Source organism: Perognathus longimembris, chromosome 1 (assembly GCF_023159225.1).
Source record: "Perognathus longimembris pacificus isolate PPM17 chromosome 1, ASM2315922v1, whole genome shotgun sequence".
In the NCBI taxonomy this organism is placed as follows: domain Eukaryota; kingdom Metazoa; phylum Chordata; class Mammalia; order Rodentia; family Heteromyidae; genus Perognathus; species Perognathus longimembris.
This window is the reverse complement of record NC_063161.1, coordinates 8615755-8673277: the sequence shown is the minus strand read 5'-3', so window position 1 is coordinate 8673277 and position 57523 is coordinate 8615755. Positions and strand designations below refer to the sequence as shown.

The following is a 57523-nucleotide window of genomic DNA, read 5'->3' as shown; positions in this document are numbered from 1 at the left end:
TGACTCGGTCTTTGAACTTGCATTAAGTTGCTAAAACTAAAACAGTACAGAAGTAAAGATCCCTGCTTCAAAATCAAACAACCCATGTGGGAGCCCAGGCTTCACTACCTATTGTGAAGGTAATGTTGGACCAGTGGTAACCAAGAATTCCCTTACAGAAAGTGTTTTCAGGGCTTGAAAACCAACAGGAAAGGACTGGATGGCTTCCCTTGAAGCCGGATCTTTTTCTTCGTGAGCTACAATATAATACTTATTTAGCTCGGCCATGTACAAGTCATGATGCCTTCTGGACACTACTTAACCTCTCTGTCCAGTTTCTTCACTGGAAAATTAGAATAATAAAGCATCTACCTGAAACAGTTATTGTCCAGATCAAATGAGTTATAAAACATTAAGAACTTTGATCAGAGCAGGGTGGCAGTGGCTCACACCTATAATCCTACCTATTCTGTAGGCTGAGATCCAGAGGATCTTAGTTTAAACTTAGCCTAGGTAGAAAAAGTCCATGAAACTCCATTTCCAACTAACCAGCAAAAAGCTGGAGGTATGGCTTGAGTGATAGAGTGCCAGCCAAGCAGGTAAACTGAGCAAGCCAGAGGCCCTGAAGACTGTACTCAAAGCTGATTAGGGAAATGATTGAATCATGAGGGTTCTGACCTAATCCATGCCTTAGTCATCAATAAATTAATAATTGAAAACATTATTGGTAGGTGGAGGAAGTTGTAGGACATAAGGCCTGATTGGAGAGACTGGGCTACTGGGAGCATTTCTTAGAAGGGTCTCTCTTGTCCCTAGCCTCTTCCCTCAGACTCTTGTCTCCCAGCCCACCATGAAGTGAGCTAGCTATCTTATTCACAGGCCCTCCGCCAGGATGTTTCACCTCACCATCCTCAGGGCCACATGATTATGAGCTAAAACATAGTGAGTCGAAGTAAATCCTTCCTCCCTTGGGTTGTTTTCTCAGGTATTTTGTCACAGCAACAAAAAAGAACTAGCAAAGTCAGAATGTCCTGTGGTAAACACTCATACATTGATATTAATACTAATATTAATCAGTATCGTTATCATTTCACTCACATTTCAAATGAGAATGATAACATATTGTCAAGATTAATCACTGCTATGATGGATGTTTCTTATAAGGTGACTTGAGTGGGACTGCTTACAATTAGATGGAACAAAGTCCCTCCAGGTACCCTTTGTCTAACTACTAACACTTAGCAAATTATTTCCATTAAGCCTTACATTCCTCATTTGTAAGATGACAACAATAATCACAACGTTGTTCTGAGCATTAAATGAGATCTAATAAAGCAGTAGAATGCCTAACATAGTAACAGCCTACTGAGTAGCAATTATCATCTAATCTATCAGTGATAGAAAGCTATTGACTGAGGCCCATGGGGCTGGAAAGAGAAATTCATCTTTTAATATTACAGTACTATTTCTACAACCGAAATTTAAGTCCACATGCTTGCAAGTTTATTCGTTCCCCCTTCCCTTTTTTTATAGCGGGTTCTAGGGCTTGGACTCGGCCTGGATGCTGTTCCTGAGCTCCTTTTGCTCAAGACTAGCACTCTACCACTTGAGCCATAGCTTCATTGCCTCTTTTCTGTGATTTTTCTTTCTTTCTTTTTTTTTTTTTCTTGGTCAGTTCTAGGGCTTGAACTCAGGGCCTGGGCACTCTGTCCCTGAGCTCTTTTTGCTCAAGGCTAGTTAGTGCTCTACCACTTTGAGCCACTGTGCCACTTCTGGTTATCTGGTGTTTTTTTTGGAGATAAGTGTTTCATGGACTTCCTGCCAGGCTGGCTTCAAACCTCAATCCTCAGATCTGAGCCTGTTGAGTAGCTAGGATTACAGGTGTGAGCCACAAGTGCCTGGTTCAAGCTTACTCGTGAGTTGAATTGAACAGCTTCAAATTAAGTCTGGAGTCTCGTTCTGGCAGTACCCTGCATCATATGGAGCCTGATACTGTATAGTCAAGCATTATAGCTTTGAAGAGAAATCAAGATGCTTCCCAGTGGCCTATGGAACAATGTTGGCTTCTGTTTTTTATCTTAGGCACATCTGTGCTTGCTTTTCTGAGAAATTTACTGACTGAACTGATGTCTTTAGAAATTCTTCTCCCCTCCCTACTTGCTTTTCCAAATACTAAAATGTAACTGATCCTAAGTCCTTCCTGGGCTATCCCAGGACCAAGTAAGAAATAAGATTTGGGGTCAAAGCTGCCTGTGACTCAAAGTATTATTATTCAAGTCCCTAAGATATAGATCCATGCAGTATAGCAATGTCTGACTGACCAGACAAAGTGAAGAGAAATTGGACTGTGCTTTGTAAACAAGAATTAAGCATTTAGAGAAAGAGACTAGAAAGAAGCCCATGAATCATAGGAGAATCAAAATGATGAGCCCACAGAAGCAGAAAAACAGATAATTTATTTTATATATAGCTGCAGCTGCTTGTTTGGAAACAGGTAGTTATGAAATATTATAGAGGAAAAACACAGTAAAAAGTATTTTCTTAGTAATAAGTTTAAGCTGAGAAATGACCACAATCCTAACATTTGTTCATTTATTCCCTAAAGAAATTATAGACAAGCATCTGGAATACCAAGATGAGTAAAATTTATTCTTAGTACCAAACAGGAAGAACAGGATGAACAAATAAAACGTCCATTACGATACATCATGCTAAGATGGTCATCTCTCACACTGATCAAGAACATAGACCCTGGCGTCAGACAGATATAAGCTTGAGTAGTGTGTGTAATATAGAGAGATGATAGATAGATAGATAGGTAGGTAGATAGATTTGACTTTAATAAGAACATTAGCATCTGTAATGTCCAGTATCTTCCTTTGTGAAACAGGGACTGACAGTTACCAACTCAATCATCATTCTTTTACTACTAGTAGAACCCCAATTTTGTTTAGGACAGAAATCTGCTCAGTTTTGAAAAGAAGAAAAGAAAAAATTCCTAGGCTCACTGACAGCAAAGGGTGGCCACAGGATACATGAGTTCCCTCAGGATAGCATTCCCTCCTAGCTTACAAAACAAAAACCACACAAAGACAAGGCTCTCTGCCCTTCCCCCTTCCTCCTAATGAGAACAAACTGGGAAAGCAGCAGACATCTTGTCTCTATAACAGCAAATCCATGTGCTAGGAGTGGTAGGACACAGCTACCCTACCTGTGCAAGCCCGCCTACCTCTAATCCATCCTTCTTTGAGAAAAATAAGTTCCCAATTGTACACGCCACTGTGAACAGGTTTCAACAGGCAGTCAAACTCAAGTCCTTGCTGATACAATCTATAAACGGAAGATAATAACAGTGTCTCCCTTGGGGTTCTTTTCAGCATTAAATAATGCATGTAAAGCTCTTAGCATGACACCTGGTTTCCTGGGCACATTCAATAAATGGTAACAGACCTTTGTACTACTATGATTATATCTATTATCCTTATTTATATGATCATTGTATATGCCAAAAGGTGTAGGGTTACAGGGGAAGAGGTCACTCCCCAGTGCCTTGGGGAGACAGAACAGGTTTTACTCAGAATGTTATATTCAGCTTGGATCTGTTCAAATGAGGAGTTTCCCAGGCTATGGTTTCTGATGAAAAGGTGAGCAAATTCTTTTTTTTTTTTCCAAATTTTTATTATCAAACTGATGCACAGAGAGGTTACAGTTTCATACGTTAGGCATTGGATAAATTTCTTGTACTGTTTGTTACCTCGTCCCTCATTCCCCCTACCCTCCTCCCCCTTTTCCTTTGTGAGCAAATTCTTGTGTCCTGCTTTCCTTAGGAAGCATTCAGAAAAGTCTACTTGGCTATATTAGGAGAAAGTTGTAGTAAATACAGAGGTATCTACTGGGCTCAGAGTCAAGGGCCATGACTCCGGGCAGAGCCAGAGGCTGGCTGGATGCACTCTTCAAATAAATGGAGTCTGAGAGCAGCAAATAGACTGGACTGTCTATCTAGAAATTGGGGGAGGGGGTGGGAAGCCGTGCTTTTTGAAGGCCCTAACTAGTCATAGGAAGACTCTAACTAGTCTTAGGAAAACCTCATCAAATGGCAGTTAATTAACTCAGTCAGTACTCTGGTTATTGACAGCCATCCTTGAGCTGGTGGTATAAATTATTTATAAGCTCTTGGAGAACACAAATACTGTCTTAATCCTTCTCTTGATTTCTGCGTCCCTGAAACCTAATAGAGCCCTAAAATGTGGCTATTCCAACCAACCTAAGAATATTTGACAACGGCAGCTCCATGGGCTGCAAGTATAGTTCAGCAGCTGAGTGCTTCCCTGACATGTTCAGGGTCCTGCGTTCAATCCTCAAAAACAAAACAACCACAGGTCTAGTACCTCCCTGCCTCTCCCCCCAGAACAGATAGAAACACACAGCTCCGATCCTAGAATGCTGTGCTAAGTGTACACTCCTCTAAACAAAGTGCCCAGAGGAGCTGAGTCTGTCCCCAGAATTGATCATCTCTCTAATCAGAGACAGAAGAGTAGATATAAATAGAAGAGACCATTTTTTCTGCTTTCTACTCCAAAGCTTTCTTTCCCCCCCCCCCAAAAAAAAAAAAAAAAGAGGAAGGAGAAGCAGCTCCTGGCATGTGGCTGGCAGATCTGGGAGCAGATAGAGAGGCTAATGAGAAACCCAGTTCAGCATAAAAGGATGCTGCGATGCTAAGCCTCATTAGGGCTATGAAACCAGCCTTTCGGACACAAACCCACTATTGACTCTCCCCTTACTTGCCTACCCTCCTCTTCTCCCGGCATTATTGAACCTGGGTTTTTTCCTATAGGCCAAGACCTTGCCAACTCTTTCGCCCTTCACATTATGGGTTTCTATTTCTGTAGTTCGGAGAAGGATGATAGCAGGGTATTGAGTTGTTTTTCATTTAGTGCAGTCACCGCCCTTACCCTGCCCCACCCCACCCGGCCCCTGCGGCTCTTAAGTCATATTTTCATTGTCTGTGTTGTGCCTTCCACCAGGTTTTTATTGCTTCCTCACAGAGACCAGGAAGCCTTTATTTTATTTTCCAGGAGCTGCTATACCTAGCCTCACGTGTCCATCTTTCCTGCCAAGAATTATGGTGTTTTGATATTGGCACTGCCCTCAGAAAGGAAGAACCAGGGAGCCTCATATACTTGCTGAATCCCTAATGGGTGCCAGCCCCAGTACTAGGCTTTAGCTTTGTTTCGTTTTTTGGAGAGGGAGACTTTGTTTATTCGTTTGCATTTAATCCTCACAGAATGCTTGTGCAGTGGGTAGTAATACATCTCCTTTTACAGATGAGAAAACCCAGAAGCATAGAGAGGAAACAACGGGCTCCAGGTCACTCACACAGGAGAGCGGTGGCAAAGAACTTGCTGTCCCCTGCTTCGTGTCCTCTGCCCCTTCTAATACAGCACCCTAACTATCTGTGAGGTACCAACCTTACAGCAAAGAGAGACAAAATAGCAAAGTGCTGGTGGCTCATGCCTGTAATCCTACTACTACTCAGAAGGCTGAGATCTGAGGGTCACAATTCAAAGCCAGGCTGGACAGAAAAAGTCTGTGAGACTCTTATCTCCAATTAACCACCAAAAAAAGCCAGAAGTGGAGCTTCAGGGACCGTGCCCAGACCTTCAGTTCAAGCCCCAGGACCAACACACACACACACACACACACACACACACACACACACACACACACACACACCCTTCTTAAGTGTTTTGACCCATTTCATTAAACCCAACCATCAGATTCTCATTCCTTTCTTTGTCATCTCTAGGTGCCCGTCTGGCTCTCAGTAAAAGCCCCAGTCAGGCCACTGAGCTGTAGTATGTAGCCCCCATTATTTGTCCACCCACACTCCATTTTTCAAGGATACAGGAAAAGCATAGAGACTCGCCCAGGCTCTGGGGCTTAGGGCCTCCCTGCTGGATAGCCCTAGAAGTAAGGACACAGGGACATGTCTATTCCACACACACTGGATGGAAAACATTGCCCAACTAGCCACCTCTGGGGCCTCCATAGAGAACGACCAGGGGGGCTGGGAATATGGCCTAGTGGTAAAGAGCTTGCCCCGTATACATGAAGCCCCAGGGTTCGATTCCTCAGCACCCCGTATACAGAAAAAGGCGGAGGTGGCGCTGTGGCTCAAGTGGTAGAATGCTGGCCTTGAGTAAAAAGAAGCCAGGGACAGTGCTCAGGCCCTGAGTTCAAGCCCCAGAACTGGCAAAAAAACAAAACAAGAAGGACTAGGTCTCCTCCCCTCCCTTCCCAGATGTCAGGGACTCAGAGCCTGGGTCTCCTCTAACCTCAGCCTCAAGGTAGAAGAAAAGTGGAGGCAGAGTTATCGGGCAGTGTTGTCCTGAAGCCCACACTTGCCTGGCTCCTGATTCTCTCCAGCCCCTCCTCGCTCCCCACCCCTTGCATTTGTCTCTTCTGGTTGGGCGCACTATACTGACTTGCCCCGCCCCTTGCCTTCGCCTCTTCTGGTTGGGAGCACTAGACCGACTGGCCCAGCCCATTTTGTTTTTTTTGTTTTTGTTGTGTTTTTTTTTAACCTCTTGATTTTGCAAGACCTAGATCAGACTCACGCAGGGCAGAGGGAAAACAAAAACAAAGAATAGACAGGCTCTTGAAACAGACTTCTGTCAAGCCAAAGCTGATTTCGAAATCGAATGCCAAGCCTTCTTTCTTTTTGCCTGCCACTTTAACAGCTTTATTTCTGAAAGAGGGAAAGGGTGGGACGACAGCAAAAGGAGAGCCAGGGAAAGGAGAATGCAAATCAGTGTTTCTGTGGCTAAGACATGTCTGTGCTCTGTCTTCCTCCTGTGAAATAGACACTTTCCCAGTGTCCCGGGAGGATGGGGATAATTGGCAACACTGTGGCCTATAGGAGGAAGTGAAATGATGGAAGGCACTTCCAGGTTTGATGTTGTAACATCCCTGCCAGCGTCTTCCATCAGTCACAGCTAAGGAGACCAAGATCTGAACCTAGCACCAGCTGGGACTATTGCCTGCTCAAGATTAGTGCTCTACCACTTAAGCCACACTTCCTGGCTTTTTGATGGTTGGGTTTTTTTTGTTGGTTTGGTTTGGTTTGGTTTCTGGCACACACACACACACACACACACACACACACACACACACACACACACTCCTGGAGCTTGAACTCAGGGCCTGGGCACTGTCCCTGAGCTTCTCTTGCTCAAGGCTAGCACTCTACCACTTGAGCCACAGCACCACTTCCAGTTTTTTCTGTTTATGTGGTACTGAGGAAGTGAACCCAGAGCTTCATGCATGCTAGGCAAGCACTCTACCACTAAGCCACATTCCCAGCCTGGTTGTTGGGTTTTTTGTTTGTTTATTAGAGATAAGAGTCACATGCACTTCCCTGACTAGGATGGCTTTGAACCATGATCCTCAAATCTCAGCTTCTTGAATAGATAGGATTGCAGGCACCTAGTTATATTGTTGAATAGATTTCTTTTCCCAAGATTGAGGAGGGCTGAAGAATGAAGATGTGGAATGTGCTTTTCTCAATCATTAGCTGAAGGCCAAACAAGAGTGAATGTTGTTGCTGCTGTTGTTGTTGTTATGCCTGGTACCCTGGCTACAGTGGAAGTCCCCTGCAGGTTCTACAGAAAATGGCCATACATGCCACAGGCATCAGCTGCTTCTTACTGGCAAGACCTGCCAGCTGTCCTTCTCTGGCTACAGCAATCTGCTGTGCACTTGTGCAGGACAAGTCCAACATGTCGGAGGGTTAACTACAGAAGTGGTGCTGTGGCTCAAGTGGTAGAGTACTAGCCTTGCGCAAAAAGAAGCTAGGGATAGTGCTCAGGCCCCGAGTCCAAGCCTCAGAACTGGGAAAAACAACAACAATAACAACAACAAAGTGCTACTTCCTTGCAGGCCATGTACATTTCTCAGATGTCCACAATGTTAGTTCTGTGAAGACACAGCGCTGCTCAATCCACTACCCATCGCAGTTCCTTCTCTTTGCTGCTCTGAATCAGAAACCTGCCTAACTTCCAACTTTGGTGGCATGAACTGCTCCTTAAGACGCTCCTGTAGCAGTTTGGTGCACCCCAATGACACTGCAATTGAATTCTAGGATTCTTCCTTAGCTCTCTGCCTCTCTCCTAGAGCAGGAGCTCCACAGTGCCGAGGAATGTCTCTCATACACCTTCCTGGCCCGCTGTGTCACTGTGTGTCTCCCACTGGAGACACAGAATAGGTCTTTCAAGAAATGAAGAGGGAAGAGGGAAGGGCTTCTTTTTTTTTTTTTTTTTTGGCCAGTCCTGGGCCTTGAATTCAGGGCCTGAGCACTGTCCCTGGCTTCTCTTTGCTCAAGGCTAGCACTCTACCACTTGAGCCACAGCACCACTTCTGGCCATTTTCCATATATGTGGTGCTGGGGAATCGAACCGAGAACTTCATGTGTAGGAGGCAAGCACTCTTGCCACTAGGCCATATTCCCAGCCCTCACAGCGCCACTTCTGGCCATTTTCTGTATATGTGGTGCTGGGGAATCGAACCGAGAACTTCATGTGTAGGAGGCAAGCACTCTTGCCACTAGGCCACATCCCCAGCCCCGGGAAGGGCTTCTTGAGGGCTTACTTGGTTCACATCTTGCTCTATGAGATCTATTGTACAGTGAGGGTTACATTCAGCATATCTACTTCAGACCTTTCCTGTTTCCCACTTTCTCCCACTCTCATGCTTCCTGAGCACATTGCTATGGTCCCTGAAGTATTTCACACATCATTTGTTATCTACAGGGTAGCGCCAAAGGGTAGCAAATCCTTGCAAGGGGCAGGCAGGAAAGGTCAGTGATAATAGCAGGCAAAGGCAGCTGGGTGACAATTTCATGAACTACAATTGTGTGAACTCTCTAAATGTTTAATTTGTTGGAAAATATTGCTTTGGAGAGTTAAGTGAATCTTTGTATTAGTGTGTTTGTTGCCCTAAGGAATACCACCATCCCCACCCCCCTCAGGCTTGATGGTTTATAAAGAAGAGTTTAGCTGGGCCCTGGTAGGTCACACTTGGAATCCTAGCTACCCAGGAAGCTGAGACCTGAGGATTGCAGTTCAAAGTCAGCTTGGGTAGAAAAGTGTATGAGACTTGCATCTCCAATTAACCACTAGAAAATTGGAAGTGGTGCTGTGGCTAACGTGGCAGAGTGCTAGCTTTGAGCAAAGAGCATAGGGACAGTGCCCAGGCCCTGAGTTCAAGCCCACTTAGACTGACCAAAAAGAAAGAAGAAAGAAGGAAAGAATGGAAAGGAGGAAGGGAGGGAAGGAGGAAGGGAGGGAGAGAGAAAGGGAGGGAGGGAAAGAAAGAGAGAAGGAAAGAAAGAAAGAAAGAAAGAAAGAAAGAAAGAAAGAAAGAAAGAAAGAAAGAAAGAAAGAAAGAGAAAGGAAGGAAGGAAGGGAAGAAGGAAGGAAGGAAGGAAAGTTTACTAGCTTATGGTTTGGGAAACTGATAGTCCAAAGTCAGGCAGCCCCACCTGTTTGCCCCCTTGTGAGGTTATCACAGCAAATAGCATCACAGTGGCAGGAGCCTCGAGGCAAGACAGGTAGCCAAGAAGAAGGGAGGGGCCAGTCTTCCCTTTTAATAATAACCCATTCCCATGAGAACAGCATATACTGGGGTACCAGCATTAATCCCTTCAAGGACAGCACACCCAACCACCTACTTACCTATCAGGCCCCACCTTTTGTGGTTCTTATTGTTACTGTTGTTGCCATATGCTTTTGAAGCTGGGTCTCACTGTGTACCCCAGGTTGGTCTGTAACTCTGGATCCTTAGCTTCTGGAGTCCTCAGATTACAGGTGTATACCATCATGCCCAGCTAGGCCCCATGTTGTGAGCTGGTGGGGTTCACCACTTCAACACTTGTAGCCCTGGGGACCAGCCTGGAAGCACATCCTTGCGGGCTGAGCTACATCCAACCCAGAGACTCCCTGCCCTCAGTTCTAGGCATCTCATTCTATTCTCAATGGTGTTCTTAGCACCTCATGCAACAAATGACAAAAACAGTGGCTGAAGGATATTTGTTAAATGAATGCATTGATATCAATGAATGGAACAAGATGTGATGTGATGAATTTCAATATTTTTCTTCTTCTTAATTGTCTCACTGTCTCAAATGACTTCAAAGTGGCCCTGGGGGGGTCTGGGCAGTAGATTAAATGTTCTGTTTTGCTCTACTACCCCCCCCACCCAATACCAAACAGGCTGCTTTCCACAATGGCTCAGCTGGATTCATGTAACAACCAAACAGACGCCTCATGACTAAAGTGCTCAGAATCCAGAAATGTGTTGGCACTAAGAGAACCATGGAGTCTTTTTCTGGAAGTTCTAGGTGTCCCCTAGGGAGTCTCGTTGTTCAGCCCTGATCGGCAAGAGGAGGAAACTGACCTGCCCGAGGATGTGGGATTCTGGAACCAATATAAGGTCTCTCCCTCCCTTCTCTGGCTCTGTTTGAGGTGGGGGAGGGGAGTGTACTCATGTCTCATCATTTCTAAGCTAGTGACTAATCTTTGTAAGTAACACCCAAATACGTCACAAAACCTTGAGACTCAGCAGTAAGGGCTGGCTGCAAACTCTTAAGGCACTAACTAGCACCAGCACTGCTGCATTTTCCAGAAACAGAACTTGGCTGAACACAAATGCGGCTATCCTTTAGAATCAGTGGTTCCAGGACTCCCTCAGACATCAGAATCCATGTGCAAATTACTTATCAAGGGCTGGGAATATGGCCTAGTGGTAGAGTGCTTGCCTCATATACATGAAGCCCTGAGTTCGATTCCTCAGCACCACATATATAGAAAAAGGCAGAGGTAGTCCTGTGGCTCAAGTGGCAGAGTGCTAGCCTTGAGCAAAAGGTAGCCAGGGACAGTGCTCAGGCTGAGTCCAAACCCCAGGACTGCAAAAACAAACAAAAAGCTCAAATCACTTATCAAAAATGAGGTACTGGTGACTCATGCCTGTAATCTTAGCTACTCAAGGAGCTGAGATCAGAGGATCACTACTCAAAGTCAGCTCGGGTAGAAAAGTCTGTGAAACTCTTATGTGTCATTGACTAGTAAAAAGCTGGAAGTGGAACTGTGAAAAAGCCACAAGAGAGTGTGAAGCCCTGAGTTCAAGCACCGGTACTACCAAAGTGAAAATGAAAGAGTCACATTTGAGCCAACTGGTGGCTCACATCTGTAATTCTAGCTACTCAAGAGGCTGTGAGCTGAAGAATCATGGTTTAAAGCCAGCTAAGGCAGAAAAGCCTACAAGATTTCACCTGCATTTAACCAGCAAAAAGCTGGACGCCCCAGTTGTGAGCAAGAAAGGTGAGCAAAAAAGCTGGCACAAAAGGAAAGAAAATTCCTTCCCTCTGCTTCATCACCAGTGTGCGAAGGAGGGAACATATTACCTTCTTTGTGTGTGTGCGTGCACGCGCACACGCTAGTACCAGGGCTCAAACTTAGGGCCTAGACCTGTCCCTTAGTAGTTTCTGCACAAGATTGGTGCTCTACCACTTCAGCCAAAGCCCACTTTCAGCTCTTTGGTGATTAACAGCAGATAAGAGTCTCACAGACTTTCCTGCCCAGGCTGGCTTCCAGCAGTGACCCCCGGATCTCAGCCTCCTGAGCAGCCAGGATTACAGGTGTGAGCTATCCAGCTACCCAGAGAGAACACGACTCCACAAGCATTCTGAAATTTCACAGTGGTGGCCCAGCGCTTGCTGGGCTCTGTCTTTGTGGAAACTTGGATTCTGCAGAATTCCATAAGTATGGCCCCACGTGATTGTGTCTATAATCCCAGATACTTGGGAGGTGGACCTCAGGACAACTGAAGTTGGATACCTGTCTGGGCAAAAAGTTAGTGAGACCCCCCCCCCTCCCGCCATGAGCCAGATGTGTGGCACACACTTGTAACCAAAGCTACATGAGGCTGGGTCTGGTCCCAGGGCAAAAGCACAAGACCCTATCTGGAAAAATAATGAAAACATGGAGGGGGGGGCATTGCTTAAATGATAAGAATACCTGCCTACAAACTGCAAGGTCCTATGCTCTAATCCTAGTGTCTCTCTCTCTTTCTCTCTCTCTCTCACACACACACATTCACGCTTTTTCACACACACACACACACAGAGAATACAATTATTATTTATGATCTCCTCTACATTTTTCTTTTCTTTTAGAAGACCTATCAATTCTTTGTTGTTTTTTTTTTTTTTCCTTTTTTGCCAGTCCTGGGCCTTGGACTCAGGGCCTGAGCACTGTCCCTGGCTTCCTTTTGCTCAAGGCTAGCACTCTGCCACTTGAGCCACAGCGCCACTTCTGGCCGTTTTCTGTATATGTGGTGCTGGGGAATCGAACCCAGGGCCTCATGTATACGAGGCAAGCTCTCTTGCCACTAGGCCATATCCCCAGCCCAAGACCTATCAATTCTGATGTTGGATCTCCTGAGCTGGATTTGTATTTATTTTCCTTCTTTCTTATTTTCGGTGTCTTTTGTCTTTTTTGTTCTGATTTCTAAGGTTAAAAAAATATTGTTATTATAAAGGTGTTGGGTTATAGTTACATAAGCCAGGAACAGAGTATATTTTCTTTTGGACAATGTCCCCCCACCCCTTCCCTTGCTTTCTCTTAGTTTTTCCTCTCCCCTCCTCACCACACTAAGATGTCTTAAATTGGATCTTGTCTTTTATTGATTTGAAAAGAAAAATACAATGCTCATATCTTTATTTCTAAAGCCCTTCTTAAATCTTGAATGTTTCCAGCAGTATCCTGTTTTTATTGTAGTTTGGGGATGAATAATCTTTCCTCTCTCCCAAGTCAAAATGCTTCTTACATTTTTTTTATTGTTTTTCCTTCTTCCTTTTCCTCCTCCTTTTCCTCCATCTTTTCCTCTCAAAGGGCTTTAGAAGAAATCAATCACATCATCATCATCATCATCATCAATAACAACAATGGTCAGTTGCGTACAGTGCCTGTGTCTTTCAGGTCATTTTTTTTTTGCCAGTCCTGGGCCTTGGACTCGGGGCCTGAGCACTGTCCCTGGCTTCTTCCCGCTCAAGGCTAGCACTCTGCCACTTGAGCCACAGCGCCGTTTCTGGCCGTTTTCTGTATATGTGGTGCTGGGGAATCGAACCTAGGGCCTCGTGTATCCGAGGCAGGCACTCTTGCCGCTAGGCTATATCCCCAGCCCCTCTTTCAGGTCATTTTAACGACCTCCTTAGAGGTCACTGGCAGCTGGACGTGTCCTGTGGGAAGTCCACTTGGAGCTTTCCCACAGGGTGGTCTGGGTGGCTATTTGTTGGGAAACCTAGCATGCCATTGTTGGGGTTTTGTTTGTTTTTTTTTAGTCTTCCCTCTACACTAGTCATCCTCTCCGGAGGGTAAGGGTTTGGTGGTGAGAGTTCTAGGAAATGAGCGCAGGGCGCCAAAGAGGGCGTGCTGTTTCTCCAACCAGCATTACAACACATTTGTTCCCCTGTGCCTCCGCCTCTCCACGGCTCCCGTGGCTTCACTATGCCTGCCATCCCTGACCCAGAGCTGGGCCGTGCCCTGAGAACAAAGATCCAGATGTCTGCGGGAGTGGAGGAGAGGGTTGGAGGGATCTAGGAATCGGAGAGGCTTCCTGGAGAGCTCCCCCACCCAGTCCCTCTTATTCCAGTCCCTGGTCCCCCCCACCCCCGCCCCCCAGGAGCCGAGGGCCTGGGGCCTGCTGCCTTTTCTTTTCTTTTCCTTTGGCAGAGTCTGCAGTGTAAATCACACCCACCCAGCCCAGAGCCTGGGCCTTCCCACCCGGCCTGGCTTTCCCAGGCCTACCAAGGCCCTCTCCACCATCCCGCTCCCTCCCTCCCTGTGGCTGTGGCTTCCGGTCCTGTTTTTCTGAACAGTGTGGGTTTATGTCAGCTCCACCCCCACCCCACCCCCCTTCTTCCCGAAATTTGAGTAGGGTTTCAGGAGAGAGCAAAATCAGATGCATGTGTGCAATCTGTCCAAAGCTGAACTCTACCCGAGGATTCTGAAATCCAATCTGCTCCTTCACATTGGGTGGCGGGGAAGCTCCACACAGTTTTGGAGAATTTATAAATTCCTCTTTTTCTCCACCAACATTGCTGCCTGTAACCTTTTTCCAGCAGACACTGCTGGAATCAGGGATGGGGGGTGGTGGTGGACACAGCCCCCTTATTGTGCATATTGCTTAAGCAGAGGTGCTACACATACTCAAAGGAATATAATGCAGATTCACATTTCCTCACAAACTCCTGGGGCCCAAATGAGTTTTGGATTTCAGGGTTTCTCACACTTTACAAAGGTATTATAGAGCCAGGCACTTGGGAGGCTGAGATCTGAGGACCAAGGTGCAAAGCCAGTCTGGGCAAAAAACTCTGAGACTCTTATCTCCAATTAACCACAAACAAACAAACAAAAATAAACTGGAAGTGGAGGTGTGGCTCAAGTGGTAGAGTATCAGTCTTGAGTGGAAAAGGCCAAGCAAGGGGGACAGGTTTGGAGTTCAAGTCCTAATACTGGCACAGATGGAAGAAAGAGAGAAGTTAAAAGAAAGGAAGGGAGAGAGGGAGGGAGGGAGGGAAGGAAGGGAAGAGGGGAAAGAGGGAGGGAGGGAGGGAGGGGAACAGAGGGAGAGAAGGGAAGGGAAGAAAAGAGGAAGGGAAGAGAGGAAAAGAGGAGGGGAGGGAGAAAAAGAGGAAAGGAAGGAGGGAAGGGAGGAAAAGAGGAAGGGAGGGAGAGAAGAAAGGGAAGGGAGGAAAAAAGGAAGGGAAGGAGGGAGGGAGGCAGGCAGGCCGGCAGACAATCCTTGGTGGGGCAATACAGCGTCTCCACAGTAGCAAACACATTCGTTTTGCAGCAAAGCATAGGGATAGCCACACCAAGTAGAGTAAAAACCCAGCTGAGAAGACTGTATGTAGCCCTGTAGCCATTCACAGCAAAGTTTTAAAGCAACTGAATTAACAAATGAAAGCCACTTTTCAGTTTAGGTCTTTCTGAGTTATAAGGCCTTCCAGCCTTTCCAAAATCACAGACTGGGTGACTTGCAAGTACCAGCACTTTCTCTGTGGCGGTTTTGTGGAGGCTGAGCAGCCCCAGGTCAGGGCGCGGGCAGATTGCGGGTCTGGGAAACGCTCCTGGCTTGTGTTCTCCTCAGGAGACAGGCCATCAGATGGCCTAATATGCCCTTTTTGTTTTGTTTTGTGCTGGTACAGGGGCTTAAACTCAAGTCCTCTCACTCTTAGCTTCTTTGTTTAAGGCTGGTATTGTACCATTTAAGTTATACTTCCACTTCTGGCTTTTCGGTGGCTAATGGGATATAAGAGTTTCTCAGTTTTATCCAACCTGGCTGGCTTTGAACCTTGATCTTCAGATCTCACTTTCTTGAGTAGCTAGGATTATAGGCCTGAGCAGTCACTGGCACAAACTGAAGACATCATTTTTCAAAGTGTGTTCCCCAGACCCTTTTAAGGAGCCCAAGAGTAAAAAGCATGATGACATAGTAACTAGTGATTAACTTTGTTGGCATTTATAGTGATGGTTAAAAAACAAAATTTTTCTTCTTTTTCTTTTTCTGGTTCTTAGGGAGGGCAAGGAGAAGGGTGAGGAACGGGAGGGAAGAAGGGTGGACAAATGCAGTCATGCTATTCAGCATGCACTATGTAGAAAATGCAATATGCAACTTACGGGCAGTGACAGGAGGGAAAAACGGGGAAAATGGAGGAAAGGGTGACATTGTCCAAAAAAAGTAATGTACTCACTACCTGACTGTGAAATGGTAAGCACCCCCCCCACAACATCTTCATAATAACAATAACATTAGATTTTTGAAAAACCACAGTTTTAAAAAGCAAAGCTAGGGGCTGGGAATATGACCTAGTGGTAAAGTGCTCGCCTCATATACCTGAAGCCCTGGGTTCGATTCCTCAGCACCACATACATAGAAAAAAGCCGGAAGTGGTGCTGTGGCTCAAGAGGTAGAGTGCTAGCCTTGAGCAAAAAGAAGCCAGGGACAGTGCTCAGGCCCTGAGTCCAAGCCCCAGGACTGGCAGCAAAAACAAAAAACAAATAAAAAGCAAAGCTAGGGGCTGGGGATATGGCCTAGAGGCAAGAGAGCTTGCCTCGTATACATGAGGCCCTGGGTTAGATTCCCCAGCACCATATATACAGAAAACGGCCAGAATTGGCGCTGTGGCTCAAGTGGCAGAGTGCTAGCCTTGAGCAAAAGGAAGCCAGGGACAGTGCTCAGGCCCTGAGTCCAAGGCCCAGGACTGGCCAAAAAAAAAAAAAAAAAAGCAAAGCTAGCATATATTTGTGATATAAATATTAATGTATTACTGATATTACAAAATCTTGATCCTCAAATAGACAGTGTTCCAACATTCTGTTCAATGGAATAGGAAACCTGTACAGAGTGATACTTTTTTTTTTTTTTTTACAAGAATGCCCTGGTTATTGCTAGGAGACATCTGTATCTCGGGTATAATAAGCCCGTTTCCATGGAACACCATTTTCTTACTTGCAAGAACAGCCACACACACACACACGCACGCACACACACACATACACACAATTACAGTTCTTCAGATTCCAGTATTTGGCAGATATTTACCTCGAAATAAATGCAGTAAATCTATCACTTCAAGAAAAACAACTGCCAGTACTTGTTGCCAGTGAGAAAATGTGAGCTTTTGAGCAAAAATGGAAAGTGTTAGAAATTTTATACTATGGATTTCTCAGCTTCTCAACACTGAAAGACTTTTCTAAGCCATCAGTGGCAATGTCAATGGTAACATATTAATGTGCCAATGCTGGGGAGACCCGTACAAGTCAGAGAACCCAATATTTTCCTCAAAATCAATGTTGCAAATTCATAAATGGGTGCCCTAGCCTACACAAGGCAAAATAAATGGATTTAGCTAGATATTATGACTCACAATTATAATCTTAGATGCTCAGGAGGAGCTGAGATCTAAGGACTGAGGTTCAAGTCAGCCTAGGCAGGAAAGTCTATGAGAGTCTTTTTATCTCCAATTAACCGCCAAGGAGCCAGAACTGGAGTTGTGGCTCAAGTGTTAGGGCATCAACCTTGAGTGAAAAAGGTAAGGAACAGAGCCCAGGCCCTAATTTCAAGCCTCAATACCCTCACTTATGTGCACATGCACACCTGCGCGCGCGCACACACACACACACACACACACACACAAAATAGATTGTAAGGACAGACTTAGACAAAAAAAACCTCATTGACATTAAAATAATATTCTGCACTGCTGAGTTTTGGCAGAGTTGCAAAGACTATGACTCACCCTTACCTGAAAGTTTATTAAAATACACCTGAGTAGCTTAGATGCTGAGTGCATAGATGCATAAGATCAAATTTTCTTCCTAATTTCAACCAAAGCAATAGAGTGCAACAGATTGACTGCAGAAGGAAAATTGAGAATCAAGCTGCTATGTTCTATTTAAGCCAGACAATCCAAAGACTTACAAAACAGCAAAGCAACGCCACATTGCTCATTAGGTATTTGTGCACTGGAAGAATTAGCTTTTTTGTGGGTTGTTTTTTTTTTTTGCAAAATTATGTATAATGGTAGATTGACTATTTGCATTTTAATAAATAAAATAATCTCACTTTTCACTTCTAATAGGGAAACTGGCTAGCAGTTATCCATATAAACATATCTTTGGGGTCCTCAATAACTTCTAAGGCTATAAACAGGTCTGAGGCCCAAAAGCTTGAGAGCCAATGCTATAAAAGCAAAGAGGACTCAGTGGCAGATATGAGCAAGAGGATTGTGTTATAGAAAGATCCTTCTAAAAGCAGGCTGAAGGCAGGCAGCCCTGTTTGGGGGAGTGGGCTTTGGTGAGAGGTGAATGGAAAGGCTAGCAGGGCAAAGAAAGGAGAGCATTTTTGCCAGGAGCAGTCAAGGAATAGAAGTGACTTGTCACCCTTCTGCTCTGTGTCGGGCTTCTATCGTTCTTTCCTGTACATTTCTTATGGTCACGGCTGGCTCATGTAAGGTCTATCACGTTTATTGTGTCTCCAAATGGATTCTTGACAAAGGAACGATTTGACATCTATACATATTGCTGTTTGGAAATCACTATTGTCTCAACAAGATGATCTGGGCCTGACACGGTTCCTGGTGATAGCCAGCACAGTACCTAACATTTACTGAGCTCTTACTGTACTCAGTACTTTGTATTGTTGTTGTTGTTTTTTCCCCCAAGTGCTTTTCATCTTTTTACCCTTTTCAGCAGACACCATCACCGCCCTTTTACAGACACAGAAACTGAGGCCAAGAGAGATTCAGCAGCTTATGCAGCATCATGTAGCTAGTCAGTGTCAGAGCAAGAGTCCGAACCAAGTGGCCCTGTAGGCCATATTCCTGACTCTATATAACCATTGTACACGGATCTAGAAAGATCCTAAATGTCAGCATGAAGGGCTGGGCCATGATCTTTAAGGTACTTTCCATTCTGTGGGTCTCTAACATTCACGGGTCATCTCACCAGTCAGCCAGTTTATGTTTACAGCAAATCTTTGTTGACTCTTCTCTGCCTGCTCTCCTGCTTAGGCCATGCCTCCAGTTCTATGATAGCTTATTTCATAGATGAGGAAACCGGGGTCCACGTAACCGAATTCGTCGGAACAAGATTGGAGATCTGATCTCAGGTCTGTTTGTTCTCCAAACCCAAGCTCCTTCCCTGACCCCCACCTTGCACTTCTAATCAAGAAGTCGGTCCCCGAGAAGCCTGGAGCCGAGGGCACAGGCGGCTCTGGTCTTCCCAGGCAGAGTTGGAGAGTCCCGGGTTGATCTGGAAAGTGTGGTTAGGGCGTTGGCAGTAGGGAGGAACGCTTGCCATTTTACCAAGGCCCTGCGCCCCGATTCTCTGCCTTTGCTCCAGCCTGCTGTGGCTGGCCAGGGCCGACTGCTGTGACACAGCCATGCTGGTGCCCCCCGGCCAGCCCGCGCATTTGCAAGCACCCCTTTCCAATCAAGGATCGTCACCGCCACCGACCACCAATCAGACATCACCGCCACCGAGGTCCAATCAGATGTCGCCACCACCGAGCTCCACTCAGACATCATCACCACTGACCACCAATCAGACTTCGCCATCCCTGAGCTCCAATCAGACATTACCATCCCTGACCGCCAATCAGACGTCGCCATCCCTGAGCTCCAATCAGACGTCAGCACCACTGAGATCCAATGAGACATCACCACCACTGACCGCCAATCAGACGTCATCATCCCTGAGCTCCAATCAGACATTACCATCCCTGACCGCCAATCAGACATTGTCATCCCTGACCGCCAATCAGACGTCGCCATCCCTGAGCTCCAATCAGATGCCACCACCACTGAGCTCCAATCAGACGTCAGCACCACTGAGCTCCAATCAGATGTCACCATCCCTGACCACCAATCAGACGTCACCAACCCAGAGCTCCAATCAGACGTCAGCACCACTGAGCTCCAATCAGACGTCGCCATCCCTGAGCTCCAATCAGACATTACCATCCCTGACTGCCAATCAGACATCGCCATCCCTGAGCTCCAATCAGATGCCACCACCACTAACCTCCAATCAGACGCCACCACCACTGAGCTCCAATCAGACGTCAGCACCATTGAGCTCCAATCAGATGTCGCCATCCCTGAGCTCCAATCAGACGTCACCATCCCCATCCCTGAGCTCCAATCAGATGCCACCACTAACCTCCAATCAGACGTCAGCACCACTGAGCTCCAATGAGACATCGCCATCCCTGACCGCCAATCAGACGTCACCAACCCTAAGCTTCAATGAGACGTCACTAACCCTGAGCTCCAATCAGACGTCGCCATCCCTGACTGCCAATCAGAAGTCACCAACCCTGAGCTCCAATCAGACGTCACCACCACTGACCGCCAATCAGACGTTGTCATCCCTGACCGCCAATCAGATGTTATCACCCCGAGCTCCAATCAGATGTCAAACTACTGAGCTCCAATCAGACGTCACCAACCCTGAGCTCCAATCAGACATCACCATCACGGAACTCCAATCAAACGTCACCACCACTGAGCTCCAATCAGACGTCACCATCCCTGAGCTCCAATCAGACATCGTCATCCCTGAGCTCCAATCAGACGTCGCCACCACTAAGCTCCAATCAGACGTCAGCACCACTGAGCTCCAGACGTCCCCATCACTGAACTCCTATCAGACATCGTCATCCCTGACCACCAGTCAGAGGTCGCCACCACTAAGCTCCAATCAGACGTCAGCACCACTGAGCTCCAATGAGACATCGCCATCCCGACCGCCAATCAGACGTCACCAACCCTGAGCTCCAATCAGATGTCAGCACCACTGAGCTCCAATCAGACGTCGTCATCCCTGACCGCCAGTCAGACGTCACCAACCCTGAGCTCCAATCAGATGTCAGCACCACTGAGCTCCAATCAGACGTCGTCATCCCTGACCGCCAGTCAGACGTCACCAACCCTGAGCTCCAATAAGATGTCGCCACCACTGAGCTCCAGACATCACCACCACTGAGCTCCAGACGTCACCACCACTGACTTCCAATCAGACATCGCCGTCCCTGAGCTCCAATCAGACGTCACCACCACTGAGCTCCAATCAGAGGTCGCCATCCGTGACTGCCAATCAGACGTCACAACACTGAGCTCCAATCAGACATCACCAACACTGAGCTCCAATCAGACGTCGTCGTCCCTGACCGCCAATCAGACGTCGCCACCACTGAGCTCCAATCAGACTTCACCACCTCAAGCACTCTGCAGAAGCCAGCGCCCCTCCCCCTCCCTCCCCAACAGCAGGGAGATCCAAACCTAAAGACTCCAGAATTTTCCTTGGATGAAGTGGAAACAAGAGTCTGGCTCTAAGGAGCTCAAGCCTGGCTTGGAAGCAAGACAGGACCACGTGACAGACGTCCCCCGAGGCAGGCAGCGCCCATGGAACCCCAGGCACTGTAATACCGAGTAGCAGACACCCGAGGTCTCCACCCAGGTCGTGGCTGGGAGCTCAGTGTTTCCCAAGATCGCAGAGCTCCAGACCCAAAGGCTGAGGTGGCGGCAGCAGGAGCTCGGCTGCGCCCCCTGGAGGCGGGTCCTCGCGGCAGCGGGAGCTCGGCTGCGCCCCCTGGAGGCGGGTCCTCGCTGCAGCGGGAGCTCGGCTGCGCCCCCTGGAGGCGGGTCCTCGCTGCAGCGGGAGCTCGGCTGCGCCCCCTGGAGGCGGGTCCTCGCTGGTTCCTTCCCTCAGGGTGAGAAAGACTTCAGCTGGTACTTGGGCTTGAACTCAGGCCCCTGGGTTCTTGCTAGCTTTTTTTTCACACAAGGCTGGCACTGTAGCACGAGAGCCACAGCTCCACTTCCAGCAATTTCCTGGTTAACTGGGGATAAGAGTTTCTCTCATACCTGCCTGAGCTGGCTTCATGGGTCTGTGGGCTGACCTGTGGGCCTCTGGTCATGGGGAGGCCCTGTGGTTAGGCCCTGGAGAACCAGAGGCCTTCAGAGGAGATATTCCAGAGTCCTACCAGCCTGGGCGGTGCTGGGTGGGTGCAGCTGACTTGTGGGCAAGTTTTTCCTCTCTGAGCTTGTTTTCCTGACCTCGAGCTCTGCTGCTCTTCTGCAGTCTGCTTCAGCCTTTGCTGCTCTGGAGAGCTTCTCCACTTCCTTGGCAGCAGCGTTGGGCATTCAGGGACGAGAAAGCAGAGGCCATGGCCTAGGTCACCAGCATGTACTCAAGACATGTGTCTGAGAGAAGAGACTGTCAGTGGCCACGACCTTGTCCCCATCTCCAGCGCATGGCAAAGCAAGGACTGAAGAGCAAAGTTCACAGGTCCTGTTTGGTGAGCGGGTGGCAGGTGCAGCTTTAGGTGGTTTCTACCTATCTATGTCTTGAATTCCCTCTACAACCCGACATGATGCCTATTTACAGAAGAGCAAAACCAGGCCCGGGAGGTCAAGTCACTTGACTGGTTAGTAGCAGTGTTTGGATCCAAACCCAAGCTTGTAGTCTCAGTGTTCACATGGTCTCCCCACATCCTATACTGCCTCTTGGGTTTCGGGGTGATTCCCTAGGCCACTTCCCCTCTCAGAATGGAGTCTCTTTTATAACCTGGTCTCTTGCTATGTTGCTTGCATATTCTTATCTCTGTCATTTAAAATGCAAGGTAAATGGGCTGGGATGTAGCTCAGTGGCAAAGCGCTTGCCTAGCAAGTGCAATGTCCTGGGTTCGATCCCCAGTACCAAAAAAGAAAACACACAAAAAAAATACAGTTAAAATGCAAGGTAAAATATCAATGAATTTGGCACCATTGTATATGGGTTTTCTGGCTCAAAAGAGCTAGATTTGCATCTGGATTATTTTTCTTCTTCTTTTTTTTTTTTTTTTTCAGTTGTGGGACTCAGACTCAGGGCCTGGGTGTTGTCCCTGAGCAGATTTTACTCAAGGCTAATGCTCTATCATTTTGCGCCACAGCGCCACTTCTGGTTTTCTGGTGGTTAACTGGAGATATTCTCACAGATTTTTCTGCCCTGGCTGGCTTTGAACTGTGATCCTCAGAGCACAGCCTTCTGAGTAGCTAGGATTATAGGCATGAACCACCGGCACCTTGTTTCCTAGATCCTTGTCTTCCTAGATGTAAAGCCTTGAATAATTTTCCGAATGTCTCCTTGGGTTCGTTTTCTCTTCGAACAGGAAAAAAAAAGTAGTTACCTTGAAATATTATTGCAAGAAGAGAAACAATGTATGTAATGTATCCTACAGACTAGAGGAGTTCAATAAATGAAATAGCATCATCATCACTATCATCACCATCACCTCATCATCGTCATCACCACCACTACCATCATTGACCATCATCATTACTGTAGTTTTCACTATGTTGTTTTTTTTTTAATCTTCACCATGACAACGGGACTATTGATCAGAGGTAGGTCCAGCATGTGTTTATAAGCATGACCACCAGGTGGCAGCAGGAATCATACCTCTCCTTGGCACGTAAGGCTGTGCCTACTGTAGCATCTAAAGGGCAGTGTTAGGAAGAGGCCACATTAAAAAATAAAAAAAATAAAAATCCCACAGCCCTCATATTGGGGTTTGACTATTGCTTCATTCCTCCTCTGAGCTTGTGTTCCATTCCTCTGCTGTCCCCATCTCCTGCAGGGGGACATTTCCTTCCCCATGTCTGACAGGGGCCTGACACGCTCCTGTCAGCCACCTTCCTGGGTCCCAATTTGCCCTTTTCTCCTGAGCCCTCACTCCAGCTCCACCGCCTGCAGCTCAGTAAAGGTTTTCAGACATCTTGTCTTTGCTTCTGACCTGTGAGACCTCACCTAACCGGAGAAGTTTTAGCCATTCCCTCTGCTCCCATGTCAGGTTCAGCTTCATCCTAGAGCCTTTTCTGCTCTCCTCCCCAGACCCAGGAGGCACAAGATCCCTTGTTCATGCTCCTCACCTCCTTGTCTGTGAACTCGGACCTCCTTGTGGGCCCTGGACCTGACACCATTTCGTGGAGGTTGATGGTCATTCTGTAAATATTCATTGTGCACCCTCTAGGAGCCTGGCACCAAGTACTAGGGCCCGGCAGTCAATCTTCCTCCAAACAAACAAACCAGGCCTCTCAGAAGAGGGCTTCCAAAAGATAACTGTGAACACGGGACAATCGGGAGACCCTCAGGCCTTTTTCTGGTTCTTGCTAGAGGTGCCATGTAAAATAAAGGACGCCCAGTTAGATTCACATTTCAAATAAATGGTGAACTCCTCCTTGGAATTTTTTGATCCTGATCCCAGGAAGATTCAGTGGGACTTAGGAAGGTTCAACAGGGAATACATGAATCCTTACCACTTAATGGGAATGGCAGATGTGGTTGTGAACTTTCCAACCCAATGTACTTCATCAATATATTACCTTAAAAGGAAACACCCACCGGACACTCAGATCAGGTTTTGTTTGAGTGAAAGTCTCACGATACCTCCCTCACTGGCCTTCAACTTAAGATCATCAGCCTCTCAAGTGTTGGGATTATAGTGTAATCTGTGATGTGGCTAACACGGAATCTTTACTTCGAACTCTTGAAACATCAAAGGGCAGTGGTGATGGTGGTGGTGAAACATGGAATATTCAGCTGTACTTCTTAAAATGAACCTTCTTGGGAGTTGGGTCAGAATGGTAGACTGAGCAGATGCTGTTACAACTATCTCCAGTCCTTAGCAATGACAGAAGAGACACTTTTTTTTTTTTTTTTGTCAGTCATGGGTCTTGAACTTAGGGCCTGGGTGCTGTCCTTGAGCATTTTTGCTCAAGGCTAGCACTCTACCACTTCAATCCACAGCTCCACTTCTGGTTTTCTGGTGGTTAATTGAAGATAAGAGTCTTACAGCCTTTCCTTCCCGGGCTGGCTTTGACACAATGCTCAGATCTCAGCCTCCTGAGTGGCTAGATTTATGGCATGAGCCACCAGCGCTTGGCAAGAGACACATTTTAAAATAATGGACTCATGATAGGTCTGGAAAAGAGAGTCAGTCATAAGCTAGTAATGTTGCCAAAGGACAGAAAACATAAAGTATCAATCTGTTGGAGGAAATCACAGCCTAAACTTTATGTAGAATGAAATGGCTGTGGGTAATAGCAGTTCTTGGAGGTGATGAGGGTCACGACAAGGCTTTGGGGCCACCATGAAGGTGGTTATTTAAGAATTCACATCTAACCGGTCACTGGTAGTTCATGCCTATAATCTGACCTACTCAGGAGGCTGAGATCTGAGGATTCCAGTTCAAAGCCAGCTCAAGGCAGCAAAGTCAGTGATATTCTTATCTTCAATTACCTACCAAAAAGCTGGAAATGGAGCTGTGGTTCAAAGTGGTGGGGCACTAGCCTTGAGCACAAAATCTCAGGGATGGCGCTGACACCATATGTCCAAGCCCCAGGACTGGCACACATACTCAAGAGAATGTGTGTCTAGATCAATACAAGTAGCCCTCACACGTTGCCAAGCAGCAGGTAGCAATGGTATTTGGGTCCAGTCCACAGTGGTGTGTCCTAAACTTGGGTGGGCAAAGCCCCAGGAAGCTGATGATCCGTGGGAATAATGGGGGCCCCATGCACTGCAAAGGCAACTTCTAGAACATATTCCCACACACTTTCTCTCTGCCACCACTGGCCCTAGTTGTGCAATAACCCAAAACCACTGAAGAGAGGCACTAAGTCCCACAGAACATACACCAGCATCTAAGAAAACAGAAGGGGGTCTCGTGGAAGATGATACGTCTTCAAAGGAATATGAGATGAATAATGAAGCTATGAAACAAATTATCATAGATGGCCTACCCATACCTTCTCGCCCTTCCCACGTCAGGGACTTGATTCCAACTGCCAGCACCTGCCTCCCTTTGCCCCACCCCCAGAGCTCTCCTACAGCCCCCAACCAATGAGCAACAGGATCTGGTATAAATACCTCAATGCCTCCCCCCTCCCCACAGGGCAGAATGTTCTCCTCTGTCTCCCAGAGTACCCAACATGATAGATTATGGCTGCTGGCTTGGCAGTACACCTTCCACCAGCTGCCTTCCTTCTCTATCTTACTTCATCACTTACCTCCTGTAGTTCCTGGAATCATGTCCCAAACAAGGTGCTTGCATTCAAATATTTTTCACGAACTTCTTACATTGGGGGTTGAACTCAAGAAACTCAAGCTCGCAAGGCAAGCACTCTACCACCAAGCCATCCCCTCGGCTCAAATAAATTGTAAGGGCTTATTAGAGAACCCAAACTAAGCCTAAGCAACATACAGCTATGAGAGTAGGTAGACAGCTGGACAGCACAGGAGACATAGATAGGAAGAACAGCCAAATATGGAAAATATAAAGGAAAAGTCGAGTGACATGAATAATAAATCCAGAGACTGCATCCCCTAACTAAAGTACAAACCATTCAAAGGTAGAAATAATACAAGAAAGAATAGGAGAAAATCTCCCCAGGCTAAAGAAACTCATAAATCTTTAGAGGCTATGGGTGAGGAATAGCTGCTTCTGATGAAATTCATAAACATAATTGAGAGTGAGAAAGAGTCTCAATTTTCTTTCTACAGGTGGCAAACAAATCACAAAGAAACTGAGTTTTGATAAGGTCAGAAATCGCATTAGCCACCCCAATGCCGCAAGACAATGGAACGATCTGTTTAAACCTCTGTGGGAAAGTTTTTGGAAGTTAAGATTTAATGCCTAGCCAGAAAATAATATATAACAGGAGGAAATTAAAGATATTTATAAGCACATGACAAGCCTAGATCTAAATTCTCTCTCAAAATGAATCCAAATCTTGTCCATTCTCCAGGTCTCTAGTTAACATCTATTCCTGTGTGTCAGTGACTCTCACAGAACCCTGTGAAGTTTCTGGAATTATTTTGCTTTTATTTTCTGTTGTGCCAATTGGACAGTCAACCACGCAGTACCTGGAGAGCTCCCATTACCGTGATTGAAACCATTTTCCTCTTGTTTCACTGCTTCACTGTGCATGCGTCTGCATTCCCTTCTGCCCAGATTATAATAATCCTTCAATCACAAGGACTACATCTTCAAAGTCAACAAATATTCACTGAGCTTTGAAACGAATCAATCTCCTCCTCATCCACACAGCCAAGCATCCCTGTGGCTCCTATTTTCCTCCTTCCCTATCAAATTTGCTCTAAATGCCTGCTCACACACAGACGGCTGCTTCCGCCCTCCCCTGTCCTCCCTCCCCAGCTCTTTCTTTTCTGTCTCCCATGCCCCTCAGTTTCCCACCATTGTACACAGGTGATAGACACATCTCTCTCCCGGGGCTGGAATAGGAGGTAAGCATTGTGAGAGGACTGTGAAATAATGTTAAAGCTCTGCTAATGTTTACTTACAACGTTTTATTACAAGCACCCCTTTTAATTATTTTTTTAAAGTTTAAGCATGCAGAGATGGTGAGGGCCTCAGGCAATGTGTCTCTCTAATTGACTGCTCTTAGATCCTTCCCTGGTGCCCTAGCTGCCTTAGATGAAGGACCGTCAGCCACCGGGACTGCCTGCTTCTCTGGATACACATGGGATCCACAGAGGAGGCTTCATATCAAAGCACAATTCTGGCTCCTCCTAATGGTGCTGTCACTCACTGTCCCAGGAAACAACTGAGGCACAGGACCTTTACCTATCAAGGTGAATACATCTCCACCTAGGCCAGTGGGACAGCATTTCCTCTGACACTGCAGCCGAAGACTTGTGATTGGTGTCAACACAGTCCTTCATTTGCATAAGGGGCTGCCTTGATTGGTGCAGACTGAATTCTTCATTTGCATAAGGGCCCTGCCGCCATTGATGTCAACTCCCTTCTCACCTAGGATCCTAGCTGGTGAAAGTTCAAGAGACTGAGGGTATCCTCTTGTCCCTGGTCCATTTGTTCTGCCTCCTGGCTATGGTGGAGGTGAGTAGCTCTGTTCTACCATGCCCTCCTGCTATGGTGCCCTGCCAACACTACAGGCACAGGACCTAGAAACAAACAAACATGGACTGAAACCTCTAGATCATGAGCCCCAATAAATCTGCCCTCTCATAAGTTGTTTTTCCTAGGTATTTGTCACAATGACAGAACAATGGCTCACACACCTACTGTTATCCCCTCTTGTCAATCAGTACTGCCCAGAGTTCATAAACTGAGTAGGAGATATTCAGAAGCCAGCACACCAGAGCGGAACTGGAGCTAACAGGACACAAATCACAATTAGTTTGGAGGTAGGGTGCATCATAGACCAGGAACATGTGACCTACAGACAGCTGTAGAGTCGACACAGCTCAGTTTCTGTATGTTCATTTTAATGTCACTTTGTTCTGATAGCAATCCCAAGGGAGGGTTGAATGAAATCATTGCCCCCACCCCATTTTACAGATACGGAATTCCAGGCTCAGAGAAGTTAAGTGACTCACTCAGGTCACACAGCTCAGACCCATCCCATTAGGTCCTCGATCACTATGGCTTCCTCATGCTAGGCAGGCATACCTGGGCAGTGTTTAAGCAATAGCTGTTAGCTGGTTCTGTGCCGTAACAAAATGTGCCATTTCCACTCATACCCAGAGACTCGCTGTATATTTGGCCAGGGTTTACCAGGGGAAAGATTTCCTATCTGTGCAGATCTAATCACCAGTGCTTGTGTGGTTGCCCTCTGTCCCCAAAGGAACCAAGACTGGAATAGATGCTGGGCAAGAAAGGAGACGAAGGAAGGAAGAGAAGAGCAGCCTAGACAGTATTTTCCAGGGACCAGGAGCCATGGCTCTGCTCCACTGGACTGGAGGCTCTGCATTGTGTTTCATTTTCCTGGTGATTGTGGTCAGAAGGGAGGAGGAGACTGAGGATAGAGATCTAGGCCAGGTTCCCCACCCCCCCACCCCCATGCTGTGAAACAGTGAAGGGGGGCTTGTGTTACCAGAGATGCTTCTGGAAAACCTGCAGCCTGCTGGAACCAGAAGACAAGACCCTGAGGGCACCCCAGCCATCTTCCCCGCCTCCTGTAGGATAAAGACCCACAAAGGGTGGCTACCACACATGCCAGGCTGTGGGATATTATGCAGCCAATGCAGCTGCCCAGCTTCCCTGGCCCACATCCTTTCCAGCCATGCCGGAAGTTCCTTCAGGCAGGGTTTTCTGAGTGCCCAGCCCTTGCCTGACCCCACGGGAGCCGAGAGGAATGTGCCTGGTCCTCAGTGAGGGAACAGTACCTGCACCTCACTCCCGGAATGTAGCCAGAAGCAGGGCCTGAAACAGGAAGGGCCTCCAGGACCAAGCCATAGCTCTGCAGCATCCTAGTTTGGTTTTGTTTCTTCATGTTGGTGCCAGTCTTTGGGTTTGAACTCAGGGTCTGGGCCCCTGGCCCTTAGCTTCTTTTTGTTCAAGGTTAGTGCTCTACCACTTGAGCCACAGCTCCACTTCCGGCTTTTTTTGGGGGGTAGTTTATTGGAGATGAGTCTCACAGACTTTCCTGCTTAGGCTGGCTTTGAACTGCGATCCTCAGCTCTCAGTCTCTCCTGAGTTGTGAGGATTACAGGCGCAAGCCACCAATGCCCAGCGTAGCCTCCTAGTTTTGAGCCTGAGCAAGCAATTTGATTTCTCTTAAGTCTTGCCTGCTGTGGAATGGAGAAGCTAATAAGACTCACCTTGAGAGGGCGTGGGGAGGAGACAGACACTTTGAAGATGGGGACCGCTGTTTACTCACTAGCTGTGATCATATGGTCGGCTGCCCAGACCAGTAGGCAAAACTGGATGGGGAGCCTGGAAGGCAGCAGTGCAGAGAAGAAAGCAAAAGGTTAAGGGAACAGAAGGTTCCCACTCCACACCTCCCTTAGTGGCTGGGAGGCAGAGGAAAGGAAAGATCTAGAAGGGATGGGTGGTGTGGGCTCTCTCTCTCTCGACTTCCCCTCGCTTGGGGGGGGGAAGGGGCTTGTCCGCCCCTTCCTGGGTGGCCCTTTATCGCTCTCACGTGGGAGTGATGGCCACAGGTAGCCTCGTCTCTCTCTTGACTTCCCCTCGCTTGGGGGGGGAAGGGGCTTGTCCGCCCCTTCCTGGGTGGTCCATTATCACTCACGAGGGAGCGATGGCCATGGGTAGCCTCGGTGGCATGTGGTCGCGGTGCCCCAAAACCAAGAACGACACAGACGCGTGGGCCCCTGGAGAAAACCTCTAAGGCTTCTGTTTATTCAAATGAGGAGCCTCCCAGATATACCCCAAAGGCGGGCACAAAAGAGGGGCCCCTGATTGGTCCCAAGGGGCTGTCCCTCAAGTGATGTCAGACTTCCTTCTCTTCCGGTTAAAGACAGGAAGGGGAGGGACAGGCTGAGGTCAGCTGTGGCCCCTTAAAGGTGCAGCTGACCCCAACAGGGTGGTAAGACAAGCCCAGAGGGAGAGAGATTGGGGTCAAGACTCCATGGTCTAGACAGTCTGTGTACCCTTCTTTGGGCCCCAACCACCCTCCCATCTCTGCCTGGGTAGACAGCATCCTGCCAGGTTCAGAAATGTTTTGGACTGGGATTTTTCCACGTGTGTGTGTGTGGGGGGGGGTGTTTGTAGTCCCAGGCTCACTGTGAAGAACCTGCATTACCCACACTCCTGAAACACACCCAAAGGAGGCTGGAGGACACGGCTGGGCCAGACAGCCCTGTCCAGCGGAGCACTGGCCCTGGGCCTTCTCTGAGGTCCTGGAGCCAGAGCCACTACCCTTACTGAATTCGCTCTTGAGGACAGGACTGGAGCAGATAGGGTCACAACATGACAGCCTCAAAGTGAGCCCGGGTTCTAGGACGCCATGTTGAGAAGGACCCCGGGTTCTGCCACAGATCAGAGAGAACCAGCCATCCGCCACGGCCCCTGGGCATCCACTGCACCCACAAATCCACCTTTGGAGAACTGTCTAGACTCAGAACGGTGCGGACCCCAGAGGACAGGGAATAGAATGGCCGCCATTTTCCCAATGGAAACATTCATGGTCAGAGAACTCAGGTATCCTCACCAAGGCTGCCTGTCAACCGCAGTGGCCTGGGTCCTGGTTAGTTTGCCACCCCCACCCCGGGGACCACGTTCCCCTCCAGCTCAGTGAGTCTCTCAGGGGAGCCTTTACCAGGCTCTGATCTTACAGATGTGGGGCCCTTTGGAAAGCAGCTCAACCCCCAGCAGGCCGCGGAGGGGCCGTGGGCTCAGAGCTGCGGGTGTGGGAGGTGCATATTCCCTGGGTGCCGGCTCCTTCGTTCGTGGCTCATCTGTGTCCGAGTGGCTCCATGTGGGTTAACCGGTGGATTTACGTCATCTGGCAACGTGGGGAAATGAGGTTCAGGCGCCGTTGCTGCAGATCTAGACCCAAGGCCTGTCATTGCCTCCTCCTACTGAATGACCTCCTTAGAGCAGTTAAAACAAAACAAAAATGCCAAAATGGGTGGTTTGGGCCAAGTTATAAAAACACACATACGCCACACAAGCGGAAGGTAGGGAAAGAAGAAATCTTCCTCCCACTCCTCCAGTTCTCTTTTCTGGAGGCAAGGACTTACCCTGCCCAGTGTTTTCTGCAGGGGTTCAGCGAGCCCGCAGGTGTGCTGTGCTCCTTTGTGATCCCAGCCCACTGGGGGGCCAATTCAGTTGTTCCTCCTCGCCTCTGGCCACGTAGGAGGCAGATATGGTGGAGAGTCGTTGAAGAAGTCCACCTGCAATTTCCCCTTGCTCGAGGGGGTGGGGGGGGGGGGAAGGGGGAGGTGGTCTCCCGCACCGCCCTTTACTGTGCTGGTACTAGGGCTTGAACTTGAACTTAAGGCCTAGGCACTGTCCCTTAGCTTTTTTCACTCAAGACTAGCTCTCTACTCCTTGAACCACAGTTCCATTTCCAGCTTTTTGGAGCTAGATTGGAGATAAGAGTCTCACAGACTTTCCTGCCTGGGGTTGGCTTTGAACCACGATCCTTCGATCTCAGCCTCCTGAGTAGCTAGGATGAAAGAAATGAGCCACCTGCATTGGCCGTGTCTCTTAGAAACGGGGCTGGTCACATGCCTCAAACTGACCAATCAAATGTAGTGAATGTTCCTGTGCCGTTTCTAGGCTGACAAGGACCTGGCAGTCTCTGCCTCTGCCCTTGTGGAGGCCAAGGGGCCTGGGCGAAGAAGGCCAGGCTACTCCTGTGCAGATGAGAGACATCACAGGTGGGGAGAGAGCTGATGGAGAGTCACACTGTCCAGCCAGCCTGCACTAACACCCAGCCACCATGAGAGATACCTTACTGGGCCTTCCCACTGTACCCAGCCCAGCCTCTCATGGAACACAGCTGCATGAATGCCCATCTGGATTCTGGTCTGAATTCCCACCCGCGAAATCCTGAGACACTACAAATCATTGTTGGCGTAGGCCACTGAGTTTGAGGTGGCTTATTATGCAACAGATAACAGATATACAATTATCCATGGGATAAACACAATGATGCCTACCTTGACGTCTGCTCCACTACATAGTCAGATTGAGACTTAAAAAAAAAAAAATGAAGCCAAGCACTGATGGCTCACACCTGTCATTCTACCTCCTCAGGAGGCTGAGATCTGAGGATCGTTGTTCAAAGCCAGGCCTGGCAGTAAAGTCCATGAGACTCTTATCTCCAAAGAACCACCAAAAAAGCCACAAGTGAAGTTGTGGCTCAAGTGGTGGAGCATTAGCTTTGAGCAAAAAGAAGCTAAAGGGCCCTGCTCAGGCCCGAAGCCCCAGGACCCACCAAAAACAAACAAACAAACAAATAGCAAGGCTTCAATTTGATTCAGAACCCTGGTTCCTGAGTGCTTCAGAGAACATGGGCTATGGGCATGAGCTCCCTGCGGCCCTGGGACATGCAAAGGATGTAAGCTAGACAAATCACAGTAAGGCACTTTCTGAGGCTAACTCTACAAAAGGACGTGTAACCAAGTCATGTAAATGAGTCATGAATCTGTGCATGCGTGTGCGTGTGTGTGTGTGTGTGTGTGTGTGTGTGTGTGTGTGAACTCCAGGAATAGCAAAGCTGTTTGCTGCCCCCTGGACATAGATCTGTGAGACTGACAATTGGTTAAATAACAGGAATTTATAGGCTGCTGTTGCTGAAACCTGACTCCCCACTGGGGCCTGCAAATGTCCAAGAATAACTAACAGCCAGATCAAAGCCTGGCATCTGGGCCTCCGCTTTGGACCTCACTTGGCTCCGGGCCATTCTCCCCTGCAGTTACCTTGCAGCCTCCCCGCGATCCAGGACTGGCAGGGCGGAAGGACACGGTGTTCTGACAAGAGTTGAGGCAACCATGACCTTCTTTTTTTTGCTTTTTTCTCTTGTCAGTTGTGGGGCTTGAACTCTGGGCCTGGGCACTGTCCCTGAGCTTTTGCGCTCAAGGCTAGAGCTCTACTACTTCGAGCCGCAGCACTTCCGGTTTTCTGGTGGTTCATTGGAGATAAGAGTTTCACAGACTTCCCTGCCCAGGCTGGCTTTGAACCCCGATCCTCAGGTCTCAGCCTCCTGAGTAGCTAGAATTACAGATGTGTACCACTGGCCCCTAGCTGGATTTAATTTTTGCTGGCCCATGGGGGGCGGTTTCATAGTACCTGACTTGACGGTGGTTCATGCTGCTCTTCTCCGCTGGGACTGGCTTGTGTTATCATACGGACTCCAGCAGGAAGTTATATGCTGGAAAGAGCCGCCGTTGGGGGTGCAGAGAGGGTGTTTATTCGCTGTAAATGGACGGCGTCTCTGCTTTTCCCTGACATGGGGAGACAGCCCCTGCAGCTACAGTCCCTAGGGAAGGGTCAGCGTGACGGAGGAAGGGAGTGGGGTCAGGGAAGGCCTTCCTCGAAGGACGGTTCAGATGAAGAGCTCCTCCAGGCCCCCAGCGCCATGGTCACGCCATTGCTCCGACTAGGACTGAAACTCAGGCAGGGGAGGTTTGCTACAGTTACCAGGTGACACCGTCTCTCAACATACTTTTTTAATCTATTTAAACGTGGATTCAAGGCCATCCTTTTTACTTCGTGGTAGCTGTCCTATCGATGGCCTGTTCGCAATGGTTCCATTGCCTGTGGTTCTTAATTGTTCATTGTTGGCTTCCATCTCTCCCCGATCACAGCCTCACAGGAGGATCAGAGGAGAGGGGAATGTGGCTTTAGATGTCGAGGGGACCCCCCCCCTCCCATTCTCAGAGAGGGCTCCCCCCAAGGACAACATGACCTTGGCAGGCACCACCCCCAGCCTGTGCCTCCAGGTGGAGAGCTAGGACGATGCTGGAGCTGATGACCTCCACAGGTCCCCTGCACAAGGATGCTCTGACTCTCTATGATCTATTTTTACCTGACACCTCTCCCAGGGGCCTGTGGGCCTGAGCTAATTTCCCTGGCTGGCCTGGATCCAGGCAGCTCAGGTGGAGAGTGCTGAGCTAATGAGGCCAAGGTCATGGGCCAGTTAGAATCCCCGGGAGGAAAGGATGGCTTTGCAGCCGGACTCTGGCTCCTCTATCCGCCGCTGGGCCCAGGCCCAGGCAGGCCCTGAGGGAAGTGAGGACAGCAGGTCTGATTCCTGCAAGTCACCTCTCTCATTAGGAGCTGCTGGGAAGCCCGGGCTCCAATGCCCCCCTGTGACTCCAGAACCTACGGGAGTGACCGGCAGTGTGTGGGAGGTGAAGAAAAGAGGGATCCTAAGACTGACTGGCCCGTCACCCTCCTGCCTGCAGGTTGACCCTTCCTTGGTTAAGCAGGGAAAATGAGAACCAATTCTAATGAGTCTGCGTCCTCCCAAGGCCATCCTGCCCCTGACATCAGGCCCTCCTCTTTCTGTGAGTCATCTCTACCACCTTGTCGTCAGAGATGCGATAGCCTAGGGTTTCTTCTTTCACACCATTACCTGCCACAAGGGCAAGTGGGTGTCTCTGTTCTTTTCTCCTGTATGTCCCTGACATGTCTGGTATACATATAGTAGGCACTCGATGATAAACTCTGTTGGAATAAATCCCAACTCCATGCACCACTGTCTCAGCATAAGATGGTAACTGTATTTGAATGGATTCAGCATTGCCACTGGGTTCTGCTGGGCTGTTTTCAAATAGTTTTACTCCGAGCTATTTTCTAGTTCTATTAGAAGCTCATTATTTAGAGGGAAATTGTGTGAAGATTCTGGAAAAATGAAAGGATGACTTCTTTTTATGTGTTTTCAATTCAGTCCGGTGAATGTATATTATAATTATCCCATTCTATAATTGTTAATTCAGTTCTTACTACAAGCCAGTCTGTAGATGAAACGCATACAATGTATTTGAGGTGCCAGACTTTGAAGTCAGGCCCCACCACGTGAACCCCATTTTAGAATCGAACCCTGAGCCGATCAGATTTGTACCTGTGTTCTAATCTTGCTTGCACAGCTGATTGTTGTAACCTTGTTCTTTGCCTTTATAAGCCCTGTGTAATCACAGCTCTGGGCTCCCTCCTAACCTCCGCTGTGTCGGTGGGTAGGACGAGGCCCGAGTTGGCAGCTCGTTAAATAAAACCTTGCCTTGCTTTTGCATTTCGGAGTGTCTGAATCTCGGTGGTCTTCTTGGGGGTGGTCTTACAACTTGGCACAACATTTGGGGGCTCGTCCGGGATAGCCCCAGAGACCCCGAGATCCCAGACTCCGAAGGTAAGAAAACAGCGCTGTTCATTTGTCTTGTCCTGTAATTTGTCTGTCTGTTTTGCTTTTGCTTATACTTGTAGGGCGCGAGTCAGTTTGGTTTTTGGCCGGAACTGACCAGGAGGGCCTCCTAAACGAGACTCAACCCGCCCACCTTGTATTGGGTCTGCTCCTTCTGCTTATCTGGCAGGAGGTTGTGGGCCAACTTGGGTCCACTCCTCCTGTACCCTGGCAGGAGGTTGTGGGCCAACTTGGGAGATCTCCAACTCGTAACTCGGGTCCACTCCTTCTGCACCCTTGCAGGAGGTTGTGGGCCAACTCGGGTCCACTCCTTCTGCACCCTTGCAGGAGGTTGTGGGCCAACTCGGGTCCACTCCTTCTTGCAGGAGGTTGTGGGCCAACTCGGGTCCATTCCTTCTGCACCCTTGTAGGAGGTTGTGGGCCAGCTTGGGAGATTTCCAACTCGTAGCTTTTCTTGTTCTCAGGCCTGTGTGTTTTCCTCCTTTTTTATTGTTTTGTTTTTTGTAGCCTTTTGGACTGAACTTCTGATCAGAGCTATGGATAATGTTCTATCTTGAGGACCTCCATCTAGCCCCCTAGACTTGATCCTAGCTCACTGGAGGGAGGTTAAGGAGATAGCTCAGAACCAAGGTGTGGCCCTTAAAAAGGAAAAGTGGATCACCCTGTGCAAGTCAGAATGGTCCACCTTTGAGGAAATTGAGGGAGCTTTGACATAGGGAGGAAGCACGGAGGAGGAAATGTTTCCCGCTCCATACTCCCCATCCCAGTTAACTCTCCAAGAGGAGGACTCTGAGGAAAATGTTTCAGCTGTGCCCTCCGCTCCGGAGGGTCCTGCCCAGTCAACTCGCCGGTGCCGACAGCCCAGGACACGGACGCATCAGCCCCAAGTCCAAGTCCTGACCCGCAGCCGCCGACGGGGTGGATGTAGGGCCAGCCCAAGCCACCCACAGGTGGCAGGGAGTGACCTCACCATGCTGCGCTGTCATCTCTGTGTTGTTTGTAAGTCTAACAGTCTCTTTTGTGTCAAACCTGCATAGCTCATTGGAAAGATGTACAGGCGATGGTTCACAATCAGAGTGTGAGTGTCCACAGAAAGAACTCTAGGGGGACCCCCACCCAGCCTTCTTAAGCAGAAAATTGTTTGGTGCGCTAAAATGTTTTACTAAGACTAAAAATGTTTTACTAAAACTATCAAGCCCTGGAAAATGAGGCTGGAGAATGCTAAAATCATTTGTTAAAGGTTTTTGTCTTAAAATGTACGGCCGATGCTTATTCAGCGCGCTTTAAGATCTTTTGAAAATGTATGTGTGTGTGCATGTGTGAGTGTGAATATGTTCAAGACTGCAGTATGATGCAAAACTAAGTTTAAATTCAAAGGTCTTCATGCCATGCAGTAACTGGGACTGAAGAAAAAAAAAAAAAGAGGCTCTTTTGAAACAAGCAGCCCGTAAGCAAAGGGCGGCACCTGGTTTCAGATTGCCTGTGAGCTTCAGTTTTTCCGATGCAGATAAAAGCTAAAGTGTTGTGTTAGTGTTAAAAAGGCTTTGGAAATCAAGAATACATTTCTAGATAAGAAATTTGGAAGTAAAATTGTCCTAAATAATTATTGCAAAGTGAGAAATGGAGAATTATGGCTACCAAAATGTTTAATTGCCATTCTAGCTTCTTTGTAGTTTTTTTTTTTTTTGTAAGTTTCCAGCAGGCCCACAGAGAAGCACAGGTGATTCCTACAAGTTTGTCAAGATCTAATACTGACCCTTAATAAGTTCCAGGTAAGAGAGCATGCTTAAAAACTACTTCTGTGTGGACCACCTTGTTGCTTATAATTGGAGTAAAGTGGCCCCTTATAAGACTCATTGATCTGAATCTGCGGTTCGAAGCCAGCCCGGGCAAAGAAAGGTCCCTGTGAGAGACTTGTCTCTAATCAGCCAGCAGAGTGCTGGGAACAGAGTTGTGTGGAGCTCAAAGTGGTAGGGTGCTAGCCTTGAGCTGGAGAGCTGGGGGACAGTGCTCAGGCCCTGAGTCCAAGTCCAGTGGGAAGTCACTCCTCCTGGGACAAAAGTGATGGAGCATCCAGAGGCAGTAAGCCACTGCTTGGATGGCAGAGATGGTGTCAGATCCTAGAGTCACTCCTATTTGGCCTTTCAAAAGTTAATCAAAGCCGGGAAGTCTTAGAAGAATAGTTCATAAGCATGCCTTTCCAATGCCCATGTCTGTCTACTGGGCAGGAACTTGCCAGTCATCTGTGATAGTGGTTAGTAAGGGGAAGTTTGTCAAATGAGAGGATAGATTAAAATCTCAACCCCCCGCATTTACTCAAAGCTCTGACTGGCAGTAAAGAAAGCTTGTAGACCTGAGATTGTCTCCTTATCTGTTAAAGACCTGCAAAGGTAATGTAGGCATTTTTTAAGTCATCAGAGATCAGTTCCCCAGCAGTTGTTTTTGGGAATCTGAGGGCAGGCTTTGGTTACTACTTTGGGCCCTATTGGCCCATGCCTTATCTCTATATCATCCCCTAGACATGCAAGCCATTGAAATGGACAGAATGGAGCCATGATTGGCTCCCAAGGTACCAAAAAGAAAAAGGGGGAAATGAGGTGCCAGACTTTGAAGTCAGGCCCCACCACGTGAACCCCATTTTAGAATCGAACCCTGAGCCGATCAGATTTGTACCTGTGTTCTAATCTTGCTTGCACAGCTGATTGTTGTAACCTTGTTCTTTGCCTTTATAAGCCCTGTGTAATCACAGCTCTGGGCTCCCTCCTAACCTCCGCTGTGTCGGTGGGTAGGACGAGGCCCGAGTTGGCAGCTCGTTAAATAAAACCTTGCCTTGCTTTTGCATTTCGGAGTGTCTGATTCTCGGTGGTCTTCTTGGGGGTGGTCTTACGACTTGGCACAACATATTGACTCATTTATATTTTCAAAATAATCACACAAGATGGCCAGTACCACTATTCTCACATCATATATGCCAAGATTGAGGCAGATGGAGGTGAAGAAATTTGCTTAACCTACTCTCCTGCCCACAGAATCACCACTCTTTGCTATTTACTTTGCATGCCATGTACAAGGCACTGGTGAAAAATAAAGGGGGCTGAGTTAAGCAAACGAGAACATCTGCAAAACTACTGATGCATGATATAGCCTGAATGATTCTCCAGAAAATCATGCTGAGTGTGAAAAGGCAATCCCCCAAAGCTATGGGTTGTGTGATTTCCTTCATGTGACCTTATGGAAAGACAAACTTATAGAAATGAAGACTAGACTGGCAGTGGCCAGCAGTTAAGGAGGGTGGGGTGGGAAGGAAATGGGTGTGCCTATTGAAAAGCAACACCAAGGATTTTGGATGGCCATAATCTATATACCATCTTCATCAGTTGTCAGTATCCTGCCTGTAATATTGGAGAGAAGGTGAAAGAAGCCAGTGTTTGGTATAATCACATGCAATTAATAGAAAATGGGCCAGTCGCATATGCACTTAGATAAAGGCTCTGAAGACTCTAGGAGCAGAAGGAATGTATTGACAAAACTATAGCCAGCACCATATTAAATGAGAAAAAACTGAAATCATTTCCTTTAAAGCGAGGAATGAGACAAAGGTATTCACTCTTTTCACTTCTGTTCATTAAAATACTAGAATTCCTAGTCAGAGCAATAAGACAAGAGGAAGAAATAAAAAGGGAACCAAATAGAGAAGGAAGAAATTAGATTATCTCTATTTGCAGCTAATACAATTCTTTACCTAGCAGACCCTAAAAATTCAACCTCAAAACTTCTAGATCTGATAAATACCTTTAGCAAAGAAGCAGAATACAAAATGAACACACACAAATCTCTTGTTTTTGTGTACATTGACAAATGAACAGGATAATAAAGAAATTGAGAGAATAATCTCATTCACAATAGCCTCAAATTATCTAGGAATAAACTTAACAAAGGAGGTGAAACACCCTTACAATGATAACTATAAAAACCTTGAAGAAGAAAGTTGAAGAAGACATCAGAAGATGAAGTCCATGTTGATGGACTGCAGAATTAATAAGATAATAATGGTTATACTACCCATTGAATTTCCAGATTCAATGGGATCACCATCAAAATCTCAATGTCACTCTTCATAGAAATAGAAAATAGAAAAACCAATCCTAGAATTCATATGGAATCACAAAAGAGCCTAAATAGCCAAGGCAATCTTGCGAAAGAGAAAAAAGTAATACTGGAGGTATCACAATCCTTGACTCCAAATTATACCACATAACTATAGTAACAAAAAATAGGATGGTACGGGCACAAAAACAGACATGAAGACCAATGGGTTAGAATAGAAGACACAGAAATAAATTCCCACAGCAACAAAGGGTGTAGGGAAAACTGGATTTCCACATGCAGAAAACTGAAACTAATTTTTTTTTCTGGTTATGGGACTTGAATTCAGGGCCTGAGTGTTGTCCCTGAGCTCTTTTTGCTCAGGGTTAGTGCTTGACCACTTTGAGCCATGCCACTACTTCTGGTTTTCTGGTGGTTAATTGGAGATATGAGTCTCGCAGACTTTCCTCTAGGGGCTGGCTTTGAGCCATGATCCTCAGAGCTCAGCATCCTGAGAAACTAGGATTACAGGCCTGAGCCACCAGCAACCAGCTAGATTCTTTTTTTCCCCTATACTACTATCAATTTAAAGTGGATGCGGAACCTTAATGGAAGACATAAAAATAGGAAATTACTACAGGAAAGAATGGAGAATACACTAGAACATATTGGCCTGGACTGTATCTTTTTGAATAGAATTTTGATAGCTCAACAAATAACAGCATGGCTTGAATCAGACTAAAAAGCTTCTGCATAGCCAAGGAAATTTTAGTAGATGGAAAAGACAGCCTACAGAATGGGAGAAAATCTTTGCCAGCTACACATCTGTCCAAGGACTAATAATGAGATTATACAGGGGGCTCAAAAAACAAAAAACTGAACACCCAACGAATCAACAACCCAGTTAGTATATGGGAGTAAATGTCAACAGAAGAGTCCTGAAAGAAGAAATACAAATGGCCAATAAATACACGATGAAATGCACAGCAGCCCTGGTCATAAAGGAAATATATATAAAAACTACATGGAGTCTTTATCTTATTCCAGACTGTCCATAATCAAAAAACACAAACAACAAGTGCCGGTGAGGATGAGAGAAAGAGAAACTCTTATGCACCACTGGTAGGAATGTAAGCTAGTGCAACTACTATGGAAGTCAGTCTGGAGGATTCTCAAACAACTAAAAATAGAACTACCAGATGATCCATTGATACCATCATTTTTGGACCTATATCTGAAGGAATGTAAGTCAGGATACAGGAGAGGCACATGCACATCATGTTACAATTGATGAATGGAGCAAGAAAAGGTGGTATATATACATACAACGGAGTATCACTGAGCTATATATAAGAATGAAATGGGTGAAACTGAAAACCATGATATTAAGTGAAGAAAAGCCAGGTCTAGAAGAACAAAGCTCATATTTTTTTCTCACATGTAGATGCTAGACCTAAAAGATACACTTAGGCATCTGTTGTGTGTATGTGCATATGTAAAACATGATGGTAATTGGGAAGTGTTGGGGTCCATCTTTCTCGCCTTGATGGAAGGGGCTTGATGCCCCTCCCCCAGCCCTGGGGAATGCGGCCCTGCTACCCCCTCTAGATTGGAATCCAGAGAAACCGGTTGGGCCAACAGCCCTCCAACCTGCCAGCCAGCCGGGCGCCCACCAACCCCGCCCGGGTTCGGTGCGCTCAAGTGACGTCAGCCCTTGGGGGTCAGGTGACAGCTCTTGGCCTATCGGAATCCTGGCCAACCCCCTTCCTTCGGAATCATCTCCCCTTGTCCTTCTCTCAATAAAGTCAGTTTGCTCTCAGAAGCCAACTCCGTGGTCTATGTACGCTAGCTCCCAGGGAAGGATAGCGGCCACATTACCACGTAGGTCACGCGCACGCCAGGCCAGACCGAACCCCCACGTCTCACTCTAATTTACCTGCTGGTCGGGAGTTGGGGGAGAGGACGTTACGGAGGGCAGGAAGAGAGAAGAAAGAGTCCGAGCCGGGAGGGGCAAGAAAAAACCCCAACAGGAAGGAAAAGAGAAGGTTTGTGTTAGGTTTTTTAAAGTAGGTAGCTGGTAAAGGAGAACGCCACGCGGTATTCAGGCAGGAGAGAAAGTTTATTACCGAACTGCTGGCCTGTGGCCAAGATGATCCATGGCCAGAGAGAAGGGAGAGAGAGAGAGAGAGAGAGAGAGAGAGAGAGAGCGACCCCCACCCAGCCCTGCTTTATTTAGGGCAGGGGCAAGGGGTGTGGCCAGGTGGATTAGGAGGTGACCTCAGGGAAAGGGGAGGTAACTGCCTCCAGGTCTGCAGGTTACCCAGATAACTGGGTGGAGACTTAATGAGGTGGGGTCATCTGCATGTAGCCCTCAGGGAGAGGACCTAACAGTTTGAAAGCGAAGAATACAGAAATACATTGCATCTATGAATGAAGTGGGCAAGATGAAATTCATCAAAACTTGTTGAATAATAGGGGAGTCGTGGGGATGGGGCAAGAGGGAGAGTGAAGGGTCAAGCTGATTTCAGTACAGTATATACGTGTGTGTTGAACACCACAGTGAAAACTCTTTGGACCACTCACATTAAGAAAAAGAAGCAACAGGAATGCAAAACAGATCCTGTCCAAGGTCTAGGAAGTTGTGGGAGAGAGGACTGAGGATGGAGAGGGTAAATGTGGTCCCAGTATTTCGCGCACATGTGTGAAAATGGAACAATCGAGCTTGTTGAGATGGGCCTGGGAAGGGAGGAGAAGGGGTGGGGAAGAAAACCAGTGGGAATGTGAGGGAGAGTAGGGGGAGGGTCTGAACAAGGTACACATTGTATGCATACATGGACTTGCCTAGCAAGGGCCTGGGGGGGTGGGGGAGGAACTCTACCCTCTCTTAACGGTTCCACCCTCTGCCAGTAGTGCCAAGGCTTGAGACCACGCCCTTAGCTCATGAACGTTTATCCCCCCCCACCCAAGGTGAGCAGGCAGGTGAGGAGGAAGTGGGCGAGGAGGGAGGATGCCCAAGGCACAGAGATCTGAAGTCATCCATTCCACTGTGCAAAGCTGCGTCATGCAATCTAATTCCCAGCTTGCTCACAAACATGTCAAGTGACAGACAAAATGATCTCTCTGAATTTTTCCTAAAGCTTTCGTGCTTGCCGGGGCTCATCTGGCAAAGCACCTCATCGGAAGAGAAAATGAATGAGGATTCCACAGTTAGATGTCACACCAAAGAGCAAACGTCTTTGTTCAGTGGATCAGGGTCATCTTTCACCTTCAGCTGAGTCAAAAGCAGATGCGAATGTTGTTCCTGTGAAGAAATCATTTCTTCTCTTAGGGGAGGAGCCCAAAGGCGTAACTCCTCTGAACATCTAAAATACGATTTATCAAAACAAATTCCAGAAAATGGAAGTGTGGGTGGTAGTGTTTGTTTTTGCTTTTTTTCCAGGGGTTTTTTTTTTTGGAGGGGGGTGGAAGAAGGGGTGCAGAAATGGAGGGAGGAAGGGTGAGCAAATGCAGGCATGTGTGTGGAAAATGAGCTATGCAATTTGTGGGCAGGCAAGGGAGGGGGAAAAATGGGGGAAAGCAAAGGGAGGGGTGACATTATCCAAAAAGAAATGTACTCATTACTCAGAAACAGTAACCTCTCTGCACAGTACATTAATAATAACAATAAGGTAATATTTTAGAAGTCATTTCTTTAAAAAAAAAAAAAACAACCTCACTTTGTTTTTCTTGGAATGCCTAGTCCTAATGTATATAAACCATCCAGCGGAGGAGCTTCTAATGTGAGTATTAATCTCATCACATAGTAGTCATGGTTGGGGCCTTAGGTGTCTCTGGGGCTCAGTCCCCTGATCTCTACATTGAGATTAATAATAGTGAACACAGCCGGGTGCCAGTGGCTCACACCTGTAATCTTAGCAACCCAGGAGGCTGAGTTGCTAAGGAGAATATTGTGGTTAAAGCCAGCTCGGGCAGGAGCCATGAGACTCTTATATCCACTTAATGACCAAAAGAAAGCTGGAAGTGGAGCCGTGGCTCAAGTGGTAGAGTACTAATCGTGAGGGGAAAAAAAATTCAGGGACAGTACTCAGGCTCTGAGTTTAAGCCCCAGGACCAGTAAACACACACACACACACACACACACACACACACACACACACACACACACACACACACACACACACACACTACTGAACAAGCAAAGACTACCAAGTCCGTAGGCTGTGATAGGGACTAATGACAAAATATCCACCAAAAACCTAGTGTAATTAGTTGTAGCTGCTTCATAAATGATAACTGCTATTAACAGTGATCCTCCAGGACTTTGCTTGTATCAGCTATGGGAGCCTAGGTTATGCCATGGTAACAAACATGCCCGGATTTCCATGGTTTACAACTGAGGTGACAAGTTCTTGCTCGTGCTGCATGTTCATCGTGGACCAGGTGTAGCTTTGTTCCCATTTTCTTTTCTCCTGGACCCATAGCTGTGAAACAGCAAGTCCCTGGGACACTGCTGGTTGCTATGAGAGGAAAGGGCTCTCCTAGCCCATCACATATTATGACTCAGAGATGAAATATATTATTGACACTCAAAGCTCATTGACCAGAGCCGGTTATACATTCTCACCAGAAGCTCAGGAAGAATAAACCCACCATGTACCTAGAAAAGAAGAGCTGGGAAAACATGGCCAGCATCCCTATGGCTCTCACAAAATGCTTAAAAAAAAAAATCTACCACCTAGAGGCTCAGCAAGGGAATGGGGGAAGGGAGGCGGCAGTGGGGAGCCAGGAGGGCGAGGGGGACTTAGGATGCAGGATGCTCTAAGCTGATGTGCAGGGCTGGAACACTGGGCACCTTCCTCAGCAAGACCTGAGTCCACACAGCCCCTAGGCCATTCTGTGCCACGGGTAAACGAGCCGGTCTTGTTGGCATAGGGCAGCGTGAGCTGTCAGTCAACATGGATGGAAAGCTGCATGAAACTCATGGTTTCTAGGCTCTCCAGCTATGGGCAGAACAGCACTGTTACCCTGGCTTTGTCTGTCCGGCTCCATTGGTTTCCAGAACCTATTCAATCTGTGTCATGGTTTGGGGAGACGTGAGTGTTTCTGGGGGTGTTTTTAGCTAAAACCTCTTCTGCTCCTGCTTTCGAGACCAGTCATTTATTCCTCCCTGCTTCAGGGGTTGCCTATCTTCTGTTAGTGCTGATGTCAGAAGCAGCTGCTTTGCTGGCTCCCGGCGGGGGGGTGGGGGGCTGCAGATGCACCACTCTAACGGTGGATACCTGTGCCAACAGTGCCACCTTCCGTCCCTGCCGAGGCTGCTGGCGATCAGCAAGGCTTCCAGATCTGCAGTCCCAGCCAGGGGATCCAGCACACATCCAGACCTGGGACCTGGGAGTGACTGGCACCAGCGTGCTACACGGATCGTTTTCCATTCTGACCGCACTCTGTGCCGGTCACCCTCGGGCCTCTCCAGTCTCAGGCTGTCTAGAACACCTCGGGCAGCTTTCTGCCCCAATCTCCTTCGCTCCTCAGTGGACCTTCAAGTCCTGGTTTGAGTGTCTCTTCTGCAGGGAGTTTCCTTGCCTCTTTTTTTTTTTTTTTTTTTTTTTTGGTCCATCTTGAGGCTTGAACTCAAGGCCTGAGCATTGTCCCTGAGCTCTTTTTGCTCAGGGAGAGTGCTCTACTACTTTGAATCACAGCGACACTTCCGGTTTTCTGGTGGTTAGTTAGAGATAAGAGTCTCACGGACTTTCCTGTCTGGGCTCGCTTCGAACTGGGATCTTCTGATCTCAGCCTCCTGAGTCTCTAGGATCACAGGCAGGAGCCACCAGAACCTGCCTTCTTGCCTCTTCTGACAGAAAGAATTTAAAAAAAAAAAATCCCTTTCACTAGCATCTGATCTCCATCTTGCCCCAAGCTTCAACTGCTACAGTCATGTTGTGAGGGGCGGGGTCCCCTTGGTCCCCAGATCCTATTCTGTCTGTGTGTCTTCCCAGCCTAAGAGTTATTCCAGGGTATGTGGGGGGATTTTCTCTTTGAATTCTGCCAGCCTCCCACTCCTCTCTTCCCGCGCTTCCCACTGGTACCAGGCACAGAGGAACAACGGGAACAGGAAAGACAATGAGCTGACCAATGCTGGGAAACTTCCAATGGAATTCTCCTCCACCCCAGGGTGCAAGCCTTCTGGTGGTTTGTCCGGGAGTAGAACCTGGCCTGGGGACTCAGTGAGGCTTCTCCCTGTGTCCACCCCCTCCCCCCTCCCCTCCTCCCTCTACCCCCCCCCCCCAGCCTGGAGGATGGGCTCCAAAGAGTTATCTAGTTACAGTGACAATCAGTTATCTAGACCACCTTTCAGTTAGAACCCTGGATCAGAAGGCAAGGGAATGGGAGGGAAGAAGGGTATCAAGAGGGTGAGGATGAAAGAAGGAAGGGAGAAGCTTGGGAGTTCCTAGTGAGAGGAGCTGAAGAGGAAGTAGGGGTGTGTAAGTCTCCTTTGTCCCACCAGCATGCCCTGCCTCAGGGGTTGGTCTGGTCCATGGCAGCTCTTCCTTTGCACAGGGGTACCAGAAAGGATGTTGTCAGAGGACAAAGCCTCTTCTTCTACTGCCCCCAGGGGGATGAGGAGGATGCTCTGAAAGGACCAGGTTAGGGGCCTAACCGCTCAGACTGTTTTCTCTCTCTCTCTCTTTTTTTTTTCTTTTTTTTTTTTTTTTTTTTGCCAGTCCTGGGGCTTGAACTCAGGGCCTGAGCACTGTCCCTGGCTTCTTTTTGCTCAAGGCTAGCACTCTGCCACTTGAGCCACAGCGCCACTTCTGGCCGTTTTCTATATATGTGGTGCTGGGGAATCGAACCCAGGGCTTCATGTATACTATGCAAGCACTCTTGCCACTAGGCCATATTCCCAGCCCCTGTTTTCTCTAAAAATAAAATACTTCACTTACTGTGTTCCCTAGCCATGGACCTGTGGGCCTCTTTGAGCAACTGGAATCTCTTCTAAGAAATGTGAAAACCTAAAGGAAATCCTCAGAAACAGTGTGCTGTGGAGATAGAGGTCTTGAGGGGAATCTTGGCTCCTTTTGCTGGGGTCCAGTACCCTTTGTGTCACTTTGTTCCTTGTTCTTGAATATGTATGTGTGTGGGCATTGGGGCTTGAACTCAGGGCCTGTCCCTTGGCTTTTTTGTTCAAGGCCAGTACTCTACCACTTGAGCCACGGTTCCGCTTCTGTCTTTTTAGTGGTTAACTGGAGATAAGAGTCTCACAGATTCTCCTGCCTGGACTGGCTTCAAGTCTGATCTTCACATCTCAGCCTCCTGAGTGGCTAGGATTATAGGTGTGTTTTTGTTCTTGTATTTGCTTTTGCCTCGTTTTGCTTCGTTGCTGTATTGCTACATCTAAAGGTCTCAACAGGCATGGTATTGGAGAGTTATCTGCCATCCAGGCAAGAGTAGCTCACGCCTCTCATCCTAGCTACTCAGGAGGCTGAGATGGGAGGATTGCAGTCTGAAGCCAGCCCAGGCAGAAAAACCTGTGCGACTCTGAACTCCAATAAACCACCCAAATGCTACAACTGGAGCTGTGGTAGAGTGCTAGCCTTGAACAAAAAGCAAAAGGATAACGCCCAGGCCCTGAGTTCAAATCCTAGTATTGGCGTGTGCAAGTACACATGCACACACATACACACACACACACACACACACAGTTGTCTGCAGATCTGGGTTAGTAGATTCAGAATGGTTTGGGTTTTCAGGCTGAGAGGTGGGCACAGCAATGATAAACAATGATGAGCCTAATTAAAGCTTCTGCCTTCACTTTCAGTGAAGTACAAATTGCCGACTTTGGAATCCACAGAGCTGGCAGATGCCTGAGTCTACCCACTCACTTACCGCAGGGGACACCTCCGCCACATGTTTCCTGTGACAACACTTGGCAAGGTTACTTTTGAGGGACATAGGGAACACTTTAGCTGAAAACACTGAGTGCTGGGCCTGCAGATGGCCCCTTGGGTCACTGGATCGGATGAAAACCATGGCACCTGTCTTCATATTGGTCTGCCTCCTTTGCTTTGGGTCGGCCCTCCTCAACTTTGCATGGAGACATGTTAGGCATTCGAGAAATGTTTTATCTGGACTACAATTCACAGTGGACATGACCTAGACTTGTCTAGTTGCTCTCTTCCTCCTTCAACACTAACAACACCTACCCACCACCATGGCAGGAAACACCAAGCTTCACGGAGCAAAAAGACATGACACTTGTGTTTCTAGGCGATCCCGGTCTCTTCTCAGAAAGAACATGAATATTCCTTCCTCCTATTAGCCTATATTTCTCCCTTTTTATTCCTGTTCTATATCTGACTCGTGGGCCCTTGTGGGGTTGAGACATTGATTTCCTTTTCTATTCTCTGACTTTTGAATAAAGCCCTTTGTTCTCCCACAAAACTTTCTCTGACATTGGTTTTTCCAAGGAAAGAACTTTGTAGCTGGGTTCAGTAATATAATGACCATGTGACCCAGTCCTGACCAATGAGAGACAAGGGAATTGGCTGATGGGCTTCAAGGGGCCTTTGCTAGTCTGTTTTTGTGTTTTTTTTTGTTTTTTTTTTTCCAGTCGTGGGGCTTGAACTCAGGGCCTGAGCACTGTCCCTGGCTTCTTTTTTGCTCAAGGCTACCACTCTACCACTTGAGCCACAGCGCCACCTCCACCTTTTTCTATATATGTGGTGCTGAGGAATTGAACCCAGGGCTTCATGTATACGAGGCGAGCACTCTACCACTAGGCCATATTCCCAGCCCCACTTTTGCTAGTCAAGACAGGCCTGATGGGAGAGCTGTTCCTCCTTCTTGCTTCTGGCTTTGAAGGCAGCATGACTCTGGAGACAGAGTGACATTCTGAGATTCCGAGACGTGAGGACCATGAGCCAACTTAGAGAGGAAGGAGGATGGACAGACAGAAAGAGCAGGGGTCCTGAGTAACTCCATACATGGGTTAAAGGGACTTCACCCCAGTTCTATCCTTCCTTGTCACCCTTGGTCTTACTCTGAGCTTTTCTTTTCTTTCTGTCCTTCCCTCCTTTCATCTTCCTTCCTTTTTTTTTCTTTCATCTAGTAAACAATTGTGTTTATTTGGAAGCAAAAGGAAAGAAAATAAGAGTTGGTGGGAGCAGGCTGTCTGAAGATCAGAGAGGAGAATTTCTGATTGGGAGTTCCCTGAGTTTTTCATAGGCTTCCCCTGGGGCTGATGTGAGGCGGGGTTCCTTCCTGCTTGACTTGTGCCCAGGGAGCTGCTGGGATGGCCCGTGGGCTCTCAATTCCCGGAAAGGCACTCAGTGACTGGAAGAGGGTGGGTGCTGGCCTGTATTCCACATGGCTCCCGGCTGTCTCTGCTCACGGCCAAGTGCACAGCTCATAGGAAGAACTTCCTTTCCCAGCTGGTGCCTGAGCTCTGCAGGTGCAGCAGAGCAGACAGAGGCTTCCAGACTGTGCAGGAGTCATAACCAGGGCTCTCCTCACCCAGGCCGCGATCATGATCCAACCCACGCGCGCACTCGGTGCTGCGGGACACCACCTCAGCCTCACCTTTCTTGCTCACCAACTCAGAGGAGCTGCTAACAGAGATGAGATCTTTTCAGCGGGGCCCTGGTAACAGAGTAGCACCAAGAACAGGATATCGTGCGCCAAGACTTGAACGGGGAATTTCAGTGGGAAGACTGGAAGTCGGAGTCCAAACCCAACCCCAGAGTGAAATGTACACACGGGGCTCACCAGCCCCGCCAGGGCAGCGGGCCCCCCATCACTGCGAGAGCGCATGCTCCGGCAGCAGGGCTGGCGGGGCAGCTGACAGGGTGGCTAATGGGACTTGGTCGTGAATTCTGTGCTGTGACCACCTTCAGTGGGCACCCTCGGATCCAGGACAGGCGACTGTGCCCACAGTGAGCCTTGCAATCCCTGAGGAGGTGCTGCTCACCCCCTTGTCATCCCCAAGAGGCAGTCCTAGGGGACTTGGCCAGGAATAGGAAAGAAGAAGAGAGGGAAGCAGAGACGGAGGGGAAGAGGAAGGAGGAGAAGGATGCTGAGTCTCCACCTTCCATCAGGCGCTGATGCTCTCCTCTAGAACCTTCCAAAGCAGTTTCAGGGCTGCTTTCCCATTGGATTAGGATCCCCTAGTCAGGAGAGCAACATGGCCCACGAATCAAAGCCTTTGGTCAGGACCCAATTCGGAGCTGCCGTCACCCTGGTGATCTGTGATGCGGCAGGGTGAGCTGAACTGTTCTAGAACAAACCGCAGGATCTCCTGGGGGAACCATCCCTGCTGGCATCCGTGCCTAGAGTCCCTCTTCCCTCCTTGGGTCTGTTCTGGGTTGCTGCCCCTGACACTGCCCCAGGGCCTCTGATGTCCCAGGGGTTCGGAACTCGGAGCACAGGGTGCTCACTCGCTGGGTCTGCATCTCCCCAGTCTGGCTGTGCAGATAGCACCATGCTGACCCCCAGGGGAAGAATGGGGGAAGGGTGTCTCCAGGAGAAAAGCCACCAAACAGTGGCCTTCAGTAAGGGCGGGTGGTCTGGGGTATCAGAAGGTCAAACTGAGTCCTGGCTCCTCCTGTGAGTTGCCAGGGGAAGGCTTCTGTCCCATCCTTGTCCTCAGTTTCCTCCCCTGCCAAACCAGAGCTCACACTCCACAAATAAGTACAGTATTTTATGTCAGTATGGAAAAGAGGGAGGCATGTTGACCTTAACGAGGAAATGGTTATAAAACTCCAATCAAGCAGGGAAGGAAGTCCACCGAGAACTTGGTGTGAGCGTTCTTCTAGAACACCTGCCGTCCCACCTCAGAGCAGAGCTCTGGCTAGGGTGGACAGGGGAGGGTGAGGAAGGCCCCACAGAAGGGTCCGGCTGGCCCCTGGCGTCCAGCCCCACCTGGAGCGGCTCCTGCCTGGGCCAGAGCCAGATGGTCTGCCAGGAGGCCCACTGTGCAGCAGTGTGGGAATTGCTGTGGACTTGGTCCCCTCCTGACCAGGTGTCATGGAGGCAGAGCAGGGCCAGTGGACTCCGGTGACCCGGGGCGGGGGAGGAGGGACGCCGGCCGGGCTCTGCCAGCAAGCGAGGCACCGTGTTTCCGGGGGGCAGAAGAAGCCCTGCAGTCCACTGTGTAGGAGCTGTGTGGACAGCTGACTAGCGTGAAGGACGGGGGGTGTGTGGGGGAGACATTGGGACAATGAGGGGGATGGGCAGGGGGGATGGGATGAATCTAAGCCCAGCCCACATGGGGAAGGTCCCACCATCTTTCTGTGGCACAGCGTTTCTCCTAAAGTTCAAGGAGACACCAGGGAGATGCTCTCTCTCCCTCCCTCTCCCTCCCTCTTCTCTCTAAGGCGGTATTGGAGTTTGAACGTAGGGCTTTGTGCTCAGAAGTCAGGGGCTCTGCCAGGGGATTCCTCAGACAGTCAACAAGGAGGTGCGGGGGGGGGGGGCAGACCTTAACCACCATGTTTGGTATGCATTTTGATTCATGATAAGCTTCCTGAAATCCAGAACTTTGTTTCCCTTTCCGTTTCCCTTTCCCCTGTCTGTGCAGGTCAGGTCTGCAGGATTGAGACTCAGGCACAGCTGCTGAATGCACACAGCCACGAACCCCCGGCCACCAGCAAACCTACCAGGGGAAGATTCTGTGGTAAGTTGGGGATGACCTGCTCCTGCCCACTCCCCTCCCCCGTCCATCTTCAAAAGGGCTCTTGAAGATTACCGTCCCCCTTCTGCAGATGAGCTCAGAGAGACTAGGCAGGCAGCCCCAGGTAACACTGGGAGGCAACAGCAGAACCCCAATCCACACCCAGGGCTGAGTCTGCCTCTCCACGGTCTCCTAAACAGAGCAGACAGCAGGACCTGCTCAGGTGGGGTCCCAAAGTCCTCCAGCCAGTGCTGAACTCCATTCTGCCCTCCAGAGCTGTGGCTCACTGGGTAAGTCACTTGCCCTCTCTGGGCCACTTTGTGTCTTCACCTGGTGGATGGAGTTAGGCCCCTGCCCTGTTGAAGCCCCAGCAGGCTTCTGCCCCTTCCTGGGGTGGGTGGGAGGTGTAGAGGGGCAGTCTCAGTAAGTAGTGAGGGGGGGGGGCTGTTTGGGGGTTGGGCATGACTCCCAGTCCTGTTGTCAGCCCCAGAGAGGGTTGTTTTTTGTTTGTTTGTTTTGCCAGTCCTGGAGCTGCCAGGCACTGTCCCTGAGCTTCTCTTGCTCAAGGCTAGCACTCTACCACTTGAGCCACAGAACCACGCCCGGCCTTTTCTGTTTATGTGGTGCTGAGGAATCGAACCCAGGGCTTCATGCGTGCTAGGCGAGCACTCTACCACTAAGCCACCTTGCCAGCCGCCCCCCCCCCCGGGGAGGGCTTTATCTGACTGGTTAGCTCCAGCCCCGGTGCTCATCAACATGTGGCTGGGTACTGTGGCTTTGGGAGTGTCCTCCTGCACATTCTCTCTTCTCTCCTCACGCGAACGTGTCAGAGCTACAGGAAGGACCTGCGCCAAGTCCTGTCTCAGCTCCGTTGAGAAGTCGGGCCCTGACCCTACGCACTTACACACATGTGCACACACGCGCCACCTAGATCTACACGGAAGGGGCAGAGCACAGCCATCCACACGCAGGACGCATGTCAGAACCGCGGGGAGCAGGTTCACCTTGTGCACCCTGGGGAGGGGGGTGCTGTGCTCCTTCCCTCCGCACTGGAAGGGGACCCCACCCCGGGTCCTCCCTCAGGCTGTGTGGTCACCTCAGGGGTGTGAGGACGGAGCCCCTGGGACAGCCACACTCCATCCATGCTCGCCACTGCCATGGGTTCCCACCCCAGGGTGACTGCGCTCATTCCTCCACCTTCCCTCTGTGCAGATTCTGTGCCTTCCGCACGGCGGTGTCCAGGAGGACAGGCCTCTGCCTTGCCGTGCAGAGGGCAGACGGAGCTGGAACAGGATGACTAACTTTCTCCCCGTGGCCACGGAGCACAGCGGAGGGTGGACAGGGTGGTTGGGGTCCTGGCACCCTGGAGGGAAGTGAGGGAGACCCAGGCCCTGCTGCCACCTTGGCGGGAGCTGCCTCGGTCCATCCACACTGTGTTCTCTCCCCCCGCAGCCTGGACGACACAGGAGAGCTGGAACCAAAACTTTGCAGAGATATCACTACGGCTGCCTTGGGCCAGAGGAGGACATGGCCTCTCCAGGTAATCGCACTTGGTCCTCTCTGTCTGGCCTAGGTGTGGGGCCTCAAGTTTGTCACCTCCAAACTGAGTTAGCCTGTAGAGCGGCGGGCGGGCCCAGAGGAGAAGCTCCAAGAGGAACCATATGGATCTTTCAGCCCCAGGCCTGTGGGGCCCTCCGCCCTGACCTTGTCCCGGAGTGAGGCATGGCCCAAGTGCTGGCCTCAACTGTACCATTCTCCTTAGGGTCGGGGAGGGGGAGGGGACAGGCAGGAGAGCCTTGAGGATGTGGACAGCAGGGGAGCAGAATGGGGGAAAGAAGACAGAAGGTGGCAAAGGCAGAGACCAAAGGTGAACCGCAGCTTGCGTGCTCTCCCTTTCCTTCCACCTCTCCTCTTCCTGAGGGGACCCTGAGCGGCTCTCATGAGGGTGCGGTGCCTCCCTGTTCCGTGCCCAGTATCTCTGAGTGCCTGGAATGCCACTGGATTAGCGTGACCTTTCCCACCCATGTCCATGACCTGTGCACTGAGAGTGTAACATGAGAACCTACAGCACATGAAAGAAGAGTCTGAAGGTGACACGAAAGGAACCAGCCCTCCTCCCAGGAACAACCCCCACCCCTGGATCCTTACTACATCCCCTAGGTCCTGCTTTCTGAGGGCTGTGTTCTTCCCCTCCCCCAACCACCTTGCCACCAAGTCAGTTCTTCCCAGGAGCTGGCCCTGGAGGGCAAATGGTGAATATACCCAGGCAGTCATATAGGTACGTGTATGCGTCTGTAAGCTCACATGTGTACATAAGGAACAGTGGTCACCCTTCCAACGTTTGAGTCATTTGGTTATTGCCAAACGAATGCAAAGTTCCTTTTGTGTCAATATTATCATAGCTTGAGCAAACACTTACTTGACACAGCGTAAGGGAAGAAAGATTCACTTTGTTCACAGCGGCGAGGCTGTGGAAAAGCAGCTCGCATCACGGTGGAGAGGAAGCCGGGCTGAGCACAAGCAGGAAGGCAACGTGGGAAATGGAAGCCATCATCGCAAATGTCCCACTTCCCTGGGCGGGGCTGAAAGGCTCACTTTCTGACTGCTCTGAGTCGACAAAGATCTATTTATATCTGCAAAGCACCACGGTCCTTCTGTTCTGCATTGACATTCTCCTGCTGCCATCTTCAATACCCCAGTCGGGTGGCTTAAACACATATCCTCTAGTTCCTTGCAGCTCTGGAAGTCAGTGTGACGGCCTGAGGGGCGAGGTTGGTTCTGAGGAGGGCTGTGCTCCTGGTGTGCAAAGAGAGCTGCTCACGGCAGGCGGGCACGCGGCCCTTCCCCTGCACATGGAGGGGGAGGAGGAAGGGAGGGACAGAGACACATATGTGGTGCTTCTTCTTCTTCGTGATAGAAGTCCTAAGGATCAGGGCTCTACATGTACGGCCTCATTTAGTCTCATTTATTTCACTTCCTTAACGAAGCTGTCTCCAAACACAGTCCCTGGAGGCGAGGGCTTTCCCACGTGTATTTGGGAGCCGTGATTCCGTCTATAACATGAGTGACGCCATCCAAAGTGACGGAAGTTCAGCGACGTAACTCTTTGTTGTTGATATCACGCAAGCTCCACCATGCTGACCTCTCACCGGATTCTTTTTCCCAACTAGAGAACCAAAGCTTCATCGATCAGGTCATCGAGTATCTCCAGGACACCGTGAGCAGGGAGGAGCTGCGGCACGTGCTGAAGGATGATGACGCATGGGAGGCAGCCGTGGCCAAGGCTGAGTTGTCCAGGTGACCTCCGTGAGGAGCCACAGCACAGATGCCCAGTCCCCTGGGGCTTCCCACGGCAGGGCCATCTCTTAGCCAGTCCTGGGAGGGGGGAGGAGATCCCTTCTGATGAAGTTTCTGGAGATCTTTGCACAGGGGCTTTGTGTGTGCAAAGGCAAAAACTGGCCCCCAGCTACGGTGCCCGCCAGGCTGGCAAGAGCAGGCGGTCACTGAGGGTTGATGCCAGGCGTTGAGTTAGGATGGGAAAGGTGCATGGAGAGGCAGTGTGGTTCTAGATTGACCGCCATGCCTCTTGTCTCCCAGTCACCCAGGGCAGTGGGTGGGCCCACGGACCTTCACATGGGAAAGTGTATCCAGCATTTGGGAGACCTGGAAGAGTCATAGTTATGGTATCTTGTGGCTCCAGAGTATTTTGTTTTCATATATTTAACCCTCAATACATAAGAGAGTGAGGCTGCAGAGACTTAGGTCACAGCCCCCCCCTCTTCCTCCTCCTCCTCCTCCTCCTCCTCCTCCTATTTTTCTTAAAATACCAACTGCAGATTTAGGGTTCGAGGGACAATTCACTTAAAGGACCCGTAGAACTTCCTGGACACAACACAACTACAATTTATGCCAGAGAAAAACACACAGGTTAAAGTCAGCCAAGGAAGACACCCGTAGGGCAGAGCCCCTCAGGGCTGTAAGCACGAAGCTTGTTGCCTCCAGTCAGGATAGAGAGCGTAGACCAGTATTAAACGCGTGACATCTCACGTGGAGTATTTCCATCCAGAGAACCTTGCCTGTGAGAGAAAGATTGTTCTGCCTCCCACTAAGAGACAAGGGGAAGGAGCTCGGGAGCAACTCTGGATGCAGTGGAGTCAGCTGGGAATTTATAGACAGTCGGGTGACGAACTACTAACAGGGACATCAAGAGATGTCCTGGGCTCTTGTGTGGTGACTGAAACTTCCCGCACGAGTCTCGGTTATAAGACTCTCTCCTTGGCTATCCTGCCGGTGCTCAAAAAATTTCAGATTTGGGGATATTTCAGATTTTGGGTGAAGGATCCACAACCAGAATTTTCTTATGGCCAAAGTGGAGAAGAAAACAAAGTCATTCCTAGCAGGCAGGACCTGCAGGGATTTCCAGATTGCTTCCTAGAAGCTGAGGACAAGGGGAAGGGTTCTGTGTGGACAAAGTGGATTCTTCCCTACACATTAACATTCTCTGAGTTGTTGCTATTGTTCCTGCCTCTAAAAATTCTGTACCTCTTTGTTCCTCTACAGAGGTCCCAATCAAAAAGTACTTTTCTTTTTTTGTTGGTCATGGGGCATGAAGTCAGGGCCTGGGCACTGTCCCTGAGCTCTTTTATTCAAGGCTAGAACTCTGCCATTTCTGGTTTTTGAGTGGTTAAATGGAGATAAAAGCCTCACAGGGACTTTTTTGCCTGGGGTGGCTTCAAACTGTAAATCTCAGATTTCAGCCTCCTGAGTATCTAGGATTACAGGCACGAGCCACCCAGTGCCTGGCTTAACAAAGAACTTTTCAATCACTAAGGAACACCTTAAGCTGACTTTTCCTCACTGTTCTCTTATTGACTGAGGACCATGGGACCTCTGTGGTGTACTAAACATAGTCACCATGGAAAGAACAGTTCTGTACCTCTGGAATCTGATTTCTAGTAGCAGCTCTGTGGTTTGGGCAGGATCGAGCTCACAGGTCCCATTGTGCAGAGAAGCAACCTGACTTTGCTCTTTACTGTTACAGGGAGGAGGCTGATGAGCTTCGTGGTGTTCTGAAGATGCTCACAGAAGACGCAGATGATGATGATGAAGATGAGGATGAGAAGGATCTGCAGGATAGGAAGAGGTTTTTGGAAGAATTTCCCCGGGTTAGACTGGAGCTTGAGGAGCGCATGAGAAAGCTCCGCGACCTTGCCGACAGGGTTGACAAGGTGCACAGGGATTGCACCATCTCCCACGTGGTGGCCGGCTCCACAGGCGTGGTCTCTGGGGTGCTGACCATCCTTGGCTTGGCTCTGGCTCCTGTGACAGCAGGGGTCAGTCTGGCACTGTCTGCCACCGGGATGGGGCTGGGAACCGCAGCCGATGTGGCTAGTGTTGCCACGCGTGTTGTAGACACATCAACCAAGTTGTCCGCTAAAGCGGAAGCCAGCTCTCTGCTGTCAACCGAAGTGGATAAGGCCAAGTGGCTGACGATGTTCTTGCTGAGGTTAAACCCAGAGTTGTTGCCTTAACTCAGAATTGCTTCCGAGACCTGCCACGCCTTCAGAGGAACATCCGAGCCGCGAATCTGGCCAAAGCCAACCCTTGCTTAGCGGCCAGCGCCAAGCGTCTCATGACCACTGGGAAAATCTCGGCCCGAAGCACTGAGCAGGTGCAGAAAGCCTTCGGAGGCACCGCGCTGGCAATGACCAAAGGAGCCCGGGTGATGGGTGCGGCCACTGCAGGTGACTCCCTTCTCATGGATGTCATCAACCTTGTGAAGGAATCCACACATTTGCACCAGGGGGCGAAGACCGAGTCTGCTGAGGAGCTGCGGCGGCAGGCTCTGGAGCTGGAGAGGCGGTTGGAGGAGCTCATCCGGGTCCAGGAGAGTCTGCAGTCGGCCTGACGCAGTAGAAAGGTCAGGAGAGATGGAGTGGGTGACAGTGTGGACAAATGAGAGCCCCCCCTCCTGTCCCCAACCCCACCACTTTATGATCCATTATAGGGGAAGCCAGAGCATGGGCGGGGCCGGCCTCTGACCCCTTTAGGCTCCACCTCTTGGTGGCCCCACCCCTCCCAACTGCACCTTGCTGAGGACCATGATTCCAGCACCTGTGCCTGTGGCCTAATCTGAGCCACCGCCCCGCGGGCCCCGCCATCAAATCCCCTTCATTATTTTTGTCTCTGGGCTGTGTCGCTAGTCTCTGAAGCGTTGGCACCAGGGACCTCTTCCTCTCTCATAATGTCTAATGTATCTTTTCCCAAATAATTCCAAGTCTTTCCGCCAGACTATGATTGTGAACCCACCAGCCAGACTTTTCTGTCTTCACTCTCGATTCCTCGTCCTTGGGGTGACAGAAGCCTTCGGTGTAATGTGGCCGAGCACCGCCGGCGTACACATGACGGGGTCCCCTCTGCGCAGGCGTTGCGGCGTGCCTCAGGGTTAGCTGACGAGGCACAGGGCCCGGCCCGCCCCTGAATTCTGCTCCCCGAGCAGGGTTGTTGGTAAATACAAGGAACTTGGCTTCCTATTAAAC

The 57523-nt window shown here is 48.9% G+C and overlaps 1 protein-coding gene across 1 annotated transcript; it reads left to right on the top strand.

Moving 5' to 3' along the window:
* The first annotated feature begins 30370 nt into the window (after positions 1-30370).
* On the top strand, positions 30371-56892 carry LOC125347318 (apolipoprotein L2-like). The gene is made up of 6 exons (XM_048340473.1): positions 30371-30564; positions 31648-31748; positions 50892-50987; positions 54155-54281; positions 56026-56466; positions 56502-56892. Exons 1-6 carry the CDS (start codon positions 30371-30373, stop codon positions 56890-56892), a joined length of 1350 nt encoding a protein of 449 aa, XP_048196430.1.
* Positions 56893-57523: the final 631 nt, after the last annotated feature.

Excerpts from the sequence above, each read along its gene's own strand:
- LOC125347318 (XM_048340473.1), top strand. The coding sequence starts at position 30,371 with ATGTTGAGAAGGACCCCGGGTTCTGCCACAGATCAGAGAGAACCAGCC. Across the intron at positions 30,565-31,647 it reads TTCATGGTCAGAGAACTCAG|GCTGACAAGGACCTGGCAGT; the intron begins GTATCCTCACCA and ends TGCCGTTTCTAG. Across the intron at positions 31,749-50,891 it reads GCAGATGAGAGACATCACAG|GTCAGGTCTGCAGGATTGAG; the intron begins GTGGGGAGAGAG and ends CTGTCTGTGCAG.